This window comes from Sorex araneus, chromosome 5 (assembly GCF_027595985.1).
Source record: "Sorex araneus isolate mSorAra2 chromosome 5, mSorAra2.pri, whole genome shotgun sequence".
NCBI classification, from domain to species: Eukaryota; Metazoa; Chordata; class Mammalia; order Eulipotyphla; family Soricidae; genus Sorex; species Sorex araneus.
Genome location: NC_073306.1, coordinates 84342003 through 84411122, shown reverse-complemented (window position 1 = coordinate 84411122; position 69120 = coordinate 84342003). Strand labels below are relative to the sequence as shown.

The window sequence follows — 69120 nt, the reverse complement described above, 5'->3', positions numbered from 1 at the left end:
CCTACGCAGATCCAGTATACTCAATAGTCTTGTTTGTTCTGGGTCACATCCAGCAATGCTCAGGGGTAACTTACTCCTGGATCTATACTCAGGAATCATTCCTGGCGGGGCTTGAGGGACTGTATGGGATGCCAGGGATTGAATCCAGGTCAGCCCATGCATAAAGCAAGTGTCCTATTCACTGTACTATTGCTTCAACCCCTCAAAAGTCTTAAATTAGTGAAACCACAGATTTTTGGAACAGAAAGACTCCCAAATGAATTAAGGTTGAGAAGCTCGAGATCTAAGTGCTGAAAAGAAGGTCAATTCATTTCTTCACTAATAGGAAGTCTTTTTAAATAATCAGTCATTATCAAAATGGACCAAACTGTAGTAAAATACAAGTGAAACTTTCTTTATGTGAGAAGAGAGAAATGTGGAAAGACTGGATCAGGTCAAATGCACATGGGAATGGCCCTTTCGGGGGCACCTGGTTGAATGAACACATTTCACCACCTGTTAAAAAAGCTTCCGCAATGAATTTGTGATCCTAAGGAGAGTTTAAAACAGAGGTGACGGCCAACTGCAGGAGTGAGGGTGCTTGATAGTGAACAGCACCCCGATTTGACAGGGGGATCGGCATTGCTCACTTCCGAAAAGGTCCAAGATGGTTTCAAGTGGAGGCCCAAAGTCTTGTTCAATCAAATACATGCATTATTGCTAAAGAGAGTTGCCGAGGGTCAAAGTTCCGCTCCACTGCTGTCTATGGGGCCATCCAGAATGGCATCTGCTGTTTGGCTCGAGGCTGCGATGAAGGGTACTGATAACCCAAACTCCAGCCCTGTGGAAAACTACTTGCATTTTTATGACCCCCATGGTGCTCCTCCTCCTCATCCGAAGAGTCTGCAGCATATGCCACTAAGCCAAAACCCTTCTCCGTCGTTTTCAGCTTCTTGACTGGGTAATCTAGAATAGAGAAAAACAACCCCAACCCCATTCCCCCAAAAGAAAAAAAAAAAGATAATACCATCAATTCGTTAATTAAAAAAAAGATGTTAATTATAAGTGGTTAGTTGGACACCATTTTGAGGTCACAGGGTCAATGGTCACCCAAAACCGTTGACGATCACACGAAAAACAGCACCAGCACCAGCAAATGTGAATCCACCAGAACCATGTAAGAAAACAGAGAAAGAAAAAAAAACACAAAAAAAAAAAAAAAAGAAAAGAAAACAAAAAGGAAAGTTAGCAAGTGAGTCGCTGGAGGCTGACATTTCACCTTTTAAAGAGTTAAAAGAAAAGAAGAAAGAAAAAAATGTATTCTGTTTATTTTTACTTTGATGCTAAGGATCCCTGTAAGATTCCGAGTTCTCAGATACTATAAAACAACACTTTTGTTTTGGGGGGCTAAACTAGGTGCTCAGGGTTTACTCCTGGCTTTGTGGCAGGGATCAGTCCTGGTGGGCTGGGAAGACTATATGGGGTGTCAGAGATTGAACCTGGGTCGGCTACATGCAAGGCAAGCACCTCCCCACTGTACTATAGATTTAACCCTGTTTTTACTTTAAATTTATTTATATAAATATATTTTGGCCACACCTGATGATGCAGGGTTTACTCCTGGCTCTGCACTCAGTAATTACTCCTGGCGGTGCTTGGGGGGCCACAATGGATGCCAGGTATAAAATCTGGGTCAGCTGAGTGAAAAGCAAATGCCCTCCACAATGTACTATAACACTGGCCCATTTTGCTTTTCAATAGCCATATCCTGATGATTAAAACTCAAAGCGCTCTATGGGAGATGTGGCTCAGAACCACAAACACGGAAAAGCAAATTATGATTCCTCTATCAGACTGTTATATTCAGACAATAAAGGCAACAAAATGTTGAAGTGACCTACCAATCATTAGCCATTTCCTAGGGCTTTAATGCCACTGATTCTATGTATAAAATCTAAGTTGACCAACTCTTTTTCTAGACACACATCAGTTGACAATAAAAGGCTGTCTAACTAGGTGATGTCCACATAAAAAAAAAAAGGTTTTTTCATTAGCCAGGAGATGACAGAGGTTGCATTAAACATCTGGATGAATCACACACCTAAATGAGCATCAGGTCTGAAACTAATAGCTTAAGACCAGCCTTAGCCATTCCCGGTCCCCCAGCTCCACCTTACTCACCATGGCTCCCCGGTAAAGGTCCAGACCCGTTCCTTTCATCAGGTTCTGATTTTATGCCAGTCACTGGAAAGGCTGGTGGAGGCATCAACTGCCTGTTAGAAAGGAAACAAAGTATTCTTTCAGGTAAGTTTTAACTTAGTTAACTTTCAGATTCACTTTTATCCTAACTGGAATCATTTTCATACAACACCCCTCACCCACAAGCTATTACCAAGTTAGATCTACACAGCAAAGCTGTCCTAAAAATAGAATCAACGGCTGTGGAAAATCAGCTCTCAAGCCCATCCCCGAAACCTTTGGTGGTACTCAGGGCTTACTCCTCGACAGGCTTAGGGAGCCATGTGGGCTCCTGGGGCTCAAACACTGGTTGGCCACATGAAAGGCAGGTGTCCTACTGCTGTAGACCTTTCGAATCTTATGAAGGATAATATGGGGAAGGAGAACTTAGGTGGTGGGGGTTAAGTTGGAATTCCATTCAAGCCCCTTCTTGGAAAGCCTATGGTTCCAAGAGCAAGAATAGCCTGATTGCCTAACATCTCCATCACGTTCTATGCTTAGGAAAATAAATACAGCCACGAAAGGCAAGGAAGATATCTGAACAAACACTGAATTATTCAAAGTGGAATGTAGCTGTTTCCATGGTTGTGAACAACATCTCATTTTATCTTCCACTTCTGTATCAATTACAATAAACAAGAGCTTGTTTGATCCCAATGATTTTCTGTTTTATTCATTTGTTTGGTGGCTATGTCCAACGTACGGTACCTTAGGACCTTGTGCTTCCAGGGATGAAAGCCAGAGCTCCCATGCACCCAGCAAGGCCTCCGTTCCTCAAGCTAGTCCTCTGCCCTGACTTCATTTGTTTTCAAATACAGAGCAAAGGCAGTACCCAAAATGCTATCTCAGTGCATTCATCAAAACTACAGATGTAGTTTTGTGTATTTCACTGTGACTCTGAACACAGACATGGGTGTCAGAAATTTATGTCATTTCCAGTCATTACAGGAAAGATGAAAACATAAGAAAAAAGACATCTCTACTCATGGGATTATGTTTCAACCACTTACCTGTCCCTCTCTCGCTCTTTGCCCGAGGAACTTGCCGCCTTCGGTACTGCACCTTCAATTTCATTGTGACCGGAGAAGCCTGTACCTAAATTAGTCATATGAATGGGTCCATGCTATGAGCAGAAAAACACAGTGGCATTAGCAAATCTACAACTGCTGCATTGACTTTAGCTCCTTAATGTAACTGTCAAGTGCCTGAGCTTCTGCTAGACTAACTTCCACTACATAGCTCACTGGGACTTGGGAGCATGACTACACCAGAAACAGTGATTACTTCTCTCCAGACACTCCAGTCACGGGTAAGGACATTGATCATGTCATGCCCACCTGTTTTCAATGACCCATCACATCGATAGTTGATTTGGATAAAATCTAGTTACAAAGTTCAAAAATATTCTTTAAGGGTAAAGATGATTTTCCTGGAAATCTGAATCCACACTTTTAATTTTAACACGTCTTAAGAAAGGGGCCAACATGATAGTACAGTGGGTAAGGTGCTTGCCTTACATGGAGTTAACCTGGCGTTCCATCTCCGGTCCCCCAAGTACTACCAGGAGTGATCCCTGAGCACAGAGCCAAGGGTCAGCCCTGAGCACCATTTGATGTTTTCCCTGTCTCCACCAAAACTGCCCCCCCACTCCACAAAACAAAAACACCTTGCAAAAAAATAAAAAAATAAAACAAAACCCAAACCACAGGGCTGGAGCGATAGTACAGCGGGTAGGGAGATTGCCTTGCGTGCAGCTGACCCAGGTTCAATCCCTGGCATCCCATATGGTCCCCTGAGCACCACCAAGAGTAATTCCTGAGTGCAGAACCAAAAGTGTGGATTCCCAAGTGCAGAACCCTGAGCATCACCAGGTATGGCCCCAAAACAAGAGGAAAAAAAAAAATCCCCACCACCTTAGGGGTGATGACTCAGGGGAAGCCCCCAGACTTGATCTTGGGTGTTCTTTGAGCACCTCTAGAAAGCCAGCACCAATACTAAGATGGCATAGCCTCAGGCATCACCAGGTGTAGTGCCAAAACCAAAACTACATAGAACCCAACTAGAACTGGGTAAGATCATTCAAAGGGCTGGAGCACAGTTTTTACATGCAGGAGGCCCAGGTTCAATCCCTGGAACCGCATCATCTTCCCCTAGCCCAGCACCACTAGGAGTACCGAGCCAGGAACAGACCTGAAACACTGCCAGATGAGGACACACCCACAATAAAAAACACCTGAACAACAACCAAAAAAACCCTCCTCTTCAGCAAATGACTACTTACAGTCATGCACACACACTGAATTTCTGGCTGTCATTTGGAGGGAAGAGGGCACAGAAGAGTAACAATTTGACAGCCAAGGTTTTCAACACAAGCATATGTGGGGAAGGAAGAGGCTTTCAAGTTTGCTCAAGGGGATTACAGGAATAAGAGAATCTGCAGAATCTGACAGAACTCCTGCCAGCTACTAGACATGGAGTAGAGAGAGCTTTGCTTTCTGCTTGCAATCACAGAAAGGGGTCCAATTTGCACTTAAGTTTTGGGGATGTGGAGGAGACCTAACTGATCCTACCAGAGCCCCCAAGGGTCCTACCAGCAAAGCATGTGCTCCAGTCCCCCCAACCATCAGGTTTTCTTTCAATGTACCCCATTCCAGGACAAAAAACTGATCTATAACAGATTCCAGAAAGGAGAAACCCTAGCACTGGGCATAAAGCTGATCTGGAAGATAGATTCATTTTTTTTTTTTAATGGGAAAATTAAGTAAGACAAGGAAAGTACAAGAGGGGGTTTTCTTTAACCTGATATCCGAGAAGTCCAGATTCTCGATCATCGGGAAGGTCTTCTGTAAAGCGTCTCTTCTGTGCCTGAGGTTGAGCTGGGAGTGGGGGCTGGGGCTGGGGCTGGGGCAGGGGGCCGGCAGGCAAGGCAGTTTTCACTGGAGCAGCAGGAATAAAAGGCCCACTCATCGGACTCTGGGACCAAAACAAAGGAGGGGGGGGAAAGTGTGAGAGGCCCAACTCATGTTAAGTCAGCGATCAATGACGGCAACTAATAGGAGTGAACTTTTCCTCTCCTGGCCCTTCCTTGGTTTGCTTTAGGACTCCTGGGGGGTTGGTCGTGGTGGTGGTGGCAAGGGCTGGCAGGAGTTGAACGAAAGGGCTCAAACATCCAGGCAAGAACAGAGCAACACCCCGGCCCTAGGTATGATTTCCTAACAGCATGTCATCAAAGAAAACCATGAAACCAACAATTTCACCAGAACTTTGAACTCTCAGAGGGGAAAATGATTATGTATTTGGTCGATTAAGAGCAAAAATGTCTGTTAGGACAATAACGCTCCAGCCACTCACTGAGCTCAGAAGTTAGCATGCAAGAACACCGTCCTATTCAAAACCTTTCCGTCAATGTCACTAAGCCATTCTGGACCATAAATGCTTCTAATGCTTGTGGAAAAGGCAATTTCCTCTACCACTTCTGGGGCTAAGTTGTTATGTCAAGAAGCGAGTCAAAGAGACTGTTCCAAAAAAGGCCCAGGTAAGGGGCACGCACACCAGAAAGACTGTATACGTTAGAGAAAATAAGCACTTCAAAAAGGTCAACTCCCAGTGTGGATCATGTTAACCTGCAGGTCCTTTTGAGATATTATCATGATGTGCATTTTATATGTAAGGAAGCCAATGTCAGAATGAGTTATACTACATTCCAAACTCAAAAATGAGAAAAAAGAATGAGAATTAGCTCTAGTTCTCAATCCAACCTTTGAATACTCTGCCATCCAGCTTCCTACAGAAGGGAAATGTGATTAGGGCTAGAGAGTACAGTGGGGAAGGCCTTGTTATGTGGCTGGGTGATCTGGTTTTAATCCCTGGCACCCCAGCAGTGCCAGGAGTGATCCCCGAGTGTAGAGACAGGAATAAGTCCTGAGCACTGCTAGGTGTGGCCCAAACTCTCCCCCAACCCCTACCCAAGGGAGAAAAACAAACCACAATGGTTCAGAGACAGGTAAGTACAGAGCTAAGTATAAACTAAAAGCATCATGACCAGGGGCAGCAAGTAGAATCTGTCCCTTTCTATTTCAACTGTACAATTCCCTTCAATACTCGAGTCCACAGGAGAGAGGCTGGGCAATGATTTGAGGCTCCAAGTGTGACCCCCATGCTAACGGGCCACACACAAAGGGTAGTTGACCTCAGGATGAATAAACCACCTAGCTCTCTCCCTAACATCCCATTTTCCCCACTGCTCAAGAAAAGACAGGACTACTTCAAATTCTTTTTTGTTGTTTTTGGTTCTGGGCCACACCTGGCAGTACTCAGGGCTTATTCCCTGCTCCGTGCTTAAGAATCACTCCTGGTGGATTTGGGAGGGACCAAGGAAAGTGCCTTACCCACTGCACTCTCTTTCCAGCTCAACAACTTCAAAATCTTAAGTTTGGAAAGCCCCCCCACCCACCTTGGTCTAGAAACAATTATGGAATACTATTCCGTGGGGGGGTTTAGATCACTCCAACCATTAAGAGGACAGTTGGAGGTCTTGGGAAAAAAAGTGGGGGAGGGTTGTTGCTGGAGGTGGGTGGGGTCCACACCAGTGGTGCTCGGGGTGCCCTGCCAGGGATAGAAGAGGGTCACCAGCGTGCTAAGCCTGCACTCCCAGTCCTCTCTCTGCCCCCGCCCTCCACCCCAAGAACTTTCTCCCTTTTCGTTGTTGGGCAGCTTATTTGGCTCCCCGCCTGCAGCAGTGGTTGGCTGAACTATCTCTCCAGCCAGGCCTGAGGGTTTTCTTAATATTCCAGAATCAAGGGCAGGCACATGATGGTTCCCAGGGGGCAAATGATGATTCTGACATGCCATCTAGGTTTGTTATACCAAGGCTGATTGGGGCACAGTCCATCTTTGATTGGTGTCAACCACAGTAGGTTCTGTGCAACGAGAGCAGTAGCTGTAGGACTCCAGTCCTTACAATACTTATAGAAAGCTTGTGGCCACCTGCTCTACCTAACCACTGGTCAGCAAGACTTGCAAAATGAACTATAAACTTCAGGCTGAATGCAGACCGGCACACACCGGCTCAGCAGTTTGGTGAGGGATACGGGAACACCACAGCAAATACATGGCCCGGCCCAGTCTTCTGCCCTGCCCCCCTTTCCCCAATACCACGGTAAGCAGCTGACAACCTACCTGTCCAGTGCTAGCTGGAGGCTGTACTTGGGTTATCGGGTATTGTGTTGGCACAGGAGGGACTCCAGTAGGTAATGCTGGCAAGACTCCAGGTGCCAATGAAACGGCTGGTGGCACTATGCCTGGGACTCCATAAGGAGGTTGAACTGGCTGCTGAGGAGGGGGAACAACAGGGTAACCAGACTGATAGCCATTGGATGGATAATATGGTGGCTGAGGAGGGACACTACTTATAGCAGAGGGTTGTGTATAGCCTGAGGGGGAAGAAAAAAAGTGTTTAATCAGCTGCAGCAGAATGAGACATTTTAGCTGAATAATTAAACTTTATCTCTAGGGAAGAAAAATACTGAGGTTTCTTCCAAACTCCCCTAATATTGAAGGGATCACAACCAGTGCTCTGACGGTCAGTCTAGCCTCCAGTACCACATTCTACACATACACAGCACTACAGTGATCTCCAGGCACACCACTCAAGACATACACACCTGGCAACGGCACAGCAGTATTGATTTGATTCACAAATCGAGAGTACTCAGCATGAACCTGAAAGAGCAGGGGACACAGTTAAGTATGAGGGTCCCCATTCAGAAACAATTAGCAACAGAACCAATTGTGGTTTTTTGGTGACGGGGGTGGGGGGGGGGGAGGTATTTTGTGGTTTGGGCCACAACAGCAGTGCTCAAGGGCCTGTTCCGCACGCAGGGACCATTCCTGGTGGGCTTTGAGGACCATATTAAATTACCCACGACGGAACCTGGGTCATCGGCATGCAAAGCAAGCACCCCACCCACTGTTCTAGTGCTCCAGTCCTAGCAAAAATCTCAGCACATCTACTGACTTGCTTAAATTAAGGCATATCTATCAATTTTGAGAATCAGAAGCTCAGATAACCTGAAAACCACACGAGAATGACTAGATTCTAGGGCACAAAATCCAAGAGTCACAAAAAATCAAGCTGTTCCATGACCCAGGAGAACTGCCGGGTGTGGCTCTACCTCCTCTCCAAATTAAAACAAACGCGCCCCATGGGACCACAGAATGAAAAAAGAAATCAGAGTAAGTTGATTAACCCAGGAGCAGTTTATTTGCTTTTACTTAGTTTTGGGGTCACACCTGGTGGCTATAGAGGGGCTAACTACTACCTTGGTGCTAGGGGGGCAGGTGTGGGGGACGACCACCTTGTGAAGCCAGATCCCATGCTCCAGTCCTTTGAACAGTCTCCTTGCACCATTTCCTGGCTCTAAACATCAGAGCTCTGATCAGACTTGATTGACTTTTGGGAGGGGACTCCCAAGCAGTGCTCAGGGAACCCAGGAGCCATTTCCAGCAATACTCAGTCCTGGCTGCATGAGGAAGGATACACCTATGCCCGGCAATGTGAAGCCCGTGCCTCTAAGCATAGCAACACCCTCCTCCCCCCAGCCCCTCACTGATTTCCTAGCATGCATGTAAACAGCCATTCAACAGACTTTAAGTACTGTTTCAGTACCCAGTTCAAAACTAAATACTGGTGGGGACCCTAAACTACTAAAAATCCTCCCCCCCCAAGAAAATGCACAGCCACTGTGATAGGGGGAGGGCACTGGTGGGGTGTAGAGGCTGACGTCCTAGGAATGTGCTTGCTAGTGGCCTGCCTGCTCCCCCTCCATATTCATGTCTGTCCTATTCTCAATTATGACCGAATGTGGAAACAAGATCTTTCAGAATTATGTGGTTATGGCAAGATTAGGGAACCCTGAGATCCAATGACTTGGCCCCCTCTATAAGGGGACCAGGGGCCTGAGAGACAGTATAGGAGATGCAGTAATCCTGAGAACAGAGCTGGGAAGAGCCACTGAGCTATACCACTGGCTGTGCCTCACTCACCCCCCCAAACCCAAAAGCAAATCTAAAATTATGGAAAGAGGAGAGAGGCAGAAGACAAAAGACGGCCCAGGTGTATGTAGCCAGAAACAGACCTTAAGCTGTACTGACAAGGACTGTGGGGGAGCAAGGCACAAGGAGAGGGACGAGAGCACATGTCTGAGGAGGCCCCATGAGCCCCAGTGCCATGCTGCTAGGTCCAAGTATTGTTCCTGAGTCCGCACATGCTGAATATTGCCAAATGGGGTGTGGGGACCCTTGAGGAGCACCACTAGAAGGCTCCCTTCCTTTCCTAACAAAGTAACAAAAAGCTAGGGCTGAAGAGATAGTACTGGAACAGCGCTTGTCTTACACATGGCCCACTTTGGTTCTATCCCTGTACCACCAGAAGCTACCCACCACTGAGCACTGCCAGGTGTGGCCCAAAGCATTCCCCTCAAAAATAAGACCCCCCCCAAAAAAAAAGCAAAGCAGTAAGAGCCAGAGATATGTACAGCAAGAGGGAAAGGCACTTGACTTACTTGTGACAACCCAGGTATAATCCCCAGCACCCAAGGAGTGACAGCACAGAGCAAGGAGTAGCTGCCGAACATCCCTGGGCATGACCAACCCCCAAACAAAAGAATAGCTAAGGAAAGTAATTACACTGGGACAGAAATGTGGTGGCGTAGGGGGACACTAAGACAATGGTGGAGCCGAGAGGACATGCTGGTGGAGTGCTGTGGTGTTGGAATGATGTATACATGAAGCTCAATCATTAATGGTTGTGGAGGGGCCAGAGAGTAGGACAGCAGATTAGGGACTTGCCCTGTATGTGGTCAATCCAGGTTCAATTCCCAGCACCCCCCCCTGAGCCCACTAGATTTGATTCCTGAGTGCAAAGCTAGGATATGCTCTGATCACCATCAGGAGTAGCCCAAAAACTATAGTAGTAGTAGTAGTAGTAGTAGTAGTAGTAGTAGTAGTAGTAGTAGTAATAATAATAATAATAATAATAATAATAATGAGCCAAATAGACAGTACTGTGAGGTAGACTGCTTGCCTTACCCATGCCCATGGTCGACCCAGGTTCAGTTCTTGACATTCCTGAGCACCACCAGGAGTGATTCCTGGGTGCAGAGCCAGGAGTTACCCCTTAGCATCCTTAGATGGGCTCCCAAACCCAAAAATAAATAAACAGAAATAAAAAGCAAGTCAACAGGCTTGAGATGGGTGCTCCCTCAAACTTCCAGAAGAAATTAACCCTGTCTAGAGGTTGATGTGAACTTCAGGAGTTGAGAGTAACTTTTTGTTGGGGTTGGAGCAACAGTACAGTGGGTAGGGCATTTGTCTTGCACACTAGCCAACCTGGGTTCGATCCCCAGCATCCCATATGGTCCTTCAACACCACCAGAAATAATTCCTGAGCGCAGAGCCAGGTGTGACTCAAAAAGCATCCCCCCTCCAAAAAGAGAGAGAGAGTAAATTTCTGTTGCTTTAGTTCTATCTGTGGTAACATGGAAACAGCACTCCTAGAAAAACTAATGGGTGTCAGAAAAACAGCAAAGAGACCGTCTAAAATGAGTTTCAGCAGTCAAACGTCACTCACTGTTTGCAAGAGATTCTCACAGAGCTTCTTGGCAGCAGCCAGGCCTTCAGGTTTGGGATGACTGCAAAGAAATCAAATCAATCATGGAGGGGGCAGAGGAAGAACACAAAATTATTATCCTATAAATATGGATTCTTCTTGCTGGACACCCAGCCAGAGGGGTCTATTTCTGGCTTTGTGCTCAGAGTGACTCCTGGCAGGGTTAAGGGGACTCAAACCCCATAGACATGGCCAACACCTTAACCTCTGTGCTATGTCTTGGCCCCATATGCTGATTCAATGTAGTCAAACCAAAGCCTCTGAAAACCACAACATGTCACATAAGCACTCAAGGTACAACTCAAAGTCCCAAAGGTACAGACACTGGGAGCCCTATGGAGGTCAGAGTTCTACCAGCACTGCCTGGTCCTTGGAGTCCAGAGTTGGCCTTGCACCCCCAAGTGCCACTGGGGTTGAACACTGACCTATCAGTCCTGCAGTCAGTGAAAGGTCACAGGTATAATATCACCTCCTGATATTCAAGTCACTAAAATCACGCAAAATCTACTACTACTGTTATGGGTTGGGTGAAAATTATTTTGGTAAATAACCTCTCTTTAGGATTATAGGCTTGAATGCTAACAAGGACAATCCCACCCCCTAAGAGTCTTTGTTAACTAATTATATAGTGAACCTTCCTAGTACAGACCAAAGTTCCTCAAGTAGTAACTACACACGAAGTCCATTCTTATGATCTGAACTGCCAAGGGGACAGGTCTCCGATGCCCTCAGACCCCACCTGTCTTACCTTATGTAGATATACATCGGTTCAAAGGCTTCTCGGCCAGATGCTGGTTCGATGCAGCCAGAACCTTTGCCTCGTAGGAAAACTTTGGCGCCTGTTTCAATCTGAATATGCTGCAAATAGGAGCAGCCTGGGCCTTCCACTTTCTCCTTGACATTGAAAGTGGGTACGGCGTGCTCTAGACCCACAAATAACTTATCCTGAACATAATGCATCTGCAGAAGAGCAGAACATAGCACATTAAAAAGCAAACAATACAGACCTAAATCTTGAAATCATGAGAATATTTTAGTTCAGGTACATTAAATCATCTTTCCCAAACAAGGGACCTCTGTAATCTCTCCTGAGCCCATAAAAATAAACCCAATTCAAGAGCTAAATTGGCAATTACGGACACCCATGCCTCTACCAACTCTAATACTTCAGCAGAGTTTAGCCGAGAGGCGAGATCCCAAGATTTAATCTAGAGGTCAGCACACACACACACTTAACTCCCACCCCTAACTGGCAGGTGAGAATGCAACCAGAACAGAGACAGAGGAATGTCGGGTGGTGCAGTCAGCCCTGTGCAGTGCTCCAGGCAGGGCTGCTCTCTCTGACCCCTTTCTCTAGGAGGATTGTATCAGCCGAGTCTTGCTTCATCAGACTCCGCCTTCTTGATCCTCCAGATCTAAATTCAAACCACTGGAGTGTGTGCTTAAGTTCTAAACCATTTCCTCTCTAGAAAATATTGGGATGCAGAAACAAGAGATTCAGTGTCACAGTATCACGGACATATCAAAGGTCCAGTCACAGAAAGCCTGGGGGAATTTCAGGCTGGAATCCCAGGAACTGCGTCTTCATTTCCTGGGCAGTTTGTAGAAAGAACACAGGGAGAAGGCTTGAGAGGTCAATGCCTACTTCTTGCCAGCCTCCATCCCTGGGGAACATGGCCCTGCCCCTCAAATCAGCAGCAGCAATGTCGCGGGCACACACCCCACATCTGCTCCACACATACCCCTGACTGGAAGGCAGGCTTCTGGCTAGCCGCTGGAGAGATCTGCGTCATGGGTGCTGGCTGGTGGTAGACAGTGACTGTGGCGCCATTAAATGTGGGACTTGTCCCGGTGGCGGCCTTCACTACCCCGTTGGTGATGATTTCTTTGATTCGATTCACAGCTCCTAGGGAAAAAGCACACATGATATACTCAAGGTCCAAATGACTTACCCACAATGCTAGGTTCCTCTACTCCGTTATTACAATTCCATTTCCGAGACCTGCCAGCTCCATCGGTCCCAGCTTCTCCCAGCTTTCCCCGTGCACTCACTAGTCATCCACAAGCCAGTGAAAGAGACTACCAGGAACCATTTATCCATTTACCCCATGCAGCTTTGTACAAAAAGTGGCATGTGAGCCAAAATATTACTTACTGTCCACTAACTCCCGGGTCTGGCCCTGAACATGAAGATATAATGGACGGTCCCTATAAAGAGAAACAAAGGAGTCAAATGGATTAGTTACCAAGGTGAATGAATTGGTAATGCCTCAAGTTTCCAATGTCTAAGGAATGTCAGGCACGGATAAGGCTGCATTACTTAACTTCTAAGAACATGGCTTCTCACCTGGGAGATGAATCAACCTGGTTTGTTGCTTATGGAGGATATAGCTGTCATGAACATTAGGATCCAGTCATTTGAGATAACCAGCTGGATGCCCAGTAAGTGATGAGAAATTTATGTTCTTGGCAATTAAGAGGGCAAAAGTGATTATTGGCATATAGCTCGAGTTTATGAAAGACATATACCAGTTATGGGGCTGGAGCAATAGTACAGCAGGGAAAGCGCTGGCCTTGCACATGGCCAACCTGGGTTCCATCCCTGGCATCCCTTAAGGTCCCCTGAGCACCACCAAGAGTAATTCCTGAGTGAGAAACAGATGTGACCCCTCAGCATTGCTGGTTTAACCCAAAAACCAATTAAGACTCTTTATATAACCTTTGTCTTTTTTTTTGGTTTGGGGCCACACCTGGCTGTGTCCAGGGCTTACTCCTGGCTCTGCACTCACATACCACTCCTGAAGGGTTTCAGGGGACTATACGGGGTGCCAGAGAGCAAACCCAGGTCAGCCTCGAGCAAGGCAAGCACCCTATTCACTGTACTAGCTCCCCAGCCCCAGAACTTCTTCTTCTTTTTTTTTTTTAAAAAACAAGAGGTGCTGTGGATCAAACTCAGAGCCTCACACATCGCTGGGTGGGCACAAAAGTGAAACATCGAGACAGGAGCGATAGCACAGCAGGTAGGGCCTTTGGCTTCCATGCGGCCGACCCAGGTTCAATTCCCAGCATCCCATATGGTTCCCCAGCACCGCCAGGAGTAATTTCTGCGTGCATGAGTCAGGAGTAACCCCTGTGCATCGCTGGGTGGGACCTCCCCCTCCAAAAAAACAAACCAAGAAAAAAAAAAAAAAAAAAAAAAACCCCACCACACTGGAAGTCTCAACATTAAGTGCTGACAACTATGTTTTACTCTGTCATGTATTGTTTCCTCCAATAAAAACACAAGGAAAAAATGTTGTGAAAGAAAATCCAAAGAGCAAATAGACATAACCTGCCAACGTCTTACATCTGTGAAAGATGTCTGTGCAGATCAAGCTACCAGTCATGAACTGACGCGTACTCCCTGAGAATAAAAAAATGAAGTGACTGAGTGAAGCCCAACCCTCCCTCACACAGCAAGGGTCACAGATACACACCCGGGTCCCACTTTGGCCTTCTCCTCGGTGGTCATGAATCGCCCTCGAGTGGACACGGCGGCCCCACTAAGCCGACTGATCTAAACAAGGAAATCTGGTGTTAGAAATACACTGAGGTCCCGAGTTCACTGACAACAGGACAACTTTCCTCATTTATTCCACCCATGGAGGCTCTTCTAGATCGACTCCAGTGTTTTCTCAAACAGTGCCCTGGAATCCACCCATCACTATTTTTTTTTTTAAAATGGGGGATTTTTTTTCTTCTCCAGGGCTGAGTGCATTTTATTGACAATCCAAATAACAAGCTCTCTATGGCCTAAGGTCCCAGCGATGCAGTGATCACACAACACTAGGAGGTATGGGGACCAGGTAGAGAGATGAGAACTGGGGATTGAAACGTGGGGGGCCCACAAGCCCAGAGCTTCCCACTTGAGCCATCTTTCCAGGCCCCAATACTTTTCTCCATACTTCCTAAGTACCTTCTCTGTAATTAAATAAAGCCCAATGCTCCCTGTGGAGACTATAGCCCTGCCCACAACAAACACCTGACTCCTATCTGTATTCAGAGGCCCTGTCTCCTCTGAGACCTCATCCGCCCACCACAGCACCTACCTCATCCTGAGTTTGGCCCCGAGTCAGCAAGTTTCTGCACGTGAGAGGCACATCATTGATCTCAACTTCAGCCACCACCAGGTCATCCTTGCTCTTACTACTCGTCAGGCCTTTGCCAGGGGCTTGAAGCTAGAAAGAGAAATTGGATTTAAAAAACAAGCTGGGGGGCTGGAGTGATAGCACAGCGGGTAGGGCGTTTGCCTTGCACGCGGTCGACCCGGGTTCGAATCCCAGCATCCCATATGGTCCCCCGAGCACCACCAGGAGTAATTCCTGAGTGCATGAGCCAGGAGTGACCCCTGTGCATCGCCGGGTGTGACCCAAAAAGAAAAAAAAAAACAAAAAACAAGCTGGGGGCTGGAGCGATAGCACAGCGGGTAGGGCGTTTGCCTTGCACGCGGCCGACCCGGGTTCTAATCCCAGCATCCCATATGGTCCCCTGAGCACCGCCAGGGGTGATTCCTGAGTGAAGGGCCAGGAGTAACCCCTGTGCATCGCCGGGTGTGACCCAAAAACCAAATAAATAAATAAATAAATAAATAAATAACAAGCTGACAGGAGGAAATCTGGTTTGGTCTCCCATTTACAGCTCTTCTATACCCAGGTTCCCCTACCTGCCTGCAAACCAGACCTGGAAACCCTCCTGAGTCAATATTCGTAAATGACATTAACATGCTCCAAAACCCTCACTTTGAAGACACCAAATACAGTTGATTTATTTTATTTTATTTTATTTTTTTTTTTTGCTTTTTGGGTCACACCTGGCGATGCACAAGGGTCACTCCTGGCTCTGCACTCAGGAATTACCCCTGGCGGTGCTCAGGGGACCATATGGGATGCTGGGAATCGAACCCGGGTCGGCCGCGTGCAAGGCAAACGCCCTACCCGCTGTGCTATCACTCCAGCCCCAGTTGATTTATTTTAAAGGCCACCAATTTGGATATCACCCTAACCTGGACCACGTATGCCTCCTCATAACCACAAGATCACAGGGACGCTTGAACTAGAAGTTGCAATCTCAAAAATAAAGGACCAAGTTATACCACTTTACAGCTTCACTGGGCATGAGCCATGAATAAGGCAGAGGTCAGAATTCCTGTTGTCTGATGCAGCTGGGCCAATGCTATAGTTGCAACTTAGCAAGCTCAACTAATCCTATTTGCAATGATCTCCAACCCCCTCAAACTCTTATATTAACATTCCACTCTCTTGGATAAAGAAACCAGGAGACAGAGATAGGAGAGAAGGGACACTTGCCCTGCAAGGAGCTGACCTAGGTACCATGGCAAGGGACCAGAGCTCTCTAGAAGTGATGGTGGAGTAGAACAAGGAGTAAGCATTCCAGGCGTGGTTCAAACCACCACCACCACCACCACCAAGGAAGAATAAGAAAATGGTGAAGAGCCAAGGAAGACTCCGAAACCTATCTGGTTTTTCAGATTTTACATGACAGATGACTTCAATTAGCTAGCTGGGTTCCCAGTTCTGAGAAAGATCAAGCTCAGGCTGGCCTTCTCCTAGACTCAACCTAGATTGAGGTAGTTGATTTCTTCCTGCATTAGATGTTTTTCAAGGGTGGAGACAAACGACTCAACAAGTCTCCTTTGCCTTTGTTTAATCCAGTGTCCAACTTTTTCACACCTATGGACTCCCTGCCTGTACATGGTCCATGAACCAGCAGCTAGAGAAGCCAATGTAGTTTCCCTGAGTGGCACTCACACATCTCACTTCACGAAACCCTTTCATGTTTTTTTGTTTTCTCAGGGCCACACGTGATGGTGCCTGGGGGAACGGGGTATTGGTGAAGCACTGTTTCCAGCATGCAAAGTCTGCGTGCTGGGTGGCCTGCATGGCCAGATCAAGGACATCTCCCAATATCATCCTGTAAGGATACTTACTAATGCCCAATTGAACAATCTATGGTGTATGTTCTCTACCTGGTGCTCCAATCTAGATATCGCTTCTCATGCTGGCCACATGCTCACATATCAGCAACGCCATTACAGATGAGGACCCTAACTGAGGCTCAACACCAGAAACTAGGAGTTTGAGGTTCCAAACCCAGATAATCTAGGGGAACAGAGAAATAGTACAGAGAGGGATTCAGGTGCTTGCCTTCAACCCCAGGCATCACAAATGGTAGATTCGCCAGCACTTCAGGGGTCACTCCTGCACACAGAACCAGAAACAGCCCCTAAGCACTTCCAAGTATAGCCCAACCATGGCCCCCTCTTCCAAAGCCAAACCCAACCCAGGCGTTCTGAATCAAAACCTTCGTGCATCATGCTACCTCTAAGTTCAAGTAATTCTGTTTGATTCTGAAGTCACATCCCACAATGCTCCGGGAAGACTCCCAGCTTGTTGCTTGTGGGATAGCTCTCAGAGGTATTGGGGACAATGCAGAATTGGAGACTGAACCTAGACCTCCTGCATGCAAACCACATGCTCCAGTCCACTAAGCAAACTCTCCAGCCCCAAGTTCAATTAAATAAAAAAGTTCAAATGATGAACACCAGTATCAAGAATTTGAGCATTAGGGGTCAGAAAGCGCGTACACTGAGTTCATGCTTTGCACACAGGAGGCCTGGTCTTTGATTCTAGGCACAGCAAGCTATTTTGGTACACCCAGATGTGTCTCCAAATCCAAACCTCCCCAGTCCCCAAAAGAATCATAACATTTGGGGGGCTGGAGTGATAGCACAGCGGGTAGGGCGTTTGCCTTGCACGCAGCCGACCCGGGTTCTAATCCCAGCATCCCATATGGTCCCCTGAGCACCGCCAGGGGTAATTCCTGAGTGAAGAACCAGGAGTAACCCCTGTGCATCGCCGGGTGTGACCCCCCCCCAAAAAAAAAAGAGTCATAACATTTGGGACTGGAGTGATAGCACAGCGGGTAGGGTGTTTGCCTTGCACACGGCCGACCCAGGTTCGAATCCCAGGTCCCATATGGTCGCCAGGGGTGATTCCTGAGTGCATGAGCCAGGAGTGACCCAAAAAGCAAATAAATAAAGAATCATAACATTCAAGGAGCATTTTAGCTGTTAGTGAGTTATTTCCTTGCAGACCTTACAAATGAATAATAGACCCTCATGACTTTTGCCAACCACAAAAACACATTCAGTAACAAACTTCCAATTCATTAAAAAAAAAAATCTCATCAACTGTGCAGAAATTAAATATTTAAGCATCCAGGTAGGCTACAGCCTACTGGTAAACAATCTACTGATATTGTCTACTGATAGATGGAAAGCTAGCAAAGAACTGTATTCTTGGGGCTGGAGTGATAGCACAGTGGGTAGGGTGTTTGCCTTGCACGAGGCCGACCCGGGTTCGATTCCCAGCATCCCATATGGTCCCCTGAGCACCGCCAGGGATAATTCCTGAGTGCAGAGCCAGGAGTGACCCCTGTGCATTGCCGGGTGTGACCCAAAAAGAAAAAGAAAAAAAAAAAAAACACAAAAAGCAAAAAAGAAAAAAAAAACAAAAACCTGTATTCTTCCCCTGCCTGCAGCTTTAGCAATAAAATTTACAAGTGAAAATTGTTCATATTTGAGTCAGAGAAATACTACAGAAGATGGGGTGCTTGCCTTGCATGTGACCAACAGAGGTTTGATCCCTAGCACCCGGTATAATCCTTTGAGCCCTTCCAGGAGTGACCCCTAACGCAGACCCAGAAGTAAGTCCTGAGCACTGCCAGATGTAGCCACAAAACAAAACAAAAACAGGAAAAACAGTAAAGCAAAAACGAAGCTTGCATGCATGTGGCTGACCATGTTGTTCAACTCCCAGCATTATATATGGTCCTCTAAGCACCAGGGGGACCCCCCGAGCGTGGGGGAACCAACTGTTTATATTTAAGACAGACCACTTGATGTTTAGATGTATACATTGTGAATCACCGCATACATGCTAATTTCATCTCACATAAAGAATTATATTTTAAACATTACTCTAAAGGGCAGAAACACACCTGTGTTCATCTAGCATTACTCACAATGGCCAAGGTCTGGAACCAAGCCACGTGCCCAGCAACAGGTGAGTGGTGGTGAAATATGAACGTATGCGCTGGAGCGATAGCACAGCTGGTAGGGCGTTTGCCTTGCACACAGCCGACCGGGTTCGATCCCCAGCATCCCATATGGTCCCCTAAGCACCACCAGGAGTAATTCCTGAGTGTAGAGCTGGGAGTAACCCCTGTACATTACCGGGTGTTACCCAAAAAGCAAAAAAAAAAAAAAAGAAAGAAAGAAAGAAAGAAAGAAAGAAAGAAAAAGAAATATGAACATATACCCAATAGAATACTACTCGACTATGAGAAAAGAGGAAATCCCATGGCCTGCTATGACCTGGGTGGAATTAGAGTGAAGTGCTCCAGATCGAAAACGACAAATACCAGATGATCTTATGTGAAATGGCAGATAAAGGGGAAAAACAAGGGCTTACAGTCCCCAGTGGAATCAAACCCTGAGACAAGGCCTTATAAAAAAAAAGAACCCAGGGGGCTGGAGCGATAGCACAGAGGGTAGGGCCTTTGTCTTGCATGCAGCCGACCCGGGTTCGATTACCAGCATTCCATATGGTCCCCCGAGCACCGCCAGGAGTAATTCCTGAGTGCATGAGCCAGAAATAACCCCTGTGCATCACCAGGTGTGACCCAAAAAATTTAAAAAAAAAAGAGAACCTAGGCTGCAAGGGTAGGAACAGAGCTGGACACAGATGGAGAGCTTGCACTGGTGGTGGGGTGCTGAAGCAGAACTGCAAGTACCAAATAATAACAAAACTTGTAATTCACGTTATCAGAGCAAAAAAGAATTCCATATGTTGGGGTGAGTAGAGGGTCACACCTGGCTATGCTCAGAGGATAAGTAGTGTGGGGGACCAAACTGTGTCTTTCACAAGAAAAGGTTAGACAGTACCTCAAACCCTGATTCTCAATCTGCCCCAATAATTGCATTTTAAAACACAGAACCCATCCATCTCTTTATAGGTACCATGGAAGGAGAAGTTTAATTAGTCAAAAGGGATTTTTTTTTTCTCCCTGGTGATAATCCGAACAGAATAGCCTGCCTTGGAACACACAGAATTTTCCAAGGCCAGAGGCTTTCAAGGCCCAAACACCCACTTATCCAGGTTACTGTGATGTTAGACACCGCACGGGTTTCTTTACATCCAATATTCTCTATCTGCAAACTGCTGACCACTATCCCTTCCTCAGAACTGGCACAAGGACTGTTATATTAAGTATAAAATGATAAACAACCATTGTCACAACGCAGGAAGACATTTGTAATCCACAATAGGTAAAAAGAAAAGCCTCAATTCAATTCAGCTGTTAGATTCTTACAACTGAATTTTTTAAATGATAAAACAATCTTCATTGTGTGAAAACAGCAAAACAATTCGCATATAAATGTTTGTTTCAGTCTGTGTTTAATTATGCTTCAATCACCTAAAATTCCAATTAGAACATTTCTAAGCTCACTTGATTTACTTCACTTTCCTTCTGACTTTAAAGAAAATACCTGGGGCTGGAGTGATAGCACAGCGGGCGTTTGCCTGGCGCGCCGCCAACCCGGGTTCAATTCCCAGAATCCCATATGGTCCCCTGAGCACTGCCAGGGGTAATTCCTGAGTGCAGAGTAGAGTGACCTCTGTGCATCGCTGGATGTGACCCCCCCCACCCCCGCAAAAAAAAAAAAAAGAAAGAAAATACCGAAGAAGCACAAACATATTACATCACTGATTACATAAATTTAAGCTCAATGAAGTGAACACAAAATAAACTAATTCATTATTAGCCCAATGAAACTGAGATCTAAAATCAAGATGTGGGGCCTGAGTGATGGTACAGTGGCACGAGGCTGACAAGGGTTTGCTCCCCAGCACCCTGCATGGTCCCCTGAGTCCTTCCAGGAATCACACTGAGCACTACCAGGCGTGGTCCCCAAACAAAAGAAAAATAAAATCGGGGCCATAGCAATAGTACAGCAGGTAGGGCACAATCCAGAGTATCCCAGACGGACCCCCGAACCGGGCCCCAAACCCAATACAAATAAAACCACAGATGATTAAAAAGGTAACGTGAGGGGCTGGAGCGATAGCACAGCGGGTAGGGCGTTTGTCTTGCACGCGGCCGACCCGGGTTCGATTCCCAGCACCCCATATGGTCACCTGAGCACCGCCAGGAGTAATTCCTGAGTGCAGAGCCAGGAGAAACCCCTGTGCATCGCCGGGTGTGACCGAAAAGCCAAAAAAAAAAAAAGGTAAGGTGAGACATTCCAAAACTAAGCTATCTTTAAATAACTGTACTGGAGAGTGCCAGTACAGTACTGTACTAGAGAGTGCCGGGGAAAGACGCCTGCCTTGGCTAGGTTCGAATCAGGCCCCAGTTAGGGTCCGGTAACGGAGATCAGGACTAGGCCGAGCACTTGCTGCGAGAGCCCAAGTGAAGGTCTGTCTCCTCCTTCACCGACACAATGACCCGAGGGACCCGCACAAGACAACGCCCCGCGCGATCCCTCCGGCGTGCAGTACCTTCTCGGCGGCGCTCTGCGTGGGCTTCAGCTTCCCTTTGGCCATGAGCATGGCGTTGATCTTGGCGGCCACCGCGGCGGCGGCGTCCAGCGCCCCCGAGGGGGCCGCCGCCGAGCCCCCGGGGCTGCCCCCGCTGCTGGGCCCCTCCCCACCCGGGGCGGCCGGGCTGAGGAAGAGCAGCGGGGCTGGGGCCGGCTGGTCCCATTTGCTGCGGCGCCTGCGGGAAGAAGACGGCGAGCGTGAGGCCCCGCACCGACACCTCGCCGCGCTCCGCTGCCCGAGCCTCAGTTTCCCGGCGGCCCTCCCCCACACTTGAACGGCCCGCGGCGCGGCCTTCCCCGCCCGGAGCCCCGGGCCCGGCCCCGCCTTCCCCTTGGCTCGTCCTTCCCCTGCGGCGCGCGTCCCTCCCCTCCGCTCCCGCGCGGCCGGCAGGAGGGTCCCCAGGCCCTGTCGCCAGCCGCAGCCGCGACACCAGGGCCCCCGGGCCGCTGTGTTTCTCGCGGAACAAGCCCCACAGCTCCCCACGGCCCTCCGCCTTTCCTGTACCCCCCCGTGCGCGGCGACGCCCCGGCCCGCGAAGCTTTACCCGCCGGCCCCAGGATGCGTCGCGCTCCCCGCGGACATGGCGACCGGCTCTCCTCTGCCACCCGCCAACTACCCCACTACCACTTTCCCGTCACTTCCGCCCCCAACGACCTAAGTGCCGCCTCTTCCGGTCCTGGGCCAAAGTGGTTCCGGTGATCCAGCCTTCTGATTGGTGGCTCGGCTCCCAGCTGTTGTCGCAGACAGGTAAGTGTGACCTTCCTGTCTACGTCTTGCCCTTGAGAAAGATGGCTGCTCGATCTCCTACTAAGGTGGAATTGGCGAGGGGGGCGGGTGAAGGAGGAGAAGCCTCCATGTTTGTTGTGGGCAAGTGGGCACCCCAAAGGACAATACGCATGAGTCAGGAAATTAAACCTCTTTCTCCCCCAAGTTACGTTATTTTAGTATGCCGTCCCCTTATTTGTGGACAGAGTTTTCCCGTGACTTTTCCCGCTTCAAGTTTGAGTTACATGTTTGGGAAAAGTGACTTGATTCGTCTCCAAGGTCATGTGAAAATTTTTTTCTTTATTTTTGTACCCAAAGCACAGTCCTTAAGAACACGGAATATGAAGACTAAAGGTGAAACAAGCCGCGAGACTTTCCTTTCTGGTACTCAAATGTAATAGGGCACGTATGCGATCAAAAGCATAATGGGGTCATATTAGTAAGTCAAGATTCTGAAGATAAGGTGATCAACTTGGTGGGTTTAAAAAAAGTTTAACATGGGGCTGGAGCGATAGCACAGTGGGTAGGGCGTTTGCCTTGCACGCGGCCGACCCGGGTTCGATTCCCAGCATCCCATATGGTCCCCTGAGCACCGCCAGGAGTAATTCCTGACTGCATGAACCAGTGCATCGCCAGGTGTGACGCAAAAATAAAATAAAATAAAAAATAAGGAGCCAGGAGTGACCCCTGTGCATCGCCGGGTGTGACTCCCCCCCCCAAAAAAAAAGCAAAAAAAAAAAAAAGTTTAACATCTGGGTGAGGACTGGAGAATAGTAAGTCGTTAAATACCTTAGAGATGGATAAATGCACTTAGGGTTCCACTGGTGGGTGAAGTGAGGGAGATATGAATGGCCTTGAATTGGCCAGTGTTCAGTATTGGGTTTAAGTTGATTCTGGGAGTCAGAGATTTCTAGCAAAGCTTTGGATTATTTGCAGCTATATGGCGTCACTAGAACAAATAAGGTATTGTGATATGATTTATAACCATATATGTATATGTATTAATATATATGCACATATATACATATATATTAATTTAAAACACAAATGTTTTAAATTTGGGTTTTAAAGCAGCCCCACAGCTCTTTTAAAGCCGAAGAGCAGCAAGTTCTTGCCTTGCACACTGAGTGATTCCTGAGCACTAGCCAGGAGTAAGCCCAGAGCACCAGAGTGGTATCCCACCCCCCAAAAAAAAACCCAACAACAACAATAGAAACGGAAGAACAATAAGGACTTTATTAGGAGAACAACAATGTCATTTACAGAATACGAACACAAAGACCAGAATGGGAAAGAGAGCAGAACTCTTTGTAATGCCTTCCTAGGTACAGACAGGAATTATGATGGAGCCTGCAATTTCCACTATTCTACCTGGATTTGGGTGGGAGATGGACTGATGGCCTGCTTGCAGGAAAACTCCAGAGGCAAGCCTTAAGTTGCTTTCTGATTTAACTTCTTCTATTTTTTTTTCTTTTTCTTTTTGAGTCACACCTGGCAGTGCACAGGGGTTACTCCTGGCTCATGAACTCAGGAATTACTCCTGGCAGTGCTTGAGCGACCATATGGGATGGTGGGAATCAAACCTGGGTCGGCTGCATGCAAGGAAAACACCTGCTGTGCTATCGCTCCAGCCCCATCTTCTTCTTCTTCTTTTTTTTTTTCTTTTTGGGTCACACCTGGTTATGCTCAGGGGTTACTCCTGGAAGTGCTCAGAGACCATATGGGATACCAGGGATCAAACCCTGGTCGGACTTCTGCAAGGCAAACACACTACCCACTGTACTATCATTCTGACTCCCATATCTCCTTCTTAGGAAGAAATTTATTTCTCCTATTGCTCTGGCCCGTATTTCCTAGAGTCTTCTATGCTGACCTGGGTTTGATCCTCGGCATCCCATATGATCTCCTGAGCCCTATCAGGAGTGATCCCTGAGCACCGCTGGGTGTGGCCCAAAAAAGAAAAAGAAAAGAAAGAAATCTTAGTTGGCTTATTGACGTCAACGTTGTTGGTGCTGTTGTGATGACCAGGGCTCAGACTTCTGGCATCTGGTTATCTCTTTATTGGTTGCAGAGCACAGCAGTGGGGCTCATCCTCAGTAAACACACCACAGCACACCCTGGTTCTAGCCCAAGCATCCTATATAGACCTCCAGGTGCAGAGCCAGAGTAACCCCTAACATCACCAGATATAACCCGAAGACACCCCTCACCCAAAAAAGTGGTTGGCGGGGGGCCGGGGGCTGAATATAGGACAATGGGAAGTCACTTGCCTAATGTATGACTGACCTGGGTTTGCTCCCTGGCACCAAATAGGGTCTCTTGAGCCCCACCAGGAGAGATCCCTGCATACAGAGCCAGGAGTAAGCTCTGAGCATGTGACCCAAACAAAAATAAGTAATATATTTAGGGCTAAAGAGAGAGTTTAATAGGGGCTGGAGTGATAGCACAGTGGGTAGGGCATTTGCCTTGCACTCGGCCGAACTGGGTTCGATTCCCAGCATCCCATATGGTCCCCTGAGCACCGCCAGGAGTGATTCCTGAGTGCACGAGCCAGGAGTAATCCCTGTGCACCGCCGGGTGTGACCCAAAAAGCAAAAAAAAAAAAAGAAAAGAAAAGAAAAAGAAAGAGTTTAATAGACTTGAGTACATGCTTTGCATGTAGGAGGCCAGATTTGATCTCTTGACACAGCATAATCCTCTGAGCACCACTGGGAATGGACCCCAGCACAAATGATGTGGCCAAAAAAGCCACACTAAATATTTGTATTTAAAGGGGCCGGAGCGATAGCACAGCAGGTAGGGCGTTTGCCTTGCACGCGGCCGACCCGGGTTCGATCCCCGGCATCCCATATGGTCCCCCAAGCACTGCCAGGAGTAATTCCTGAGTGCAGAGCCAGGAGTAACCTCTGAGCATCACTGGCTATGACCCAAAAAGCAAAACACAAACAAACAAAAAAGTATTTAAAGTATAAAGTAAGTATTTCAAATGTTTTATTGCTCATTTGGAAGAAATTTAAAATCGTCTTATTTTTAGGGTTTTTTTTTTTTGCTTTTTGGGTCACACCCGGCGATGCACAGGGGTTACTCCTGCCTCTGCACTCAGGAATTAACCCTGGCGGTGCTCAGGGGACCATATAGGTTGCTGGGAATTGAACCCGGGTCGGCCGCGTGCAAGGCAAACGCCCCACCCGCTGTACTATCACTCCAGCCCAAAATCATCTTATTTTTGGGCCAGAGTGATAGCAGAGCAGGTAGAGCACTTGCTTTGCATGAAACCAAATGAAGTTCAATCCCCAGCACCACATATGGTTCCCTGAACCTCATCAGGAATGATCCTGAGCACAGAGCCAGGAGTAAGCTCTGGGTGTGGCCCCAAAGGCAAACAAATAATAATAAAGTAGGGCTAAAGCAATAGTACAGCAGGTTGGGCATTTACCTTGCACACAGCTGATTCAAGCTTGATCCCCAGCCCAAAACTACATCTCCCCCAAAATAAATAAAAGAAAGTTTCCGCATGGTCTCAGGCTAAAAGCACAGCATAAAGCTGTGAGTTCTATCCTGGTGCCACCCAAATGTGCCAAGCCAGGATCCAGCGCCTCTGCCCACCAGAACCCGATGCTGTACCCAAGGCCACAGTCTGTGGCCCACAGCCAAGCAGGGCAAGAGCCAGGCATTCTTGGTCAATTGCATTCTTACATGTATCAGAGTTGTTCTTGTGTTCTGTTGTGTCATTTATCTAGGCTGTAGTGCCAAAGGCTTCATGCCCCACAGCTCCAGCCCGGGGCAAGGACGAAAAAGCCTTGTTCTGGGCTTGGCAGCAGGAGAGATAGTACAGCAGGTGAGGCTCTTGCCTTGCACGTGGCTGTCCAGGCTTCCATCCCTGGCATCCTACAGAGTCCTCTGAGCATAGCCAGGAATGATTCCTGAGTGCAGAGCCAGGAGTGACCCCTGAACATCACTAGATATGACCCAAAAACTTAAAAAAAAAATCTGCCACCTGTGCTTTATTTCTTTGGGATGGGGCATTAATTTAGGTTTCCTTTAAATGCTGACAGCTATAGCCAAAGAGATGCTACAAAAGGTAGGAGTCTTGCCTTGCACACAGCTGACCCAGATTTGCTCCCTGAGCACACCCGGAGAGATGCCTGAGCATCACTGGGTGGGGCCTCAGAACAAGCAAATTCTGCCAGCCCTGCTTCACTGTTTCATTAGGGGGTGTTGGGGCCATACCCAGCTGTGCTCAGGAATTATTCCTGGTGGTCTTGGGCACCCTGTGTGGTGCTGGGATGGAACCAGGTCCCCCAGCCTGCAGTCTGCCCACGAGACATCTCCTTGGCCCACTCTAGTTCTTTATGTCCCACATATGAATAAGGTCTTTCAGTATTTGTATTATTATTATTTTTTTTTTGCTTTTCGGGTCACAGCCAGTGATGCACAGGGGTTACTCCTGGCTCTACACTCAGGAATTACTCTTGGCGGTGCTCAGGGGACCATATGGGATGCTGGGAATCGAACCTGGGTCGGCCGCTTGCAAGGCAAACGCCCTACCCGCTGTGCTATCAGTCCAGCCCCTGTATTTCTTATTTTGACTGATGTTGCTCAGAAGAACACAAATTAATTTCAATAAAATAAGCGCAAAGATAGATGTATCATATTTTATGGGAGGAACTTTGTTTTTCTGTCCCTTGCTTCCAGATAAGTGCCTGGCACATAGTAAGGATTTTGGTAAATGACTGAATAACATACTAGCTAGAAAAATGAAAGGATCTAGGATGTAACTCAGCATTGTAGAGCACTTACTTGCTTTGCAGGTGTGAGGCCCTGGGTTTGATCCCCTATGCTGCCCTGCCCTCCCTCCCACCCCGTTCAAGTGCAAAGTGGCATTTTAACTCTTGGCCAGTAGGTGGCATCATTGTTCTGCCTAACCACCAGGGGGCGTTGGGAGTCAGACCCAGGGAAGGATTTAGATTAGAAAAAAGGTGGAACCGTGGAGATGATGAGGGGCTGGAGAGGTTGGAGAGGGTTCAGGCACTTGCCTTGCATGCAGCCAACCCCACCCCACTTTAATCCTGCTACCACGTGGTCCCCTGACTACTGTCCAATGTAGCCCAACACCCCCCCAGCCGAAAAAAGCAGAGGGGCCCTATTTCAATGGAGGGCAGAACCCTGGAATTCTGATCCCGCTTCCTTTCTCCAAGCCCAGAGAACACGAGTAATGAACGGTAGTTTATTGCTCAGTCTCTGCTAGGCCGGCCTGGCTGTGGTGGCAGGCGGACTGGTCCCTGAGACCAGGTCTACAGGTGGGATGCAGAGGTCTGTGGGGCACCCCGCCCTGGGGGGTCCTAGCCTCTCACCAGCCCCTTCACACACACCCCCTGCTGGAAAACCCAAACACTGTGGGTTCTGGAGTTGGTTGCTCAAACTCCAGGATTGAATACTTGCGCTACAAAAGGTAGGTGGAAGGGGCTGGAGCAATAGCACAGCAGGTAGGGCATTTGCCTTGCATGTGGCTGACCCGGGTTCGGGTTCCATTCCCAGCATCACATATGGTCCCCTGAGCACCGCAGGAGCAATTCCTGAGTTCAGAGCCAGGAGTAACCCCTGTGCATCGCCAGGTGTGACCCTCCACCCCCCAAAAAGGGCAGACATGAAACCCAAGGAAGGGTTTGTTGCCCCCCACCCCCTTCCCTCCCACCCAACTCCTCCTAGGAACTGAACTGCAAACATATTGTCTGGTTTGGGTGTTTTTTTGTTGTTGGGGGTGGTTGGTTGGTTGGTTGATTGGTTGGTTGGTTGGTTTGGGGCCTGGCTGTGCTCAGGGCTTCTTACTTCTGGCTCTGGATTCAGGAATCATTCCAGGCAGGGCTCAGTAGACCCTATAGGGTGCTGGGGATCAAACTTAGGTCAGCTGTGTGCAAAGCAAGCGCCCTACCTACCCACTGTATTCTCTCTTCAGTTCCTGGAACCACAAACATCTTAATTCACTGGAGGAAATACTACAGGAAGGTGTGGAATATCCTGGAACCTCTTGACAAATAATTTTTTTTTTTAATCTGCCCACTTCCCGTCTCCACTAACAGCAAATTCTGCAAAGGTCAGGAATATAATTCTAAAGCAAGGACACAATGAGTTGTTTTTTTTTTTCCCCCAGCTAGTGCTGAGCTCATGGGGAGACCGGATGAGGTGTGGGAAGGGTGTGGCAGGGCCCATGGGTAGGGGGGAGCCAGGGATAGGAGGAAAGAGGGGGTATTGTTGATCTCCAGACTAGAAGGGTGGGGGAGCAGGGAGGGAGGGGGCAGGATGACTTCATCCTGGGGGCAGGGACAGCTGGGGGCCTGCTCAGGGCCACTCTGGTGAGTTCTGCAAGGCTGGGTTCCCAGAGGGAGGGAACAGGAAGCTGCGACTTCCTCTCCCCCTTTCCTCTCTGCCCTCAGCTTCAAGGTCACTTGCTGTTGCAATCTATTCCAACCTATGTTTTAGTTGGCACTAACCCCTGTGCACGGTGCTGCTAAAAACTGCACAGCCCTCTGCCCCCTTCCACCACATGTACCCTCAGCTTCTCCCTTGAAATAAGAACCACAAATAGCAACATGGAAAGTCCTTTTCCATACATATTCTTGTTTTGTTGTAGGCAGTGATTGTGGGTTACTCCTGGCCCAGTGCTCAGGGGACCATGCCATGCTGGAGATGGACCCTAGATCTCATGCACGCAAAGCCTGCCCTCGGCACCAGGCTCTCTCCTGATGTCTCATTTCATCTCACCCATCTGGGAAGCATTTTCTTGAATTTCCTCCTTTCTTTGTTGTTGGTTATCTTTTCTTCCGTGTGTGTGTGTGTGTGTGTGTGTGTGTGTGTGTGTGTGTGAAACCACACCCAGAAGTACATAGGCTCAGGGATCACTCCTGGCAGTGCTCCGGGGACCATATGAAATACCCGGGATCAAACCTGGGTGGCTACACGCAAGGCAAACACCCCATCCACTGTACTATCTCCAGCCCTGTGAAGCAAACTTTCATCTGAAAATTTAAACAAAGAAACTGACAAAGGAGTAAAGTGACACATCACGAAAGTGATACCTCATGGCTGGTGAACTACAGATCCTGTGAGGGACCCGCATCTCCTGTCTCCTCAGATCCACACTCTCACACATCCACATTCTCTTAAACGTACACTCCTACACACACACACACACACACACACACACACACACACACACACACACACACACGTGTGTGCGCGCGCGCGCGCGGCATCTGGCCACTGGCCTGAGAACTTACATACAGTGCGTGAGTCCTCTCACTCCCTCACCCCCACACACACCCCTGTTCTGCTTTGCCCTGCACCGCCCCACCAGCCATGACCCAGAGGGAAAGGGGGGTCCTATCTGCACCTGCCCGGCCGCCTCCTAGATGTGCCCATGGGATGGCCCTCTATGAGTGGGTGGCCGCTGGGGTGCCCTCACGCTCTTCACCCTGCCCTCAGGCCTGCTGAGCACCAGGGGAGTGGCCTGGTGATGGTGGCCGCCAAGGCCCTGGACTCTGGGGGCAGTGGGGGCTAGCAGGTGCCCTCGGCTGGCCTCAGACAGGCCAGGGGCGGGCAGTGGGTCTGCGCTCTGGTTCAATGACCTCTAGCCGATGCCTCTGCCAGCTGGGCCCAGGGCCGGGCCTCCAGGTGAACCAGCAGCATCCAGGCCCCCAGAGAATAGCCGAGAGGGCCCCAGCCCTTCTGAGCACTGCTTGACCCCTCTCCCAGTTACTTCAACAGAGCACCAGAGAGAGAGCACAGGGTTGGGGTGTAAGCAGGACACATGGGGCTAAGGCCCAAGGAGGGAACGGTGACAGAGCAGTAGAGAGTACAGGGTTGGGGGTCTGAGCAGGGCACGGGCGGGGGGGGCGGTGAAGGCACACAGCGAATACCCACGACCTCACCCTCGCTGCAGGGACAGCCTGGGCCCCTGACAGGCGCGTGTCAGACACTGAGGGGCTGTGCCCCAAGTCTCCTAACTGTGCTTAGGGCCTCCCAGACTGTATAATTAAGTGCACAGGGGACCCCCTGTGGTGCTGGGAATGGAACCAGTCAGCCACATGCAAGGCCTTTGCTCCTGTATTCTCTCCAGTCCTACTTTTTAAGATTTGGGGGTTCAAGCAGGTTAATGCTGCTTGACCCTGGAGGAGGTGCTGTGGGCCACACAAGCCACTCGATGGGGACCATGCAGTGCTGGGGATCAAACCTGGGGCTCCCACATGCAAAGCCTGTGCTCAGGCCTTTAGCTGTCAACCGGGCCAGCCTAGACCTTTTATCCCAGTTCCGGCTCTAATGCAGTATAAACAACTGGAACCTTTGCCCCATTTCTGCCCCCCAGGACATGTCCCCTACAAGCTCTGGACTGGTGGGTCAGGATCAGGGCCTTATTCTGCATCAGTCCTCTCTGCCCCCCACCGACATTCAGTATGGGTACTTTTCAGGTGCTCCTGGGACCATGTGGTGCCAGGATTTATCCAGGCCTCCTACATGCAGGGCCCAGGCCCAGCTCACCCCATCCAACATCTCCGCCCCACCCCACTCTTTTCCGTTTTTTGGGCCATACCTGGCAATGGTCAGGACTTACTGCTGGCTCTGTTCAGGAATCACTCCTGGCAGGGGATCAAGCCCAGCTGCATGCAAGGCAAACACCCTACTGCTGTACTTTCTCTGCTCCCTCCAAAATGATTTTTTTTTTTATTCTGGGGTCACACCTGGCAATGCACAGGGGTTACTCCTGGCTCTGCACTCAGGAATTACCCCTGGCCATATTCAGGGGACCATATGGGATGCTGGGATTTGAACCCTGGTCGGCCGCGTACAAGGCAAACGCCCCACCCGCTGTGCTATCTCTCCAGCCCCTCCCCGCAAAATGATTTTAATGTGCCCAGGAGCTAGATTTTACAGACAGGACCAGGTGTGGGGAAGGCCCCTGGCCTGTTTTAAAGATGTAGTTCCAGGGCAGGGAGTAGTAACTGATGTCAGGGGCTGGAGAGTTTGGACAGCAGGCAGGGACTTTGCTTTGCACTGTCGATCCGGGTTTGATTCGGAGCACCACATATGGCACTGTAAGTCATGTCAGAGTGAGACCTGGGCACAGCCAGGTGTGGCCTTTGTTCCAAAAATGCCTGTCACCAGACTTTGTGACACTTTTTATGTGCAGTGCTGGAATCAACCCAAGTCCTCATACATTAACTAACATTGAGCTACATCCCTGGCCCAGACTTTTTATTTATTTATTTATTTATTGCTTTTTGGGTCACACCCAGCAATGCACAGGGGTCACTCCTGGCTCATGCACTCAGGAATTACTCCTGGCGGTGCTCAGGGGACCATATGGGATGCTGGGATTTGAACCTGGGTCGGCCGCGTGCAAGGCAAACGCCCTACCCGCTGTGCTATCACTCCAGCCCCCTTTTTATTTTTTGGAGGGTAGAAACCACACCCCATGGTGCTCAGGGATCGCTCCTGGTGGGGTGCAGGGGACCACAAGGGGTGTAGTGGGTCCAATCAGGGTCAAACACATGCAAGGCAAGTGCCCTCCCTGTGGAATTGTCTCTCCGGCCATGCTAGCTGAGAAGTGATGACACCACATCAGGATTGGTCCCCTACCCCCACGCAGGGGCTCCAGAAGCAGGAAGTGAAGGTGTCTGAACAAGAACCGAAACCAACCTGGCCTGCCGGGTTTTCTTCACTGTGAGGGGCCTTTCCTGGCCCCCTGTGGGGATGGGGCTGGCAGCTCCCCCACCCCCAGTCAGGTGCCATTGTGCCACACCTCCAGCCTCCCGAGGGGGCCAGGTGTGAGACAGGAGGTTCCTGGGCGGCAACTGGGAGAGAGGAAGACCAGAGAAGGCCACAGCTTGGCATGGACTCGGTGAAACAAGCTGCAACCACCAGAATTCCCTAAGTTGCCCCCCTTTTAGAGGGGGGCTTCCGGAAAAAGTCCTCAGAGGGCTCAGGGGTCCCTACGGGGGATCCAGTCAACCGGGAAATCGCTCAGTGTTGGAGGCTGCAGCTGGTGGTGTGGGTGCGGGGCCAGTGGGCTGCATCCCCCTGCGAGGTTGCTCTGGCCCCGCAGCTCTGCCACTTGGTGCTGGAAACACCCACTGAATATTCGCTAACATAAATAATTCCGGAGTTCGGGGGGGGGGCGGGGGGATTCATCCAAAAGGCGGCGTCACCTTTTTGTTTCGGGGCCATCCCTGGCGTTTCAACACCCCCCTCTGTGCCCCACCCCCGCCATTACCTGTGACTACCCATGATGACCACACAGAAGGTTGGTGGCACTGTCTGGCTCTTTCCCCCTTCCTCAGCATGGTCTGTCCTCTGCGTGAGTCAAGGGCCCTTCCAGAAACACAGGGGACACCCCCTCCCCTCAGCAGCGCCACGCAACCGCCACACACAGAACAGCCGTGTTTCATGGGGTTCCAGGCCTTTTAATTTTTCCCTGCTTTATCCTTTTTATTTTACAATCAAATTGGAAAAAAAATATGTCCAGGGGGTGCTGGGCACAGGTGGAGGGGGGCTACTGAAAAAAAATCCCCCTAACTCATACTGAGGTTTCAGCCCTGGTTGCTGAGGTGGGGGTGAGGTCAGGCTCTGCGAAGATTCCTGACTCACCCTAGAACGTTTTTCCCAAATGACTGGGGAAGAGGTCAGAATAGGTGGCCCCCAACTGTCACCGAGGGGAGAAGACATGGTTTCCCCCATCCCTCAAGTTCTTGGAGATGCGGAGGCAGAGGCCACAGTGTCGAATTACCTACAATCTTCTTAAAAATATATAACACGTGCAGTCGGCTTTGGTACAAAAAAAAGAAAAAAACCTACAACATTCTGGTCCCTGTGGATCCCCTCCCCGCAGCCCCTCCGCTGGCCGTTACAGCTGTAACGCTCTCCCCGGGTTCTGTGGTGGAAGACAAGTGGAGGGCAGCAAGAGGTTGTGGGGAGAGGGACACAGCCCGCCCACGGGCCGTGGCTGCAGCCCCCCAGCCCCCTTAAACCCAGGTGTTGCTGGATGGGGCATCAGGGTTGAACCCAGCAGCTGCAGGTGAAGCCTGAGGACACCCCAGTAGTGTTCAAGGACAAGGCCCCCTGATCGCTATGGCTTGGTTCCCATGTCCCTGGTCCTCTAAATCTCCCCCTCTCCCTCCGTAACGAATAAACAAATAAATAAATAAAGTTCCCTACATCGGAGGAACGAGGCATAAAAACTGGCATCTGTGGTGTGGTGTCGCTCCCAGATGCCACGAGGGGGCGCTATCGCCACGTCCCCAGTCCCCTAAAAGGCCCCAGGTATCCAAGGGTCCCGCCAGCTGGCAAGGCGGGCAGCAGGACAGACAAGACGTTCCCTCGGGGTTGGCAGGTGGCAGCCGCCAATCTTGTCGCCCTCGGTCGTGTTCTCCGGGGTGGGGGGGCATCATGCAGGGGGGAGTACCCCCCTTAACTCTCTGAGGCCATAGGCTCCCCGTCGCGGCTCTCCATCTCCTCCGGGATGTCCTGCATTCGGCTGAAGTCTGAAGGGAGATGGGGGTGAAGTCTGCGAGTGACCCCATCCGAGTGACCCCATTCGTGGGAAGGCCCCCGGGTCCCACACCAACAGGCCTCCCCCAACGCGATGCCTGGCTGAAACTGCAGAAACACATCCCGGGGACCTGGGCAATCTGACAGTAGGGAGGGAACTTGCCAGCACCCACCAGCACAGGTTTGATCCCTGGCACCCCACTTGGTGCCCTGCGCATCCCTGGGTGTGGCTCCCAGAGAAATGCATCCAAGCCAGGACCTGTACACAGGCCGCTGGCATCTGAGGGACGCCTTCATGAGAAAAATGCAAAATCAGTCAGGCAATCCCAGAAGCCCCAGCAGCTTTCACTCGGAATTTTCCAAGCCAACTGTCAGAACTTGGAGAGCTAAGCCCAGCAGGTAGGGCGGCCCTGGGCTGACTTAGGTTCAAATCCGTGTTACCACATGGGGTCTTCTGTGCAGTGCCAGGGCTCACTCCTGAGCACAGAGCCAAGAACAGCCCCTGAGCAGGGCTGGGCATAGTTCAAAAAGTTTTGTTTTGTTTTAAATAAAAAATAAAAATTTGCAGCTCTTAAAAAATTTTGCAGCTCTTTGGGAAAATTTAAATTTTTTTCCCTTAAATTTGGCACCACATCTGTATGTGCTCAGGGGGTGCTGGGGCTCACCCCTGGGGGAGCTCAAGGACCATGTGTTGCCAGAGATGAGACCAGGACTCCCACATGCAAAGCTTACACTCTGGCCCACTGGGCTTGCGCTCCAGTTCTCTTTGGAAATGTTTTACTTGGGGCCAAAGAGACAGGATAGCAGGGAAGGCACTTGCCTTGCAAATGGCTGACTTGGGTTTGATCCCCAGCACCCCATACGGTCACATGACCCCCACCAGTTCAGAGAGCACAGAGCCAGGAGTAACCCCTGAGCACTACTGGGTATGATCCAAAACCAGCCTCCCCACAAAAAAAATTCTATTTCTAGGGGCTGGAGCACTAGTACAGTGCATAAGGCACTGCCTTGCATGCAGCCAACCCAGGTTCGATCCCCAGCATACCATGTGGTCCCCCGAGCACCGCCAGGAGTAACCCCTAAGCATCTCTGGGTTTGCGCCCTCTCCCACAAAAATTCATTTATAGGGGCCGGGGATGTAGTTCAGTGGTAGGGTATGGCCATATGTGGATGAGGTATGGCCTTATCAGACACCCCCACCCCAATTACTTTCTATCTGAAAGGGTGAAAGCCTTAACTTCCTGGAGGCAAGGTGTCTGCCCCAGTGCTCCAGAGCTCCACCGCCTGACCCCAACGGCAGGCACAGGAAGTGCCCCATGCCCCCCTACCCCCTAGCAGGAGGGACAATAATGGACGGTCTCACGTTGCAGGATGCAAACACCCTTTGCAAACCACAGCCCTGGGACCCTCCCCCGGCTGCACCCAACACAGTGAGACTCTGTGCCTCCACTGGGGTCTTACCTCGGGGGCTGTGAGGGGGTGAGAGGCGGCTGCACCCCTCCTCCTCGCTGCCCGTGTCGGGGTCACTGCTGTCCTGCAGACGGTCCTCCGGGCTGCCCAGCTCCAGCCTCTCCCGGTCCTCAAAGGGCCGATGCACAGAGCGCAGGCTGACGGGCAGGTCCAGGCGCTCGTGGCCTCGGCTGGGCTGCGGGTACAAGCGGAAGAGCAGGGACGTGAGGGGCGCAGGGCCCAGCTGCTCCTCCTACTTGCTTCAGCGTGTCCGACTACTTTTCCCCTTCACGGTGCTGGAACCCAGGTTTGGGGAGGCCCCTGCGGCGGTGGACGCATGCCTCCCCCCGGCCCAGCTAAGGGCCTGCTTCTCCCACTGCACCTCAAGCCTCGGTCCAGTCACCTTTGGCCTCAACCCCCCTAATTCCTGTGTCTCCAGGCCCTCAGGCTGCTCACCTGCGGCGGGGTGAAGCTCAGGTACAGGGCATCGCCCGCAGGGAGGCTGCGGCGCCGCGGGTCCAGCGGCCTGCGTGCCCAGGGCGCCTCGGCCGGGGCGGGCTCCGTGTGGCCCAGCGCGGCCAGCTGCCGGCGGGCCTCCTCGGCCTCGCGCTCCAGCAGCAGCCGGGCTTGCTCGCTCTCCCGCAGCCGCGCCTCCAGGCTGCCCGCCTCCGTGGCCCGCTCCTCGCCCAGCCGCCGGCAGCGCCGCAGCTCCTCCTGCAGAAGCGCGTGTTGTCGCTGCAGCAGCGCCAGCTCGGTGGCCTGTTTCTCGGGGGCCACGGGCACAGGCCCCGCCCTGCCAGCCTCCCCGTCCCGAGAGTTGGTCCGGGACAGCTTCTCACGCCGCTCCAGGCCTTCGGGGAAACGAGCTTCCATCAGCGTGTCCTGCTGGGCCACCGCTGCCTGCAAGAGGGACGGGCAAAGGGGTCAGGATCCCTGCACCTGTTTCTCTTCCTAAAACCCACCCGCCCCGTCTGTGGGGATCTGGGGCACCACAGAGGGTCCCCCCAACTCCCACCCCACCTGGAGTGATCCCTGAGCACAGAGCCAGGAGTAACCCCTAAGCATCACTGGGTGGGCCCCAAAACAAAACGAAACAAAGCATTATTTAGGGGCTGGGGAGAGTACTGGGAGTTGGTGCTTGCTTTGCATGCATCTGATCCAGACTTAACCTCCGGAACCCCATACGGTCCCTTCTGCCCTGCCAGGAGTGATCCCTGAGCACAGAGCCAGGAGTAAGCCCTGAGCATCGCCAGGTGTGGTCCCCGAACCAAACCAAACCCAAAAAACCTATCCTAAGCGCAGCCCACTGAGCGACTTCCCCGGCCCCCTCCTCTCTGCTTCTCCTGGGGCCCCGGTCAAGATTCCTGGAGAGCTGGAACCAGGGGACATTTAAAAAGCCCATGAGGGTGGTGGCGAATGAAGGGCCCCTCCCCGCACAGCCCTCGCCCACTCACCTGGAGGCCGTGAAGCAGCCCGTAGAGACTGACCAGCCGCTGCAAAGCTTCCTGAGGGCAGGGAGAAGCGGAGACAGGCCTGAACCTCAGCTGGGGTCCAGCTCAGGAGTCGAGTGGCTGGGGCGCGGGGATGGAGGGCGAGCTCTCCCTCAAACCACCCCCACCGAGCCCACCCCGCTCTCACCTCCTGGGGGGATCGCAGCTGGTTCCCATTTCGGTCCTACAGAAGGGGCAAGGAGTGGGGCGTCAGCAGGACACACGGGGTGCTGATGCCGGGCCTCAGAGCTGGGCCAGGGACAGGCGGCCTCTCCCCAACCCACCCCAGCCAGGTCTGAGAGCTCGTAAGGTTCAATCCCCAGTACCCCATGTAGTTTCCTGAGAACCACCAGGAGTGACCCTGGAGCACAGAGCCAGGAGCAAGCCCTGAGCCCTGATGAGTATGGCCCCCAAACAAGCAAAATACAAAGAAAAAGACACCTTAAAGGGCCAGAGAGAGCACAGGGGTACCTGCTTTGCATCCTACTGACCCTGGCTTGAGTCGGGTACCGAGGAGGTTCCCCAGGGATCTGTGTGCCAGGAATCACTCCTACGCACAGGGCCAAGAATAGCCCCTGATAAACACCAAGTGTGGCCAAGACAAAAGAAAACACAAAAAAAGAGGCTTGGAGATTGGAGACGTGAGACAGCAGGGAAGGCGCTTGCCTTATGTGCAGCCGACCCAGGTTCAATCCTTGTACTTCTTAGGGTCCCCCAAGCCCCACCAGCAGTAGTCCCTGAGCAGAGCCATGGGTCACCCACCTTCTGGCTGGAGTCCGAGTCAGCTCTACAGAGTTCAATGGAGCCATTGAAAGTTCTGCCCTCCCCGTCTGTGGAGAAGGGGACACGGCTGGGGTTGAGGGGGAGGGGCATTGTGTCCTCCCCCGCCCCCTTGACCATCCCCACTCCCCTCCCCGGTTCCCCACTGGGGCTGCCCCACAGTCCTCCCCCCTTCCCCACCCAGGGCCCCTGGCTCTCCTCTACCCTGGGGCGCCCCCTCTCCTCCCCTCTGGCCCCACCGGGGCCCCCACTCACTGGCAGTGAGGACCGGGCTTGAGGTGCCACCTCCGTCGGGCTCCGTGGGCTCCCGGGGCGCCAGCAGCTCCACTCCAGGCCCCACCAGCAGGTCCTTCAGGCCCTCCACTGAGAGCAGAGAGGAAAGGGTGAGGCCCACAGCCACCCCAACCACTCACCGGACACACAGCCTCCTGGGGAAGGGCCCCGCGGTGCGGCCCAGGTCCAGGGGGTGCGGGGGGGGTGGGGTGGGGAGGGGTCTAGCTCTGAGGGTGCCGCATCAGGCAGGGGAGAACAGGGCAGAGCACGTGTCCTGGGGGCTCCTACCGCAGAGCAGGCGGGAAGGGGTCCCTCACCTTCTCGGATGGCGTCCTGCAGCAGCCGCTCGCCTCGGGGGGACTCCAGAGACTCCGAGCGAAACAAGCCCCGGGGCAGCGTGGGCAGGGACACGCCAGCCCCGCTGTCGTCCTCCACCTGGAAGTGGGTCATCTCGGCGAACAGCCCCACCTTCTCCTGCAGGAGCTCCACCAGCGCCCGGTCCTTCTGCTGCAGCTCGGCTGGGGGAGAGCGCGGCAGGTAGGTGTGGGAAGGTCGGGCACCGCCCAGTGTGGCCCTCTCCTGGCACCTGCAGCCCTCCCCCCCAGCTGGACTGCACGTGACCAGCCTGCTCTAGACACAGAAAATGCGCACATAGCCGGTAGGATGCTTCCGCCTTATTTAGCAACTGATGTGTTTGTTTATTTGTTTTGGGGCTATACACAGTGATGTGCAGGGGACCATATGGGATGCTGGGATCAAACCCAGGTCAGCCACATGCAAGGCAACGCCCTACCCACTGTACTATTGCTCTGGCATGGATTTTGTTTTATAAAATTTTTTTTTGGTTTGTTTTTGTTCTCACTGTACTCGGCAGTGCTCAGGGCTGACTCTTGGCTCGGTGCTCACTGATCACTCTTGGCAGGCTCAGAGGACCATATGGGATGCTAGGATGGAACCCCGGTCCCAGCCATGTGCAAGGCAAACACCTAACCTGCTGTACTGTCTCTCTAGTCCCTGATTTTTTCCATTTTTAATTTTGGCAGTGCCGGGATTGATCAAATCCAGTGCCTCAGACATGAAAGGCAAGTGATCCGCTGAGCTATGTGTTTGGCTGGCTAACAATGAATTTTTATTGATCTTTTTATATACCCAGTACATCAAACCCTAGCTGATACTAGGCCCTACAGTAAGAAAGGAAGTTAGCGGACTGGAAAGACAGCTTCCCTTGCATGGGACCGACCCTGGTTTAATCCCCTACACCATAAAGAGCCATGCAAAGCAAACCAGGAGGATTCCTGAGCAGAGCCAGGAGTCAGCCCTGAGCATTACCGGCATTGCCCAAATGAACAAAAGCAACAAAGAGTCACATCATATTTCATGGGGTGGGAGTATCATGAGTTATCCGATGAGCTCACTTCCTCTTTTTGGAGAGACTTCCTCTTTTAAAATATATATATATTGGGGGGCACAGCCAATGATGCTCAGGGAACCAGATGGGATGCTGGGGATTGAGCTCGGATGAGCCGCATGCCAGGGAAGTCCCCCAGCCGCTGTCCTATTGCTCCGGGCCCATGGGTGAACTTACTCTTGATTCGCCGCAGGTAAGCCTCGTCTTCCGTCTCAATCAGGGGGAAGTTCTCCCTGGATGGACAACTGCAGGGTCACGGGTCGGGGGTGGAAGAAAGAGGAAGATAAGTGAGTTACAGCCAGGAATCTGCTTTCCTGCTGCCCAAGCATGTCCGTATGTCCTGGGAAGACTCAGCAGCGCCACAAGTAATCCACTTTCTCTCAGCACTGACCACCTGTGTAGCAGCTCTCCAAAGGTCGCCCGTCAGGAGCCAAGCACGGGCTTTGGCAGCAAGCCAGCTAGGCCCAAAGCCTGGCTCCAGCGCTGGAAAAAGCACAGGGGTTCCAGCACTTGCTATGCATGTAGGTAAGCCGGGTTTGAACCCCCAGTAGCACATACAGTCGGGCCCGAGCCCCAGTAGAGGGGGGGTCACTGCTGAGAACCAGAACACCCCTAGGCACTGCTGCATGTGGCCCCCACACCAAAAATAAAATAAATCCTGGCTCCACTATTACCAGGCGGGACTGAAAAACGGGAATCAGAGCTTCCTCAAGGATTTAAGAAAATGATGTGGGCTGGGGCGTGCTCAAAGGGCGAGCACAGAGCACAGGCTTTGCTCTGCGAATTCCACCCCTGACGTCACACCACCCTCGGAGCAGTGCCAGGAACTACCCTTAACACTGGCCCAAAAACCAAGCAAAAAGGAAAGGGCTGGAGCACAAAACTCTCAAGCAGGGGCCCCAAGCATCTTCCTGGCACGACCTGGCCCCTCCAGCACCCTGGGGCTGAGTGCCCACTGTCAGGACCGGGTGAGGAAGCACATGATCCCCAGGGTCCCAAGCACCACCGGGAACTCCCCACCCCACGGAAAGTCTCCCCATCCAAGAATAAAGGAAAATAATGGAACAGTGCTTTGGACCCAGCTAAACCCAGGAAGCCCGTTTTAACTAATATCAACTCTAATTTTGTGACGTCAGATACCAGCACTAGTAATGAGGTCGCCAGGGTCTGTCTGGCGTCATCTCCTAACACAGGTAATGCCACACTTGTACATATTCTAGAAGACACAATCACAAGTCTAAGGGCAGGGTTTGGGGGTGGCTCCAGGGGAGGAGCAGAGGCCTTGCATGTGTGAGCCCCAACGTTCAGCACCGCTGGGGAACCTGAGCTCCACCAGGAGCGACCGCCTGCCCCACAATAAGAGAACAGGAAGAATTCACATATGGCAAAGTAGAGCAGACATCATGCCCTGAACACTGGAACAGCGTGCAAGGGGTTGGAGACACAGTAACAGCAGGCAGTGCTTGCCTTGCATGTGGCCAGCCCCAGTTCTATCCTGGAGCCCCCAGAACCCCCCCATCAGGTGTGATCTCGGAGCACAGAGCCAGGAGTAAGCCCTGAACACTGCCAGGTGTGGCCCCTGAATCGTAAAAAAAAAAATACAAACACCCCAATAGAATGTATTCTTTTTTTGGTCACACCCAGCGATGCACAGGGGTTACTCCTGGCTCTGCACTCGGGAATTACCCTTGGTGGGGCTTAGGGGACCATATAGGATGCTGGGAATCAAACCGGGTTGGCCGCATGCAAGGCAAACGCCCAACCGCTGTGCTATCATTTCAGCCCGATGGAATGTATTCTTTGGGCAATCTTCAAGGAACCACTATCAACAGCACCCACGGACTTTGACTGACTTTGTTCAACATGAGACTGGCAAGGCAACTACAAAACCAAGGCATGTGCCAGCAGTTACTGGCTGGCTGCGTGAACACTCGGTCACTTCCTTCTCGCCTTTACTGCACTGTCCACTACTCCTCTGAGCACCAGCCCCAGGGTTTTGATACTCTTTTTGCTCGTTTTTATTTATTTATTTGGGCCATACCCAGCAGTGCTTAGGGCTGACTCCTGGCTCTGTGCTCAGGGATAACTCCTAGTGGGGCTCAGGGGACCTTCTCTAGTGCCGGGGATAGAACCAGGGTCAGCTGCATGCAGAGCAAGCGCCTTCCTTCTGTCTTGCCTCTCTGGAACCTCTTCTTCACTCATTTTTAGAAAAATGAAGGTAAAACGTAATAAAGGTAAAAGGAATAGCCTGTTGTCTTCAGACTGAGATTTTTTTTTTTCCTATTTGGGTCACACCCAGCGATGCTCAGGGGTTACTCCTGGCTTTGCACTCAGGAATTACTCCTGGCAGTGCTTGGGGGACCATATGGGATGCCGGGGATTGAACCCAGGTCGGCCGCGTGCAAGGCAAACACCCTCCCCGCTGTGCTATCGCTCCAGCCCCCAGACTGAGATTTTAATGCAGGTAAAATCATCCTGCTGCTGGTGCGTGCAGAGGATTGCGGTGGGTCAGGGCACTGGAAAGGTGGATGGTGGCACCTCAAGCTCTGCGTTCACTGGGCTGTGAGGACCTGGAGGGCGCTTCCTGGCTTGGTCACTCCCAGCCTCAGTGACTACCACTGTGTATCGGGTCCCCGGCGATGCTGTGGCCCGGGGCCCTGGCCACAAGCATCCCATGCCCTGTGCACACTCACACACGCACGCTCTGCTGAATGACACGGATCCAGGTGTTGCGGTCATCCCGGGATGCTGTGTGGACCTCGTACATCTCAGGGGGTGCCGCACTGATGAGGAACATCCCTTTCTCCTGGTTGGCAATGTCCCGGACAATGAGGTTCTGCAGCGAGATCACGGACGGCTTGTCCTGCAGTCAAGAGGGAAGGGAGCGTCAGCGGGGAAGAACATGATGCTCTGTGGGTCTGTCATCCGTCAGGAATAGCACGTGAATTGAAAAGTCAGCCTATGGTACAACTTTTTATTGTTTTTGTTTGGGGGAACTATAGCTGGCAATGCTCAAAGGTTACTCCTGGTTATCAGGGATCACTCCTGGCGGTGCTCAGGGGACCATATGGTTTGTCAGGGATCGAACCTGAGTCATCCACATGCAAGGCTAAAGCCCCACCCACTGCATTACAACTTATTTTTATTCTGTTTTTGAACCACACCTGGCTGTGCTCAGGACTTATTTCCAGCTCAGTGCTCAGGGATTAAACTGGGGTTTGCCAGGTGCAAGGCAAGTTCCTTAACCCCTGCACTGTCCCTCCAGCCTCCCAACCCAAGTTTGATGCCCAGCCTCCTGAGAGGATTCCAACATGGCCCCTGAACACCACTGGGTATGTCGCCGGGGACCCTAGGGCTCTGCTGGGTGTTCCTGCTGGCCCCTCACACCTCAGGGCCCAAGAGTTAAGTTGCATTTCGAGCCTAGTATTAAACCGCCAGCCTAAATGGTAGAGTGAGAATGGGCTGGGGTACAGGGAGACCCCCCAAGTCAAGCTGGGGGGCCCAGTAAGTATACCGAGAAGCAGCATGTGAGCCCGGACAATTTCAGCTTTACTTTCCTCACCTACCAAGAGGGTGACTGGGGCGGGAGAGACGGGGTAGTGGATAAAGTGCCTGCCCTGCACATGGTTGATTCCGGCTCGATTCCCTGCCCCACTCAAGACACCCTAAGCCCCTCGAGGAGCACAAAGGCAGAGGGAAAGCCCTGAGCACCGCCAGATGTGTCCCCCCTCACAAGGAAGAGGATAATAATGGTTCTTCCTGGCAAGTGGGGAAGTACCTTACACAGTACTAACACCTGTTAACTATTTGCATGTGTGTGTGCGTGCATGCGTGCGAGTGAAGCCTGGGCCCAACTCAGCCCTCACACAGGGACTCAGGGGCTGGTCTCTCCTGCTGAGCGCACCCAGCTCGCCTCAGACCATCTCACTCTCCCCTGTTATTATAGGAAACTTTTTTTTGTTTTTGTTTTTGGGCAACACCCAGCAATGCTCAGGGGTTACTCCTGACTCTGCACTCAGGAATCAGTCCTGGCAGTGTGGGCTCAGGGGACTGCATGGGATGCGGGGGAAAGAACCGGGGTTGGCCACATGCAAGGCCGGCGCACTCCCTGCTGTACTGTGGCTGAACTACGGCTCCGGTCCCTTCAGCGGGTTCTTCCGGGCCCAGGACACCTGTGCAGGCGTGCCTGGGAGAGGAGGAAGCACTCACCAGGGTCGGGAAGATGTACTTCTGGTCCTTCTCCTGGAGAAACACCAGCACGTCCGTCATCAGCAGCATTAGCACATCTGGCAGGGGACAGGTGGCAAGGGCAGCATGAAGCATTCTAGGTCTCTTCCTGTTCTCCTGAGCGCCCCCTCGCCTGCTGCCACCCCACTCATACCTCCCCCCTCATCCCACTCTTTTGTGTGTGTGTGTGTTTTCTTTTTGGGTCACACCCAACAATGCACAGGGGTTACTCCTGGCTCATACACTCAGGAATCACTCCTGGCGGTGCTCAGGGGACCATATGGGATGCTGGGACTCGAACCCGGGTGGGCGGTGTGCAAGGCAAACGCCCTCCCCGCTGTGCTATTGCTCCAGCCCCCCTCACCCCACCCTTACAGCTCAGGGCAAAGCCTGCCTGTGGAGCCTTCTTGGCTGCTCACAGGCCGGAAGGGGCCACGATGCCTGCGGAGAAAACCTGACCCACTGCCCAGCGTGTGAAACAGCCCCTGGACCGTGGGCTGCGAGCTTCAGCGGCCAGAAACCCCACTCATCACATCAGTGGCTCCAGCTACCGACATGACCCGCAAGCAGGTTCCGTGCTTGTCTTTCTTTCTGTGTTTTGGGCCACACCCAACAGTGCTCAGGCACTGAACTCCTGGCTCTAAACTCAGGGATCACCCCTGGCAGTGCCTGTGGGGCCCTATGGGGTGCCAGGGATAGGCCCACGCTGGCCGCATGAAAGCAAGCGCCCTAACCCCAGTACAATCTCTCTGGCCCCTTTTATTTTCCTTATTTTAAAGTGCAAGTGATTTCCTCTGCTTTTGCTTTCCTTGGGAACTAGTTTTACTGAGGAGACACCAGAAAGAAAAGGTACCATAAAGTAAAGGAAGAGGATTGACACACCCCGAGCTGGAACGTGGGTGACTTTAGAACGCAGCGGTAGAAACTGATCCCCGACCTCCCATAGGGCCCCCTGAGCCCCGTCAGGAGTGTTCCCTGAGAGCAGAGCCTGAAGGAAGCCCTGAGCACACTGGGTTGGGCCAAAAACAACAAAAAAACCCAACCAGAACCGGGAGCCTTACAGAGTGAAGGGATCCTAGGGCTCAGCAGGTCTGCTGTTTTCTGACCGTGCCAGGGCTGAAACCTGGGGCTGCACACATACAAGGCAGGAGCTCTGTCGCTGAGCGACCTCACAACCCCTCATGTGCCTGTTTTCTAAGAAGCATCCAGAATTTTCTTTCTTTTTTTTTTTTTGGGGGGGGAGGCTTTTTCGGTCACACTTGGTGATGCTCAGGAATTACTCCTGGCTCTACAATCAAAGCCAGGAATTGGGGCTGGAGCAATAGCACAGCGGGTAGGGCGTTTGCCTTGCACGCGGCCGACCCAGGTTCGATTCCCAGCATCCCATATGGTCCCCTGAGCACTGCCAGGAGCAATTCCTGAGTGCAGAGCCAGGAGTAAAACCCTGTGAATCGCCGGGTGTGACCCCCCCAAAAAAAAAAAGCCAGGAATTATTCCTGGTGGTGTTGGGGGACCTTATGGGACGCAGGGGACAGAACCCGGGTCAGCCATGTGCAAGGTAAATGCCCTACCCGCTGTACTATCTCTCCAGCCCTTCATCCAGAATTTTCGTGTCCTGTCCTCAGAGCAGCAGGGCTCACCTCTCCCCAGACTTTTCATTCTTTCTCCAGCTGCCTTAGAGAAGACCTGGAGGAGGTGGCTGGACCCCCCGGCCCACTGCTGAATGTGGGGCTCCTGATGCATCTCCCCCGCAGCCGGAACCCCAGTTGGGCACCTCCACTTCCCTCTTTGCCCCACTTTCCAGGTTCTTAACCCTATGAGGTCCTGTTCTCTAAGACTCGGGGAGGCGGGGAAGGAGAGAGAGAGGAGAGGGTAGAGGCACTTGCCTCGTAAGGAGTTGACCTGGATTCAATCCCTGGCACTGCACAGGGTCCCCTGAGCAGAGCCAGGAGTGGGCCCTGAGCATTGCCGAGTGCGGCCCAGATGTGGTGTCTGGCCATGAAACAAGGTTGGTGCATACAAGGTAAGCACTTTCCTCAGCCTTGAATCCAAGGTGTTTTTACTTATTTACTTAGGGTTTAGGGCCACACCGACTCCTCTGAGCTCAGGGATCACTTCTGGTGGTGTTTGGGGAACCGTATGGGCTGCTGTCTATAAGGCCAGCGCCTTCCCTGCTACAGCTCTCCTTCCCCAGTACACTTTTTAAAATTATTTAAATATTTATTTATTTTGGCTTTTGGGGACATACCCAGCAATGCTCAGGGCTTACTTCTGGCTCTGCACTCAGGAATAACTCCAGGCGGTGCTCGGGGGACCCTATGGGGTGCCAGAATCGACCCTAGGTCAGCCGATGCCAGGCAAATGCCTTCCCTGCTGTACTATTGCTCTGTACCCCAAGCCCCCAAGGTATTTTACAGCTTTCGCCCATGCTGCTTTGCTTCATGGATTCAAAGGAAAAAGTTTAAGACCTCCTGACTTACAGTGTGGGCCCTGTAAGCACATGGGCCTGAGTTCCAACCCCCAATACCCCACCTAGGCTGAAGACCATCATCACCACAATGTCTCTTTGAACCCAGCAGCTCAGCACTGTGTATGCATGAGCACCACAAAATGGGGTGCGACTCCCCATGTGCGCCACAATCATGATTTACATACTTCAACTAAGATCGTGAGCCCCGGCCAGTATGTGTGCAAGTCATGCAAATTAAAAGAGAGAACTTTGGAGAGCACCAAGGGAGTATGTGAGCACCGTGGGGCGAGCCCTGGTGTGGGCCCTCCCCATGCTAGTCATCACAACACAACATCAAAGAGAGGAAGGGACAAGAAAAGGGAGGAAAAAGTTTCAAAAAATGAAATAAGGGGCACTGGAGTGTGAGCAGTGGGTGGGTGAGGTGCTCATGTTGCACGCAGCCGACCCTGGTCTAATCCCCAGCATCCCAAGGGAGCCCCCCCAGGAGTGACCCCTGAGTGCAGAGCCAGGAAGCCCTGGGCGCTGCTAAGTGTTGCCCCCCAGCACCCCCCAAAAATATACACTACAATATAAGACTGTGGAGACAGCTCAAGGCTACAGCACACGCTTTGTATGCAAGAGGCCCAACACCACACGGTACCATGAGCACCGCCAGACATGGCCTCCAAACCAAAATAATTGATAAATAACCCAATAATTAAAAAAAGAAACCCAGTCAACACACATACACTCACCCTTCGTCCTTGGTGCTCTCACTAAACACAGGCGCACGGGGGGAGAGCTCTGCTAAAAGCCTCAGAATAAAGCTCTCCAGCCCTGCTATTTTTAACCCCCAATGGTTTATATTCTTAGCTGTTGCGTGGGAGGGCTGGAAGGAGGGAAAGGCATGCAGGAACGTGGCTGGTAAAGACTAACTCCCAGACTAACTCGGCGAGCCCGTGGAGTAGGCCCAGGCAGGCTCTGGTCCCAGGCACCACAGGAACTTCTGTTCCTCCCTCCGTGCCCCGCATCGTGCCAGCGCCGCCGTTCTCCTGCCTTGCTGCAGGAAGACTTTGCCTGTACAGACTGAGAAGCAGCCCAGGAAAGGGTTGCCTGGCCCCAAGATCTTCGAGGTGCTCTTTCCCCTCCTGTCCCTGCTCATCCATCTGTGGGCTCCGGACCCCCCAGCTGCCTGCCCCCCTAAAACTCCCACCCATTCCCCAGCCTGGAGAGCTGCCACTTCTGTCAACGGAACCAGACGCCCTAAACCCAGGCCCTGGTCTAGCAGCTTCTCTATCTTCCGCATCAAACTGGGGGCGGCTCTGCAGGCGCAGGCCCGAAGCGAGGAATAAACAGTGGATAAAGAGCCCTTATGTGGTCACGAAGAGAAATCCCAATTTCACACTTGTGCTGTGACAGAGGCCTCCTTTCCTTCCTCCCACTGCCCTCCTGCCCCGGGTGCTGGGCTGCATAAACAGGGGCACGAGGGGCTGGTTGGCCCCCCATGTCTCCTGATCCATGGACACTGACCTTTGAAACGCCCAGCTCCCGTCTTCCAGAGCAGACAACCGTCATGGATCAGTGTGCGCCGCTGAAGCTCGTCCCGGCCAAAGGGGCCCTTGCTAGGCACTGGGGTCTGGGCCCGGGGGTCCATGCGGTTGTAGATCTCCAGCAGACGGGCCTCTTTCTCCAGCTTGTGCACGTCCTGGTCCACGTTGGATAGCAGGTCCTTCACCAGCCCCAACGCCTTGGACAGGTCCTGGCGTTCCTCCTCCGGCCCTGGCACCAAGGGGGAGTTTGTCAGAGAGGGTAGTTCAGCCAGCTTCCGCCCAGTTCCACACCCCCTGATGACCCTGAGCCTACCCTTGCAGAAGCTGCTCGGAGCACCCCACCTTTCCTTTGGGCACTCCCCGACCAAGCCCTTCTCGTCCCAGCCACCCTCTCCGGAGCTCTGTTGCTTCCCAAGCCGCCCTTACCGTGGGAATGTTGCAGGATGCGGTTAATGAGCACCGGATACTTGGTGATGCGCTGGGTCACCAAGAGGATGCATTCCTGAACCCCATGGCGCTTCAGCACCGCCGAGCGGGTCACTTTCTGCAAGGAGAGAGGTGTGGCTTAGGCGTGGCCGTAGTGGATGCGGCTAGGAGCCCGATAGGCATAACCACAGCTCACGAGGCCTCCAATAGGACAGCGATGAAGACCCTGGTCTCCCCCCGAGAGGACTCACTCCGCCAGAATCCACAAGCACCCAGGCAGGTGCAGCCCACGGCTTCCCTGTGTGAACCCCCTCCCCAGATGCTCTGTGTGGGGGGTGCAGAGAGGTGAGCTCACCCGGATGAACTGCTGGAAGCGTTTGTCCCGGGCGTACAGCTCCTTATAGAGCTTTAAGGCCTTGGTGTGACGGCTGCAGAACTCGGAATAGGTCTTCCGCATCAGCTCTGCACTGGGACCTGAGAACTGGAATTGGGGGGAGCATGGTGAGGCCAGAAGACCCAGAGCCACGCCTTGCTCTTGGATGCACTGTGGTTCCTCCCGGCAGGCTATTCCAGATGTTTTGGTTTTGGCTCTTGGACCATACCCAGCAGTGCTCAGGTGTTACTCCAGGCTCTGTGCTCAAAAATCACTCCTGGCAGGTTCAGGGGACCATATGGGAGGCAGCGAAACAAACCCAGCCGTATGCAGGACAAGCGCCCTCCCCGCTGTACCATCACCCCAGCCCAGCCCACTCCGGCTTTCCCTGGCCCCAGCCTGAATCTCGAATCTCCGCACTCCCTCCTTCCTCCCTTCCTTCCACCTGGCCCCGGACCCGCCTCACACCTGGTTAATGAGCAGGTCACCCAAGCGATGGATGACAAAGTTGCGGGTGCTGCCGGCACACAGCGCCTGGCGCCGGCGTTCCAGCAGCTGGCTGAGGAAATGGGTGTGGATGTCGCTGAGCTCGTCCACGAAGGGGAAGAGGCCCTGCACCACCGTGGGGTCGAGCTGCAGCTCCTCCAGCATGCCCGTGCGGAAGAGGCGGGTCATGATCCTCAGGGTGCGGACATGGTGCAGCTCCGTCTGGATCAGCTCTGCAGGGACACGGGAAATCTGACCTCTTGCCTTCGGGGGCCCGGGGCTGGGGTCTGGGATGGGACACTCAGGGCACGTTTTTTTTTTTTTGCTTTTTGGGTCACACCCAGCGATGCACAGGGGTTACTCCTGGCTCATGCACTCAGGAATCACTCCTGGTGGTGCTCAGGGGACCATATGGGATGCTGGGAATCGAACCCGGGTTGGCCGCGTGCAAGGCAAACGCCCTACCCGCTGTGCTATTACTCCAGCTCCTCAGGGCACGTTTGAGGCCGTCACAGTCCCTTTCGGGCCAATGTTCTGCATCTTAGCTCATTTCCAACTTTTTTTGTTTGTTTGTGTAAGTGTTTAGTCTTTGCCACACCTGGCGATGCTCAGGGGCTACTCCTGGCTCTGCACTCAGGAATTACTCCTGACGGGACACAGGGGACTATATGGGATGCCAGGGATGGAACTGGGATTGGCCACATGCCAGGCAAGTGCCCTGCCCATTGTGCTATCTCCCCAGCTCTGTTTCCAAACTTTTATAAAAATAGTACTGGGGATCACACATGCAAGGCTGGCAATATCCCTGGCTCTCTAATTCTGTTCTTTTCTCTTTGATTTACTCTCTGTTTATTGCTCAGGCATCACGCTCGGCAGTGCTGAGGCACAGGCCCTGGGGTGGGCGGCGGGGGGGGGAGGGAACCACGTGGAGCCGGGGATCAAACTCTGGGTTCTCACACTTGAAACACCCACCGCCCCACTAGCCCCTCATTTTTCTTTTGTGTATTGACACTTTTCTATTTTGTTTTGGTTTGTGGGCTATATCCAGTTGTGCTCAGGGATCACTCCTGGAGGTGTTCAGGGACATTCGTGCTGGGGATTTAACCCAGGTAGGCTGCATACCAGGCAAGAGCCCCACCCACTGTACTGTCTCTCTGGAGCCCTATTTTGCTTTTGTGCTTTATTGTTTTCAATCTTTTTCTTCTCCCCCACTTTTCACTTCACCTTACATGCTGCTTTAGGGGGAAGAACCTGTAGTCTAGATTTCCGCCAGCCCCCTGTCAGTGTGGCACAAGAAAAAGGCTCAGGGCTGGAGCGATAGCAGAGCGGGTAGGGCATTTGCCTTGCACACAGCTGGCTGGGTTCGATTCCCGGCATCCCATATGGTCCCCCGAGCACCACCAGGAGTAACCTCTGTGCGACATGAGCCAAGAATACCCTGTGCGAAACCGAGTGTGACCCAAAAAGAAAAAAAAGCTTAGAGTGAGAGCAAAGAACTGAGTGGGGGGCTGGCGAGATAGCACAGTGGGCAGGGTGCTTGACTTGTACAGGCCAACCTGGGTTTGGTCCCCAGCATCCCATATGGTGCCCTGAGCCCTAAGCACAGAGTAAGCCCTGAGCACTACCAGGTGTGCCCCCGACCCCAGAATAAATGAGAACTGACTGGAAAGCTTAAAAAACAGGGCCCCGAACACCAAACAGCCCTGAAGCTGTAGAGCCAGTGGCAGTCTGTGGGCCCCAGGAAGCCCCGGGAAGGCAATGGGATGAGCAGGAGAGCGCCGAGAGGCAGTGACAGGGAGGCCCAGTCCGGGGGCGGGCGCGGGCGTATCGGGCCGCTCACCGTAAATGACATCCTGCTGCTTCATCACCTCCTTCTTGTGCTGCTGCAGAAAGCTGCTGTCCACGGCCAGGCTCCAGGAGTCCGCCGCGAAGTCCTTCTCATCCATCTCGAAGTCGCTCATCAGCTCGCTGTAGATCACCTCTGCCCCTGAGGGGGAGGGGAAGCCACTCAGGCCAGCTCTCCTGGGGGCGCTGCCCCCCACCCTGCCGGGCCCCACCCGGGTCACCTTCATCAATGAGGGACTCCACCGAGAGGGTGCGGTTACGCATGTTGAGGGAGTCTGTGGACTGTGAGAGGATGCGGCGCAGCCCCAGGGGCGACTCATCGTTGAAGTGTCTGGGGGAAGAGGCAGCAGTCAGCACCCAGCCTCAGCCTCGGTCCACTTGGGGTTCTGACCTCTGGAAACACCCTTCGGCGCTCCCGCCCCCCGACACGCCACACGGTCTGCACCCGAGACTCACCCAGCAATGTTGGTGGTAGAAACGCTCTTGGCCAAAGACAGGGACGAGCGGCCACGGCGGGAGCCGAGCAGGGACTGGCGGAAGCTGTCAGAGGGGTAGATGGCAGAGCTCGGCCGCTCCCGCGTGGTTGCTGGGGACACGGGGACAGGGAGAGTCAGAGCCAGTGCCCATCCCCCACCCCAGCCCAAGAAAGGTCAAGGTAATGCCATGCTGCAGTGCTCTGATACTGCCCCAAACGTCGGACTGGTCTCACTGGAGGGGGGCGACACCCGGGGGTGCTCAGGGTTAGGCCAGGCTCTGTCCCAGTGCTGCCCAGGGTGGGGCCTGCAGTGCTATGGGTCCAACCTGGGCCCCCCACATGTGAAGCCTGTGTTCCGCCTCTGAGCTATCTCCTTGGCCCCAGAGAGCGGTCTTATCTTTTCTCCTTTCCCAGTCCTGGCTGGTGGGGGCGGGGATCAATGGGACCGAGCCGGTGCTGTGCCTCTCACTGAGCACATGTTCCCTCAACACCACACTGCCACCAGCAAGCTGAAGGTGGTAACACAGGTGCAGACATGAGGCTGGGGTGACCAAGCCCTCCCCTGAGTCGCATGTGGAGGGGGTGCTGTGCCTGCGGTGGCCTCCGGGGGGCGGTAGAGCGGCAGGGGCGGGAGGCGGGCTCCTGGGTCCCCATCAACTACTCACCCTTACTTCGAAGTGACACGGACTGCAGGGCAGTGTTGTTCTTCAGCAGGGCGGCTTTCTGTTGCTGAGAGACAGCGAGAGAGACAGGAGAACAGCTGTCACCCAAGGGCCACCCCAGGGACAGGCTCTGGGTGGCCGACCCCCGGGGGAGATGGCCGGAACTGTTGCTAAGGGCATGGGGTGGGGGACGTGTGCCCGGCAGCAGGCTGGTCCAAAGGGGCAGGACAGGGCTGAGGTCTGCCCCCCAAGGGTGCAAATGGAAACGGAAAGGGCAGAGGGAAGCTCGGGCTCACGGCCCTCCCCGCCAGCTCACCTTCTGTTTGACCTTGGTGCAGTTGGCCAGGGCGTCTTTACAGCGATTGTGGATAGTCACATTGCAGGCTGGGAGGGTGGGGTAGAGGGTGAGGGAGGGCGGGAGATACAGGAGGTAACACCCCCGTCCCCCCTCCCGGGCCACCCACTCTTCCAGTGCCCAGCATCTCCACCTCCATCCCCAGGCCCCTTCCCCCCTCAAAGCTTCAGGGAAGGAGAGGCAGAGGCGCAAGGTCCAAGTGTGAAGCCCGACTGAGTGGGTGGGAGGGGGTGTCAACCCCATCCTGCCTGCAGGGGGATGAGGGGGCACTTGCGGCAAGAAGGGCTTCCTGGCTGCCGGAGATGAGCCCGAGAAGCAAAAAGGTGGCTGGGATGGCAGATGGCAGAGGGACGCCCACGAGAAGAAGCTGGCACAGGAGCAGCTGGGATGGGGGCTCGGGGCAGAGAGGGGGAGTCCACCAGCCCCCAGCATCCAGGGAACCTGCCACACTGACTTGCCCCCAAACACGCCCGGAGACAGCCTGAGCTTGGCCTGTGATAGCGGAGGCTCCCTCCCCCTGTATCCCAGAGGTCAAATCATCTGCAGAGGTCACAGAACCGAGAAAAATGGGTTGGGCGCGGGCCTGGGCACCTTCCTTCAACTGCAAGAACGGCTCTGGCCTCTGCTGGCGGTACCGTGTGGACCAGAATGTCAGGCTTAGAGCATTCTGGGTTACAGCATCATGAGCTATGAGTGCCACAGAACGCGATGTCGTGAACTCAAGAGCCATGGCTAGAGTGCCACGGACGAGGAGCCAGGGAGGTGAGCACCATGGACTGGAGCAGGCCTGGCCCTCCCTGCCCGGCCCAGCGCCGCCCACAGCACTCAGCTCTCTACTCCAAGCCTGTCCTCTGCCCTCCCCGCTCGGGCCCGGAGTCCTATCCCTGCTGAAGTGAAATCACAACTTCAACAGTCCCTCTGCTGCCCCCCTCAGCCACCCCCCTCACCGCAGGGAAGGAGAGGAGGAGGGCCATAAGCGCTGCTTACTCCCTCTGCAGGGCCGGCCTCAGCCCTGGGCCCTCGCTGGCCTCCCCTCCCTCCCCTCCCGTCCACCAACACCGGAAACTGCTAACTCCTTCAGACAATACCCAGCCCCGTGCTCACTTCCACAAATACAGGACGGGCAGGGTGGGGCAGCGGGCCAGACAGAAGGAGGGCGGAGGCGCCCCATCCCGCTGCCCTCTCCTACCCCCGGCCCGCGGCGTCTCTGCGTGCCTCTGGATCGAACCTCCGCTTTCCACCTGCTCTCAAAATAGCGCGTGCTGCCTGCCTCCCCTGTTCCCCTGGCAACAGCTTCCGGATTGGGAATTTTGTCAGATCTCTTGAGGGATCGTATGGGGGTTCCCTCCTCATCCTCATTACTCTAAGTTGAGCAGGAAGTGGGGGAGGCCTCGCTGGTTCCTTCTGGGGGTTCCTTCCTCAAGTTCTGGGACCTGGGGGCTGGGGTCCGGGAGGCCGCGCCTGGTTTCCTCTTAATCCTGTTCTAGAAGGAAGCAGCTCTTCTCCATGTGGGGGTCGGGGCAGAGGGGTACCCTGAGAAGAATTCCTGGCTTTTCCTTCCCGACACGGGGCTCTGCTCAGAGGCAAACCCCAAATCCTACCCGCTGGGTGCCAGCACACACACTGCCACCTTACTGCACGGAGCCCAGGAACTGCCCGCTCCTCCCGGCCACCGCCTGCAACAGCAGACTCAGGGATTTCAGGGTTCATCACTCCACGGAAAGGGCGGGGCGGGGGGATCGCTCCAGAAAACGGGCAGAAGCAGTTGCAGAGCCCACGGTGTCCCACCCGGCTCCCCCACATTCCTGCTGCTCCTCCAATTCGTTCCCCCAACCCTCAGCAGCTGTTCCGAGAGGGGGGGAGGACCCAGTGGACAACAGCTGCCAGGGAGCCGGCTCCCTCCCTGCCCCCCACAGCCATGTTCCCACGGCCACCCACCCACAGCCCTGGGCCGTGGGCTGTGGGCCTGAAGAAAGGGAGCGAGGGCCACGCTCCGAGGGTCCAGGGGGCAGAAGGAGCTGGGCAGCTCCCTGGCAGAAAGGAGCTGGAGGGCAGTGATGGGGTCAGCAGGACAAGCCGCGGTCAGTCGGGGCAACTCACTTGGGCAGATGAGGGCCTCCTTGGCGGTGATGCTCTTGTTACAGGCATAGCACATGGTCATGCCCGAGACGGAGATGGTGGTGAAGAGATGCCCGTTGGTGTAACGGGCATCCTTGGCTTCCTTCATCTTCTCCTTTTCCCGGGTCTGTGAAAGAGGTAGGAGAGACGGGTGAGGCTGGAGGCTGCCAGGGTGCCCGAGGGGGGGCACAGGGCGGCAGGTGGAAGGCATGGGGCAGACAGCACTGCCCGCTCGTGGCGCCAGGCGACACCGGGCAACACCACTGCCTCAGGCAGAGCCACCAGACAGGAGTCGGGGCCGGGCGCGGGGGTCCCACACCGACCTGGCCCCGGCGGCTGGGCTGCCTCCTGTTGCCACTCATGTCCCTGGCTCTGGACCTGACCTCCACGTCCTCACTCCACCTCCCCGCCCGGCTCCGCTCGCCCCCGAGCCGCTGCGCTCTGCTTCTCCGCGGTGCTGGTGCCGGGAAGATGCGCAGAGAGGAGGGAGAGCAGGCGAGGCGAGGGCGCCAGCTCACCAGCGCTTCCCAACGGGGGGGAGTGCGCTCCTGTTATAACCATGACAACCGTGGGAGCGCTGTCAGCAGGGGGTGGGGGACAGGAGAGCCCCTCATTAGATGGACTGCAGAGGGCAGAACATCTCCCAGTCTCCCCCAGGGCTCCAAGTTACACCCTGACCTAAACTCACACAGTCAGAGACACAGACACATACAGGCAGACACACATGCACAGATGAGCACAGACACAGACACACAGACACAGAGACACAGACACACAGAGACACATGCACACACACAGATGCACAGAGAACAGACACACACACAGACAGGGACACACATGCAAATACACTGACACACAGAGACACATGAACACGCACAGAGGCACACAGAAACACACACAGAAAGACACAGACAGAGACATGGACACACATGCAAATACACAGAATACACAGACACAGTCACACCAAGATGCACACAGACACAGACGTACACAGACACACACATGGAGACAGATGTATAGAGACACACAGAGATACACACACACACACACACACACACACACAGTCGGGGGCACAGGGATACCTCAGAAGACTGAATTCCCCTCTGGGGTCTTTGAGGAAGAAAACTCAATCCCAGTCCCTTTTGTTTTGCTGTTTTGGTCTGGGGGGCTGGTTTCACCCAGGGTTCCTTCACACAAAGTCCACACAACTAGCCCTCAGGCCTGTCTCTCAGAAAGCCTGACCTCTGCCCCTCCAGCCTGGGAGACCCCCAACCCGGGACCTCGGTCTGTCTCCGTTCCACGCAGACGGGCTCCTTCCTCAGAGCCAAGCCCTCCTCAGCCCCCAGACAGGCATCGCCCACCACCTGGTGTCAGTCTCCCCCTACTCACCGAGAGCAGGGACACAGGCCCCAGACCCATTTCCTTGCTCTCTTAAACCTGTAAGTCAAGGCCGAGAGGGCTGGGGTGGGGGGCCCTGGAGCAGACACTGATCTGAGGGGGCGGGAGTGGAACTAGGGGGCGAGAGGCTCTCCCACACTGGGTTGGGGGGAGGGGAGCGGGCGGCAGGAGGGCAGGAGAGAAAGGGGAAGCTGAAGGGCTGAGCCAAGAGCAGGGCAGAGGGCAGTGCCGGGGCGGGCGTGCGGGGTCCCGGGCCTCCTGCCGCCCCTCAGAGGCCCAGTGCGCTGAGACTGGAGCCCAGGCGTCCACAGTCCCCGCCAGGGTCCAGGTTTCCTTTCTCCCCTGCCCCACCTCCTGGTCTCCTCCAGCCCTCCCTTGCCCTCTCATGAACCCCCCTCCTCCACCTTCCCCTTCCTGCCTCACTTCTCCTCTCTGCCCCTCCTCTCCCTCCGCCCCCCTGCAGTCTGCTCCTCCCCACTGACCTCCCTCCCCAAGGTGAGGCATTTGAGCCCAGGTGACTCCTGCCTACCCCATCACCCGCTGCCATGGGACCCTAGAAAAAAAGTCTAGTTTGCTCCCATTTCAGCTCCTTAGAAGCTCAAGATCACCCCCTCCCTCCCCGCAAGAACAATCTTCAAGGACCTCAATGAGCAAGTCCACGTAGTTCTTTCCTCAGCGCCCCCCCCTCGCCCCCCCCCCGTCCTCTCTGCCAGTCCTCAATGAGGGCTGATAAACTGGAGCTCTGGGGCCCTGGAGATAGAGCTCATCACAACAGGCGAGACGCACTCTGCACGCTGGGCACCCACGTTCCCTGCCCAACAGCCGGGTTCCCCACCCCACAGACCCTCTGGGAATGATCTCTAGGCACCAAGCCAGCAGTAGGCTCAGGCGCCACTGAGTGTGGCCCCCATAACAAAAAAACAAAACAATAAAATAAAGGATAGCGCTTAGCATGTTTGAATTAGAAGCAAGTCAATGTGAAATGGAGATTAAAAGGCCACATCTGGGACTGGAAAGATAGTACAGAGGGGAGGGCGCCTGCCTTGCTCACAGCTGACCCAGGTTTGATGCCGACCATCCCGTATCATTCCCCCAAGCACAGCCAGGAATGACCCCTGTGCACAGAGCTAGGAGTAAACTCTGAGCACTGTGGGCATGGCTTTGGCCAACGAAAATTAAAAGGCACGTCTAGAGGCGAGTGAGGGCCAAGGCCAAAAGGGTGGCACCACCCCCCCACCTGGCTTCCTCCAGCCCCCCCACCCTACCCCAGGCTCCCAGAATTTCACCCAAGGCGTGAAAAGCTGCGGAGCCCACTCCTCGCTGTGCCCATGCCCCACAGACCACCCAGCTGCAGGGGGCTCGCCTCCTCCACAACCCCACACTCACGTGCTCTCCAAGGGACCCCCTCTCTGGGCGGGCCAGCAGCGGGCAGCAGCCCCAGCAGACGCACATCCCACAGCTCAGGGCCCAGCCTCAGTGGCTACTGTTCGAGAGTGGTCCTGCCCGCCCCGGGACTGGGGCTCGGGGTATGCAGAGAACACGGCCCTCTTACCCCAGGTGCCTGCCCCAGAGGTGGAATAGATGGCCTTGTGTCCAGTTCTCCATCCTCCTCCCGGGTATCAAAATAATCCCGGCTGGCAAGATAGTACAGCAAGGAAGCTGCTTGGCTTGCAAGCAATCGACCCGAGTTTGACCCCCAGCACTGCACAGAGTCCACAGGGTCACCCCAGGTCCAGGAATGACCCCTAAAGCATCCAGCCAGGACTCGGTCCTGAACACCACCAGGTATGGCCCAAAACCCAAACCAAAAGGCAAAAAGATAATGTCATTGGTCTCCCAGTAACATACCCCCACCACCGCCACCCCTCCTCGCCAGGCACCGATTGGTCCACAAGAAAAGGCCCAAGGACACTCCCCAATGCGCATCACCCATTGCCAACGCTCAGAGGTCCTTCCTGCTGGTTCCCACCCACCTTCCCAGGAAGTCCCGCCCCTCCGCAGCCACCACACCAATGGTGGAGGCACAGCACATGAGGACCAGGGCTGGTACACAACAGGCACTCAATACATGCTTCGGAAGGGTCGAGGCAGGACAGTGGGGGCCTAGGTTAGACCCCCGGTTCCACACACACAGAGCAGCCAGGATGGTGGGTAAACATCAAGACAGGGGGTTTCATTAACACTCTCAGCCGGGGTCTGTGCGACCCCATTCCGTATCAGCACTGAGAGCCTCCACTCCCCCCTCCTCTCCCCTTTCTTCCCAGCCCTTTGCTGCTGCCAGGCCAAAGCATCTTATCACCCCAGATCCTGGGCCTTGTCCCGGCCTGGAGACAAAGGCCCTGGCCAGGGCAGGCGGCTCCCCAGCTCCCTGGCAGGGGCGTCCAGACCTATGGGGGCCATCGTGGGAAGCTCAGAACTGCCTCTCTTCTAGCTGCCCTGGCAGTAGCCCCTTCCCTAAGTTGGGGAGCGCCCCAGAGCAGGCCCTTGTCCGGTCCCTGGGTCCCTGGAGAGTTCAGCTGGGACACCCGAGGGGGTAGAATCTAAGGACAAGGGATCATTACGGGGCTGGGGACCGTGAGAGGAATTCTGTTGTTTTTCTGGGGGAGGGGGAAGGATGCTGCCAGCCAGAAAGCCGGGGTCGGGGGCTCCCAAAAATACTTGGTCAACCAGGCTGGACATGGGTCAGTGCAGGAGCTGGCAATGCAGGGGGTGCTGGGAAGCACTAAGGCTACCCCCCAGGAGTGCTGGGGGGCATATTCTTCAGGAATGGAGCCCCAACCCCTGAGGATCCCTGAGCCATCCCCCTGGCCCCCAGATGCTGCTCTTTTAGGAGGTCCCAGGGGCGAGATACAGGAGAGAGCAAGAGGAACGCCAGCATCAGAACCAGACCCAAAGGCTGTCAGCACGCACACAAAGGCACTTAACAGACACTCACTTCCCGAAGAAAGACCTGGGCCTTCGGGTGGGCACGAATGGGGCAGTAAGGGTCCTGGGAGATGAAATAAGTCCAGAGAGCCTGAGACCCCAGTGTCGGGGGGCCCCAGCCTGCCCCCACCCAGCCACACCTGTCGGGTCAGGGGAGAGAGAGCGAGCGAGGGAGGGAGAGGGGCGAAAACAGACGGCATTTGTGCGCGAACAATAGCCGTGCCAGGACTCCCTGCCCTCCTGGCACAGGCGGGCGGCGCGGGGCGGGGGACAGCTGCTGGGAGCCCCCCTCCCCCCGGGAGGCACAAACAAGTCCAGGAGGGTCCCACCAGCTCTCCCAGCCACTGGCCCTGACCAGCCTGTGCTCCCGGCCCTTAGAGGCTGGCTGCATACCAGAGGTTAAAGGAAAGAAAAGCGCCACATCCCCAGATCCTGAGCAAGAGCCCCCTACCGTGGGGGTCACCATTCAAAACACAAAAAATCAGGGGTCTAAGAGATGGCACAGGGGGGAAGGCGTCTGCCTGGCACATAGTCGGCCAGGGAATGTTATGATCCGTAGTACCGCACAGGGACCCTTGAGACCCACCAGGAGTGAACCCTGAGCACAGCTGGTGAGACCCCAAACTACACCCGCCCCCCAGAAAAAGAAACACCAAAATACTAACCCAGAGCGTCTGGGAACAGGGACACACACAAACACCAAGCAGGTCACATGCATGCATGAAATTCACACATTCAAATCTGTCCCCTCCCTGAAACCAAGGTCAGCCAGCCGGTGTCTCCAGAGGTCCCCCCAGCCCCACAGCGACTTCCTGAAGACACAGTCCCTCCCCCACCCTGGCCGGCTCCCCTCTTCCTCACTCCTAACGGCTGTGACCCCTGGAGTCTTTTCCTGTAACCCCAAGTTTCAGCCTCCAGGTAATTCCTCAAGTTTCCTCCCAAACCACCAGCTGGCCTCCCCACCCTCAAGCCGGCCCCCTCGCCACCTCTCCACTTCTGGGAACAAAGAGCCTCTCTCTCTCCAGGCTCCACCTGCCCACCACACTCCCAGGCTGAGGACTCAGCATCCGAGGGGGACCCCAAGCTCCCAGAGTGCTCCCAGGAGCTCTCCTACCCCTCAGATCCCAGGCAGGAAAGCAGTCTTTGTTCTGGAAGACTGCAGGTTAGGGCTTGGGGGAGGAGAGAGAACAGGAGGCTAAAGAAAGGGGACCGATGGGGTTTGGGGTAGGAAATGGAGCAAAGAGAATTGAGGGGGTGGAGCTGAAGAGCCTGGAAGAAGAGAAATGGAGAGAGAGAGAAAGGAAGCCGGGCGGAGAGAGGAGCTGGAGAATCCTCCCGGCCCGGAAAGGGCAAGGCGAGGTGTGCGGGTGATGGCGGATCGGGCTCAGCTCTGACCCGTCCCCGAAACAGATCTTCCACAAATCTAGCATTTCCAGAGGTCCCTCCACGTCTCAGCACAGTATAAAAAGAAAAGAGACAGCTGGTGTGCCTGGGGGAGGGGAGAGGGGATCCAGGGTTTGTGGCTAAGCACCAACCCCCCTTCCCTAACCACAGCTTGGGGGAACGGCCCTCCCCCTTCCGAGCAGCCAAACTGACAAGCCACCCTCCTGGCCTCGCTGCCCTCTCAGACCCTCCTCCCCGCCGCCCCGCCCCCACCCCACCGGCTCCCTCCAACTCTGTCCTTAGGCTTCTGGATTCCGATTCTTACACCTCCCAGCCCTTCACACATACGCACCCCCAGCCACCAGCTGTCTGGCCCCCAACCCAGCTCTCCCCTCTGCAGGTGGGCCCCCCAGAGGGCTCTCCCCACCCGTTTTCCTTTTTAGGGTGGAACCAAATTTCCGTGGTTTCAAAAAACCTCCCGCCCCCCTGGCTCTGCTCCAAGGTGTCAGCTCAAACGGTTGAAAAAATAAACAGACTTTCAGAGCAGGGCCTGGCCTGTGGCAGGGCTGCCTGGACCCCCGCTGCTGCTGGTGCCCGGCTGTTCTGGGTGTCCCCTACCCCCGGCCCCAGCTACTTTGCCATGAGCGGAGTGCGATCCCAGCCCTTTAGGAAAAGGCCAGGTTGGAACCTGTCTGCCAGGAGCTCCCAGACAGAGGCCCCAGGGGCGCGTGCGGGGGTGGGGATGGCCAGGTCACCTTCGGGGCTCCCCTGCCTGAGAGGGAGGGGCACAGGGTGCTGCGGGGTGCTGGGCTTACAGGAGGCTTACGGGAGGAGCCAGGAACCGGCTCCGGGCTGCCGAGTCTGCCTTGCTGGGAAGGCGCCCAGTGTGGGGGGACACCCCAGCAGCCCACCTTCCCCACCTCTCAGGGTCCACCTCGCAGGCAGTACTACATTGGGGGCCTGGGTACAAAGGCGCGGGTTTGTCGGAAAGACCCGGCAAGGAACCGGTCAGGACGGTGCAAAGCCTAGGAAGTGACCCCCCCCACCACACACACACACACACTCTTTAAGTCGAGATGATGGAGCCAGAGCCCGGCGGTACCAGCTGGGCGGGGGTGCACAGAGCCCAGTGGGTCCGTCCAGAGTAAAGCTTAGGAAACCAGGAGCTAGAGGCTGCTGGGGTGCCTAGGAAGGGGGATCCTGGGTTCTCAAGGCCCCCGAGGGTGGGAGAAAGGCTCGGGCTACACAAAGACCTCCACCCCGGCACCTGGGCACGCTGAGGGGGGTCCCCCAAGCGGGCCGGCCGCCCCCACCCCGCCAGGGCAGAGCTGAATCACAGCTGGAAAGTCCATTTGTGAGGGGAGGAGCTGACTTTTGTCTTGCAGGGGGGGCTGGGGGTGCTGGGAGGAAGCCGGGAAACCACCCCCTCCCCGCCCCGCCGCCGGATGGCGGGACAAAGGGGGAACACCAAGCCAGCGACGGCGGGGTGGGGGGCCGCCGCCGCGCGCAGCCCGGGCGCAGCGGGGGTGTCGGGGCGCCGGGCCGCCCCCTCTCCACCGCGCGCCTCCCTCCGCGCCCGCCGCCCCTTACCCCAGCAACTTTCCTCCGGCTGTGTCGGAACACCCGCTAGACGCCGGCCCGCGGGAGCCCGCGCCCCAGGTCGGCTCGTCCGGGGATCCCAGCCCGGCCCGGCGCGGGGCGCGCTGCCCACCCTCCCCCTCCCGCAGTCCCCACCCACCGTCCCGCCGCCTTCCCAGCCGATGCTCCGCCTGATTTCGGCGCCCCGAAAGCAGGCGGGGAGCCCAAGGCGGGGGGCCGGGCTGCAGGGCGCCCCGGGGCCGGGGGCGGGCGGAGATGAGGGGAGAGGGGACAGGGAGGGGGGGTCGCCAAGCCCACCTTGCTTGCCAGCTCTTTGCTTCGGTCGATCCGCGCGCGCGTGAGGGATTCGATCCGAGACATAATCCGCCGGGGTGGGGGGGAGCCCGAGAGGGTGCGGCGAGGACCCCGGCGCGCGGCGGTGATGGGGGGCGCCCCGCACGCGGCGCGCTCGGGCACAGGAAGTCCGAGTCCCCTCGCCAGGCACCCCTCACCAGTTCCTCAAACCCGAGTCTCCACCCCGCCCGGGCTCAGGAAGGGGAGAGGCGGGGCGGATGGAGGGCGGGGTGCGGCGAGCGGCGCACGGGACGCCCGGCCGCCCCGAGCCGTGCCCGGCTCCCCTCACAGGTTCGGGGCGCTGCTGCGACTGCTCCCCGCCCCCCAGCGCCCAGGGGCGCCCTCTATCCCCGGGAGCCGCCCCCGAGGTCGGCCGGCCCCTCCCCCCGCGCGGACTCTAAATTAAAGACCCGCGGGCCCCGGCTCCGTCCGCCCCCGGCTCTCCCGGGAGGAGAGGGGACCAGTTCCTTCCTGGCCCCGCGGCCCCATCAAAGCCGCAGACCCCGTTTACGGCTCGGGGTAGGGGGCAGGGCCGGGGAATCAAAGGGGAACTACAGGCGCCCGCCGAAGAGGAGGCGTGGAGGAGAGCGGCCGCGAGGTCCCGGGTCCCAGCCCCCGCCCCCCGGGGCTCCGCACCCGGGCTCTGCCCGGCGGGGGGCGCGCGGGGCGGGGACAGGCTCGCCACCTAGGCCGACCGAGTGCTGGGACGTGCGGTCTCGGGTGCCGGCCAGGCGGGACCCCACAGACCAGAAGCCCACCCGGCCCCAGCTAAGCGGCAGTTGTGGGGACGTGGCCAGGCTGCCCGCAAGACGCGTGGGTGAGGGGGCGCGGAGGAGGCGTTTTCTCTGGGACCCTTCGCTGCCCCACCGCCGGGAGTTTCCTGCGGGTAGGAAGCATCTTCCCCGGGTAGCGGAAAGGGAGCGTTTGTTCCCGCGTGTGCCACCGATGGGGGCGGGGGGGTGCCCCGCAGCGGCGTGGGGGAGGGTCCGGCCCGGGCGCGCGCGCGGAAAGGCGCCGGGTTTAGCCTCTGCCACTATTTCGGGCCCCGCGCCTCACCCTGGGGAGCTGGTAGGGCCCCGCGCCCGCCCCGCACCACCCCCACGCCGCTCCTCCTCGCAGTTCCTTCACCTCCTTCCTCACCCGGCCCCTGCCTAGCAGCCTGGTAGAGCCAAGGACAAAGGGTGCAGAATGGACTGGGGGAATGGGGAAGCGGGAAGGACTTCCCGGGGCCCACGCGTGCCTGGGCGACCCAAGGACCTCCCACCAAAACCAGCAGACCCAAAGCTCCCCGGCCCAGAACCTCTCTTTGACCCTCTCTCCCCACCCCCACCCTCTGGCTGCCCGAGCTGAGGAATGTACTAAATTTAAACACAGACGGCCAGAAGCTTGACCTCATGGTCCCACCCACTAGGGGCCCAGGACTGGGTGGGCTGCACCCTCCCTTCTCTCCCTGGCCCTGCCGGGACGGTGCTGCGGGCTGGGGTGGGATCTTAAAGGGCCCAACTAGAGTCTGCATCGCCAAACCCCCAGGGTGTTTGGAGGGACCGCACAGTCCCCAAGCCCCAACCTGAAAGTTCTGGCTGGGGTTAAGGCACTTGTTCGCCTTCCTGCGCGGAATATGGTCCCCCAAGAGTGATCCCGTTAGCACTGCTAGGTGTGGTCCCCAAACACCCACAAAACCCAAGGAAGGCCGGGCAGGAAGCTCAGTCAGTGGTAAAGCCCCTGCTCTTAGATGTGTGGCCCTTGGCCCATCCCTGGCTCTGTAAAACAAAAATAATATAAAAAAGTACTTGGTTTTTAGGGAACTAGGTCTGTAGCTTGATGTAATTCCCATTTTCTGTGGCCTCTGGCACAATTAACCTTTTCTTGTCTCCTAGGCCCTTCTCCCAAGCTGCTCCCACCCCCTCCTCATCCCTGCGACCTTCCATATTTTCCAAAATTAATTTTTAGAGACACACAAACAAAAGTCAAGCCTAATTTCTGCCAGAACCTAAAAGCAGTCACCACCTTCTTTTTTTTTTTTTTTTGTCACACCCGGCGTGCACAGGGGTCACTCCTGGCTCTGCACTCAGAAATTACTCCTGCGATGCTCAGGGGACCATACGGGATGCTGGGAATGAAACCCAGGTCGGCCGCATGCAAGGCAAAAGCCCTACCCGCTGTGCTATCACTCCAGCCCTGAGTCACCACCTTCTTAAACTTTTTTCTCTTGGCAAACGTGTCCCCACATTTCAGGGCTGGAGAGCACGTCCTTGGGAAGAACCTGGTTACCAGAATCTTGTCTACTATGTGTGTTTATTATTTATTTACATGTGTTTGTTTCACTTTTGAGCCAGACCCTGTTGATCGCCACTGGCTGTACTTCTTTCCAGCCCCAGTAGGAAAATAGTTTCCCAGGCCAGGAATGTGGCTCAGCAGTAGGTGCTTTTTAACTCCAGGTCAGTCCAGAGACTGGAAACCTTGGGGCCAGCGCAGTAGTACAGCAGGGAGGGCACTGCCTGGCAGGTGGTCAACCCAGTTCAATCCCTTGCACCACATGTGGTTCCCACAGCGCCACCACCTGAGTGCAGAGCCAGGAGGGAGCCCTGAGCATTATCAAACAAAACAAAACATAAAAAACAAAGACGCCAAAGCTGATGGAAGAAGGGGAGGGAGGGAACACGGTCCTGGTTGCGTATAGGGAGGAAGTGTTAAGCAGCCACTGCAGAAGGGTTTGCAGCCTGGCACCGCCCCTTCCTAAACCGGACCCTGGGCAAAGAACTGCTGCCTCCTAGTTATCTTGTCTGCAGACGGAGATGAAAGCACTTATCTTTGGCAGTGCTGTTAGAAGGACTAAGCTAGCTGAAGGCTGGGAAAGTGTTTGAGCAACTCTCCCCTGAGAATCAGATAGGAAAGAGTAAGTCATTTCCTTCTCTCTGCCTCAGGCTCCACCCCCGCCCCCCCACCATGTTTACCTGCCCCTGGGCCCCCATGCTGAGCTGGGAGGACGCGGAAGTAGAGATCTAGTGAAGCAGTACCTCACCTCACTGGGGAGGGCAGGGCAGAAGGAAAGTGGACCAGGGCAGGACTGGAAGGGAGGCCAGAAAGACACACCCCCTACCCAGGAAAGGCAGAGGGCCCCAATGCCCTCACTTGTTCTGGGGCCTTTCTGTCGTAGTCCTGGCCCCACACTTCCCACCTTCTACTTCACCAGGATACTCAGCAGCTAAGAAGGGGCAACTGCAGGGCTGGAGCAATGGCACAGCGGGTAGGGTGTTTGCCTTGCACATGGCCGACCCGGGTTCGATTCCCAACATCCCATATGGTCCCCTGAACACTGCCAGGGGTAATTCCTGAGTGCATGAGCCAGGAGTAACCCCTGTGCATCACCACGTGTGACCCAAAAAGCAAAAAAAAAAAAAAAAGAAGAAGAAGGGGCAACTGCAAACCAGTCAGGAGGAGCTGGTCCACTCATTCCCATCATACACAAAAAAAGGTGGGGATGCATAGGGCTGGGGTGATAGTGCAGAGGGTGAGGCACCGGCCTTACAGAGGGTCTCTCAGGCCTGCCAGGAGTGATCCCTGAACAGAGTCAGGAAGAAGTCCTGAGCACTGCTGAGTATGATTTTTCTTTTTTAACAGAAGAAGGTGATTAGCTCCTCAACTTCTCCCCTATGATGGGAGGGTCACAGATTGATAAACTACATAGGGATAGAGGAAAATGGCCGGGGGATTAGAAAGAATGGCCCGAGATGGGCTGCAGAGATAGTGCAAAAGGGAGTTTGCCTTGCACGTGGCCAATCGGGGGTTCAGTCCACAGAACCCCATATGGTTCCCTGAGCCCTGCCAGGAGTGATCTCTGAGGGCAGAACCAGGAGTAAGCCCTGAGCACCACTGATGTGGCCCAAAAATAAACAAAATAAAAAGATGACCCCACAGAGAGAAAAATTTCTGGTGATGGGCCAGTATATAGGGAAGCCAGTGCTTTTAAATACCTGGTTCATCCGCAGCCCTTTATCTTCCCATCTGGCATGTCTAAAACCCAGTGCTTGGGGCTGGTGCGATAGCACAGCCGGTAGGGCATTTGCCTTACAAGCAGCCGACCGGGGTTCGATTCCCAGCATCCCATATGGTCTCCTGAGCACCACCAGGAGTAGTTCTTGAGTGCAGAGAGCCAGGAGTAACCCCTGTGCAGTGCCAGGTGTGACCCAAAAAGCAAAATAAAATAAAACTCAGTGCTTGGAATTTACCCATGCCCCTAAATAACAAGAAGACAAGGGGGGGCCGAAGAGATAGTACAGTGGGGTAGGGCTTGCCTTGCATGTGGCTAAACCATGTTCAATACCCAGCATCCCACATGGTCCCCCCAAGAGTGATTTCTGAGTACAGAGCCATGAGTAAGTCCTGAGCACAGCTGGGTGTGGCCCCTGAGAGAGCAAGAGGGAGAGAGATTGAACTGGAGAGATAGCACAGTGGGTAGGGTGCCTACATCGATCCCCAGCATCCCCATTTTATTCCCCAAGTCCTCCCAGGATTCCTGAGTTGCAGAGCCAGTAGAAATCCTTGAGCAAGGGCTGGGTGTGCCCTGCCCCATTAAAAAGAAAAAGAAAAAAAGAAAGAAAGAATGATTTTTCCAGGCTTCTTTCTTAAGGGGCCCGCACTTCCCAAGCCTTCCCTTCCTTTTCTCAAAGCTTCTACTGAATTCCACCTTCGTGTCTCCAGGTTCTCAGCTTTCAATCTTGACTATCTGAGAGGACAAGATCCCGAGTGCAAGACGGTGGTCTCCTGGTCTCCGTGTTTGCCTCCTCTTACTGCCCAGGCCCCAGACCACCCCCTGCTTTAAGGTTCCCCAACTCCCCACCCACCTCCTTCCTCATGCCTGAAGGGCCTGGTCTCTGGCGGGAAGGTGCTAGCAACCTGCTTCCTTCTCGGCCTTTCCTGCCCGCTGAGGAAAGAGAATGGTGGCTGGCCAGGGGCCAGTTAGGCTGGGGCTCGGGTGAGAATCTCAGGGGAAGCGGAATCAGGCCTCCGGAGTTTCTCTCCCAACACTCAGATGCTATCTGCTTGGAAGGTGTGTACTTAACTGGGGAGGTCATAAGGAGAGCAGGCTCCTTCTGCCAGTGAACAGAGAGAAATGGGATTGAGTTCAAGCAGTGGGCACACCTCTGCTGCATTGGAGACACACACAAACACACAGGGACCACACACTCAGAATCCCAGACTCCTGGACCAGAGAGATCTCACAGCCGGCAACCGGGCGCTAGTCTTGCACACAGCAGATTCAATCCCTGGCACCACACAGGGTCCCACTGAGTCTCACCAGAAGTCATCCCTGAGCACAGAGCCAGGAGTAAGTCAGTCCCAGGCACAGCCAGATGTGGCCCAAAATAAACGAACAAAAACCCCAGAATCTCAGACTCCTGCCCTACTCACCTCCCACCTCCGGTTTCATTTCAGCAGTTTCAGCTGCCAAACCTACTCATTAAAATTACGAGGGTAAAAGCACTTTGCAAACTGGAGGCCGCTACGGAGAAGCGAAAAGTATAGCTATAATTATTATCAGTATTTAGTCCAGAGCTCAAGAGTGACTGCCCACCTCTGAGATATTCAGGTCTTAAAACAGAGGGGACAGAGATGTGACTCAAGTGCTAAGAGCATGGCTTGGTCTATACAGACCCTGGGTTTGATCCCAGCACGACAATCACTTCCCACAGCACCACAGGGAATGGCCTGGCCGCCAGCTCAGCACCGCCAGGAGGGGCCCTAAATTCATGAATAAATAAATATAAAAGTGAGGGGACCCAAGGCCACAGCAATAACACAGCAGAGAAGGTTCCTGCCTTGCAATTGGCCTACTGGGGCTCAATCCCTGACATCCCATAGAGTCCCCCGAGTCCTGTCAGGAGTCATCCCCAAGCACAGAGCCAGAAGTTAAGCGCTGAGCACCTCTGGGTGTGGCCCCCAAACAAACCAACAAACAAAAAGACAGAGAGGGGGCCAAAGACTCAGAACAGTAGGGACGATGCTTAACTTGCAGACGTTCACCCCAGTCTGTTCACTGGCACTGCCTGGTCCCCCAAGCACAGCCAAGAGTGATCCTTGAGCACAGAGCCAGAAGAAAGCCCTGAACACAGCCAAGAGTGGCCTCACAACACCTCTCAGAAAACTAAAAATAAACTGACTTTATATATATATATATATATATATATATATACATATATATAATATATACACACACATATATATATATACATATATATACACATGTATGTATGTATGTATGTGGGCGAAGCTATAGCACAATGGGTAGGGTGCCCGCCTTGCAGAGAGCCAACCAAGTTCAATTCCCAGCACCACATAAGGTCCCCCAAGCCCACCAGGACTGATCCCTGAATACCACTGGGGGTGGCCTAAAAATCAAACCTATGTATGAATAAATATAAACATTTAAAAGGGATGTAGGCTGCTCCTCAGCTTCTGAGGCAACAGACCTTTCTCTTCCAGCTGTCCACAGATGGCTGCCAAGTGGAGGTGATTTAGTGGGGACAGGGAGGGAGGCAGGGAGAGCTGTTTGTTCCCTTAGATCCTGCACACTGGCAGCGCAATGGTGAGAAGGCTCAAAGGGTTCGAACCCCAGCACCACACTGATCCCCTGCACACTGCAAAGTTCCTGCAGCACCCAGGTACGGCTCCTGAACACGCGCCAGACACTTGACCCATTGCCCCAAGTCTCCGCGAACCAGGGAGAGGCAGGGAGGGCGGGGAAGGGGAGGGAAGGAAGGGGCTGGGGGCAGAGGGGCCTACCTTGGCCTTTCCGGTCATGGCCCAGAGGAAGCTGAGGGAGCGCCTCAGGGAGGAGCCTGCCCTGGATCCTGAGCTCCCTTCCAGCTGGCTACAGCTGCAGAGCAAAAAAGAAGAGATGAAGAGCTGGAGCTGGAAAAGCAAACACAGGTACTCCCAGAGAGATGGCAGTGGAGGCCACAGCCAAGGGAGAGGCAGGAGAGAGGAAGGAGAGAGAGATGCTCCGTCTCCCACCTCCAGACTTCCTGGACGTGGAGCCTGTTCCCAGGCCCGCAATTTATAATGAAAACTCCAGGCTCCTCCCAAATAACCCCCGGCTCCCCCTTCCTCCCCGAGCCCGGCCCCAGGGCCTCTCCGCCGCTGCACCAGGCCCCATCTCGCTCCTATCACACCCAACGGAAATGATGGGGGGGCTGCTCTCTGCCGGGGGAGGGGCATGTGCCCACCCCAGACCCAGCCAAACAAGAACCCAGTGTGCACC

General features: G+C 54.1%; 2 protein-coding genes and 1 non-coding gene across 9 annotated transcripts in view; all 3 read right to left on the bottom strand.

Annotated features, from left to right (window-relative positions):
* KHDC4 (KH domain containing 4, pre-mRNA splicing factor) overlaps positions 1-22182 on the bottom strand; it is a 22702-nt gene extending 520 nt beyond the window's left edge. Inside the window, exons 1-14 of one of the 4 annotated variants that reach the window (XM_055139093.1) lie at positions 22094-22182; positions 21508-21724; positions 14974-15102; positions 14362-14441; positions 13041-13093; positions 12628-12791; positions 11634-11845; positions 10847-10907; positions 7881-7938; positions 7396-7649; positions 5017-5190; positions 3228-3340; positions 2161-2252; positions 1-945 (exon numbers count right to left, since the gene is read on the bottom strand). The exon at positions 1-945 is cut by the window's left edge and continues 520 nt beyond it. In XM_055139093.1, the coding sequence (XP_054995068.1) occupies positions 743-945; positions 2161-2252; positions 3228-3340; positions 5017-5190; positions 7396-7649; positions 7881-7938; positions 10847-10907; positions 11634-11845; positions 12628-12791; positions 13041-13093; positions 14362-14441; positions 14974-15102; positions 21508-21724; positions 22094-22131 (1848 nt within the window). In that variant the 5' untranslated portion in view covers positions 22132-22182 and the 3' untranslated portion in view covers positions 1-742. The remainder of the gene's footprint in view (positions 946-2160; positions 2253-3227; positions 3341-5016; positions 5191-7395; positions 7650-7880; positions 7939-10846; positions 10908-11633; positions 11846-12627; positions 12792-13040; positions 13094-14361; positions 14442-14973; positions 15103-21507; positions 21725-22093) is intronic. The other 3 variants (XR_008630239.1, XM_055139095.1, XM_055139094.1) reach the window with 3 other exon arrangements.
* LOC129405398 (small Cajal body-specific RNA 4) lies at positions 12171-12299 on the bottom strand. The gene has a single exon (XR_008630550.1). It is a non-coding gene; the product is annotated as a small Cajal body-specific RNA 4 (non-coding RNA).
* A 10568-nt stretch (positions 22183-32750) lies between the features above and the next one.
* On the bottom strand, positions 32751-68665 carry ARHGEF2 (Rho/Rac guanine nucleotide exchange factor 2). Of its 4 annotated transcripts, none has more exons than XM_055139199.1 (22): positions 68643-68665; positions 54204-54348; positions 52065-52132; positions 51752-51815; positions 51068-51197; positions 50833-50942; positions 50607-50753; positions 48749-48999; positions 48263-48388; positions 47908-48025; positions 47462-47710; positions 43465-43541; positions 41949-42118; positions 39433-39500; positions 38165-38365; positions 37830-37937; positions 37557-37624; positions 36943-36978; positions 36759-36809; positions 35761-36204; positions 35317-35500; positions 32751-33848 (listed from the first exon to the last, which is right to left on the bottom strand). In XM_055139199.1, the coding sequence occupies exons 1-22, from the start codon at positions 68658-68660 to the stop codon at positions 33775-33777; spliced, it is 2907 nt and encodes a 968-aa protein (XP_054995174.1). In that variant the 5' UTR covers positions 68661-68665; the 3' UTR covers positions 32751-33774. The 4 variants fall into 4 exon arrangements, with proteins under 4 accessions (XP_054995174.1, XP_004619355.2, XP_054995176.1 ...); XM_004619298.2 differs by lacking the exon at positions 68643-68665 and adding an exon at positions 61824-62139; XM_055139201.1 differs by lacking the exon at positions 68643-68665 and adding an exon at positions 61518-61646.
* Between the last annotated feature and the right edge of the window lie 455 nt (positions 68666-69120).

What these genes read in the sequence shown, in the direction of transcription:
- ARHGEF2 (XM_004619298.2), bottom strand. Translation starts at nt 61,886, where the DNA reads ATGTCTCGGATCGAATCCCTCACGCGCGCGCGGATCGACCGAAGCAAA. An exon ending in CATCCTGCAACATTCCCACG is followed by an intron (nt 47,711 to 47,907) that starts GTAAGGGCGGCT and finishes CCTTGGTGCCAG; the next exon opens with GGCCGGAGGAGGAACGCCAG. An exon ending in ACTCGGACTCCAGCCAGAAG is followed by an intron (nt 36,979 to 37,556) that starts GTGGGTGACCCA and finishes CCCCTTCTGTAG; the next exon opens with GACCGAAATGGGAACCAGCT.